Here is a 72089-nt window from a genome sequence, read left to right as displayed (position 1 = left end):
TAATATTCATTAGTTTGTTCATTTGTTGGTTCAAAACAACCCTCCCAATTTATATCCCACCTGTCACTTGTAGCTTTCTGGAGTCACTAACAAAAAGGAGATATGAAACATTTAAATGAATGCAGATCACCTATCATCATCAGGATATAAATCCATACCCAATTAATAAATCATCTTGAGGCCCGGATGAAGGGAAAAGTTTTAACTTGATGCTGGAAACTTCAATGGGTGGTGCTGAGCAAATATTTGTGGGGAGGGGGTGTCATAACCAACGTGTCTCTGATAACCATCTGTCCAGGCTTTAAGAGGGATGCCACTTCCTCCAGGGAAACTGATCTCTGTCATCTGGGGATCAATCGCAATCCCAGGAGCACTCCAGGCCCCACCGGGAGGTTGTCAACCTTGCTCACAACTCAGCTGCCAGCTGTGGCTCAGCTGTGAGCTTTTTAAAAAAGCCTGTTTAAGGACTAAGGGGGGAACAGAGCTTAACTCCACCATTAAGGCAGCTTGGCCTCCCTCCCCAGATTGGCTGTGGGCTCAGCTTCCACACAGAACCACCCCAACTGTTATGTCCCCCACGCAGCAGTGTTTGGGTCACTCTATATTAGAGGCTATCAGTTCAAGCCAGCATTGTCCAGTAATTCTGCATGCTGTCCTTGCACAGTAAGTGGTTCAGCAGAGTTTAAATCTTACTGTTGGTTCTGATTATCTCTGCTTTTCCATTTAGGTATATTCAAGGATTTTGAACTGGTTCAAATGAGTGCTTTACTTTCAACCATATCTTCTTTCCAAACTGTCAAGTTTGTCAAGCTGTCTCTGTCAAAACTCTAGAGATAACACTGTGGTAAGATGTAATGGATTGGGGCCCCTATCATGCAATGTCTAAATCATAGATGATATATTATGTTAGACTGGGACATTTGCAGAAGAATCATAAGGATACAAGAGAACTGTTACTGTCTTAAGGCAAGCTACTGCCAATGATTTGTTCAAGGGCAAAACTTCCAGAAAGGAGGCTAAGAATAATGTGCTATCCCATTGGCCATATGGTAGGAGAAATATGCCGTATGGTTGAAGATTGTAGCCACTTGCACTGATGTTACCAAATTTCAGGAACATTGAAAGTCCAGTAGCAGATTTAGTATTCTAGCCAGACAGAACCCCTGAGAGATTTGGGGGAGACCTTTCAGATTCTCTTGTAGACTTTGTCTGGAACCAGGGCCGTCGTCACACAGGCATCTCTTCCGTTAAATTTACAGCATATAGCGTCCTACCTGTTATCGGCACAGTAACGTTTCTTTGGGTCACCTAACGGCTCTTCGCGCCACCAGCTGTCCACACCGAAGCACTCTGTTCTGTTCTCTCTAACCACGCAGAAGCAGCTCCTCCCCCCCTTTTTTATTATTCTGGCGTTTAATTCCGCTATAACGGAATAACAGCATATAAACATTCCGTTAGAGCAAAACATTACAACCCTTTTGTTTTTCCAACTTTGAAAGTATATAAATAGCCCTTTGCCCGCAGAAAACTCCCTGTCTGGCATGATCCCCATCGCTGAAGACTCTGCCATGGCAATTGAGTCATTTTTACTTCAGCAGAAAGTTTGCATTGTGTTATGTCGTTATAGCGTTATAAGGACATAATAAAATTTTAAAAAGGGGAGTCGCAGGAAGAAATGGATTCTGGGATTGAAGGGAGGGCATAGGACGTTGCGAGGCGAAATACGTCGATGTGAGGCATTCACACTGAGGCACAAAATAGCGCGACTATCAAGCACAAAGCAGAAGAGAGAAAATCGCTACAGTGTTGGAATAAGGTGGGTGTTTGCCGGGAAATAGCGCCATTTTAGCGCTAAATAAAAGCCCGTGTGACGACGGCCCAGGTAGGGTTCCCTATTAAACTAGGCTGCCTTAGTCCATCCCAAGTGCCCTAAGCTGTGGTTTGCAACAATGACAATACTGATAAAACACTATGATTTTGGAAGTCATATGGGGGACATCTCCATGTTCTCATGGAATTACAATATTTTTTCTTTGCTTTGGAGTATGTAATCTATGAGAATCTTTCCAGTGTTGTCACTCATCTGATTTTCCAGCATAATAGATATAAATAGATGTTCTTCTTCTGTAAGATAGTCTTCCAGATATTAAAAACGGATGCTACATCCACTCTTAATTCTTTTTTGTACAAGGCTTAGCATGTAAGCTAAACTCCCTTTATCCTTTCCCTCAAAGTCATCTTTAAAGCACATTATCAACTTTGCTTCTCTCCTTTGAATTCTCTCCAGTTTCTGTCACTCTTCCTGAAAGCTGGAGTGGTGGTCTTGTAGTCAGTGCCAAATTTCTTGTTGTGCACTTTTTGCCACAATGGAGCATTCACACAGGTGTTATTCTCCAGTTTTCTCTTCCCTATCCCCTTTGCTATTTCCCACCATTGGTCTTTTTTAAAAAGGCAGTAGCTGCATTGTGATAGAGTTTTAACACTGCAATGATAGAGTGACTACTGATTTTAAAAGAAACCAGCTGGCCAAAAGCCCTGCATTCATGCTGGAGAAATGGTGAGAGCAAGGGTAGGAAGGGAACTTGGTGCCAATGTGTGTGGGGAGGTCTGAAAATCCTCATGTTCCCATTTACCCCGGGACCGAACACACTCTGAGTATGATCTTTCTGGGATGACAATACTGAAGCACATTTTGAGGAGGGTGGAGAAGTGAGGCAGGGGAAAACATGAAAGATGGAAGATTATATGACAGGTGTTGTGCAGAAGCCCCCCCCTCCCATACTCCACTGCAGTCTGGGAGGGGAGGCAGAGCAGAGCTAAACATCAGTGTAGAAGCAGCCTTGGTCTGTGGTATCAGTCACTTTCCATCTTGCTTATCACCCCTTTTTTACTTCGCCCCCTTTCTCTTTTCCTTACTTTCCTGTGTTCACCTTTGTGCACTCTTGCTTCTGGGCTACTTTGTCAATTGGTGATTTGCTTCCATGTCCCTGATTTTGAGCATGAAACGTGGGACCGGGGATGGCCAGTTGATTCTGGATATTTAGAATGGTTCCTTAGGAATGCTGGAGACTAGAATCTTGATGTCAAAAACCAGGTAGGGGGGGACTTGGGTCTTTTCAGCTTAGCTCTGACCCTCTCATTCAGTTTTAGAGCTCTTGTTGAGTTAAGGGAGAAGGCATGAATGCTGCTATTGCATAGTGGTTAACTGGTTAGGCTGCGAATCAGCACTCTGGTGGTTTGAATCCCACTGCTGCCATGAGCTCAGTAGGTGGTCTCAGGTAAGCCATTTTTCTCAGCCCCAGCTCTCCAGCTGTTTTGTGGGGATAATAATAGCCCTGACTTTGTTCATTGCTCTGAGTGGGGCATTAATCTGCCTAGAAGAGCAGTATATAAGCACAGTCATTGTTGCTGTTGTTGTTCTTGTTCTTGTTATGGTGAGCTATAGAATTTCAGAGGGGTAACTGTGTTAGTCTGTTGGAGCAAAATAAAACAGAAGTCTAGTGGTACTTTAAAGACGAAAAACATTTATTCCGGTATGAGCTTTCATGAGTCAGAGCTCACTTCCTCAGCCAAAGTTGACAATCCATTGTACATGCATGCTGAACCCTTATTGATTTCAGCACAGTTTAGGCATGCAGAGCTGTGCGTTGGATGACAGCCAAAGGTGTTTGTTTGCTTGCTTGTGGCCTTTAACTGAGGCAATAAATATTATCTCCACAATTGGTTTATCAGCCAGTTAGGAAGGGGCATCTGCACTGGCAGTCGTCTGTAAAAATATCAAATGCTACTTTTGTTGGAAAAAGGTACAAGTGTTTTCACTTAATTCCCTCCAAATCCTTTCCTGTCCCATAATAATGCATTTTTTTTAAAAAAAAACACTTTATTTTAATCCACCCTTGAATTAAAAAGGATATGTCTACATTATTGCATTGAGCTTCCTTGCTAATAGTATGCCATTTCTTGAATAGATTAGAATTAGTCACCAACTTAACTCACTTAATGGTTTAATAAAGAGGGGAATTTGTTTTTGTAATTGGGCATATTGTTCTAAACAAACCTGATTTGCCTCTTTCGATCAGCAGTTGGTGTGTGTGGGGTGGGGAGGAGCAGGCTTCTTGAATAGATTCTTGCCTCTAAGCATCTGGTTTTAAAGGAGCAATTAGAAGAGGAAGAATGGAAGAAGGCAGATCGCAGGGATCATGATGAGTGCCATTGGGGAATGATTGCATGGGGCATAGGAGAGAGAAGTCGGATTGCCAGCAGGCTGCTGCCACCACCGGTGAAGGAGCTGTTCAATTTGGGGTGGCTGAAAAAGAAAAAAATGGTGGCAGAGTTTCTTCATTGCTTATAATGTGACCTACACGACGACCCCCCTCCCGATGAACGTGACATGTCAACCCTGTGTGGCTGCCTTCCAGGCCTTTGGTGACGCTCCTTTATTTTTTTGCGATCCAGGACAAGATTTCTTGTGCCCCAGAAGAGCTACCTTCCATAGTTGTCTGTGCCTTGTTAGGTCATAAATTGTGCTGAGCTTATTATGAGCAATGTGGTTCATGGATCATTCATGTCCTGCCATAACATTGAGCCTAAGGGCTGTTCCCTGTTCTCTGCTTTACCTCTCTGCCGCTCTCCATACCTTTCCTCTGTGTAGAGCTCTCGTTCTTCAGAGCCAGCAAAGCCTTAATCTAGTTAGATAGTTTCTATATCATCTTTCAACTAAAAGTCCCCAAGGCAGTTTACAACACAGTAACATTTATTTAATTACTTCATTTATACCCCGGCTTTCTCCTTAATGGGGACACTGTTCTCCTTTCCTCCATTTTATCCTTACAACAACCCTATGAGGTAGGTTGGTGTGAGAGTATGTGACGGGCCTAAGGTCAGACTGGCCAAGCAAGCTTCCATGGCAGAGTGGAGATTCAAATCTGGGTCTCCCAGATCTGACTCTGACACTGTAACTGCTGTACCACATTGGCTTTCAATATCATAAAACAAAACAAAATCAATAAAAAGCTATTTAGAGACAATAAAAATCAGTTTAATAATAACGAAATCAATAAAATGCACAAGAAATCAATAAAATACCCTAAAATACATCCTACCATTAGTGCCAGTCCCCCTGCTACCCTATTTCTTATAGCTCTAACTAGGTTTGCCATTTCCAGCTTCAAAAAACTCTTGGAAATTTGGGGATGGAGCTTGGGGAGGACAGGGGTTGTGAGGGGGAGGGATATAATAATGCCATAGAGTCCACTCTCCAAAGCAGTTATTTTCTCCAGAAAAACTGATCCCTGTACTCTGGAGATCAGTTGTAATTCCAGGAGATCTCCAGACCCCACCTGAAGGTTGGCAGCCCTAGATCTAACTCAAAGGCCCTCTGGGAAAGGCAGGTCTTTGCAGTACAGGGGCCAAGGGAGCTGTGGAGAAATGCCAGAGTCCTGGAGGCTTCCCTTCCCCCTGAACCGTTTGGGAAGGTATATTCTGTTCTTGCCTTCTGAATCACATTCACTGAGGAGACATTTTGGAAGGGAATAAAGTACCAGTGTGGCCCAATCGTTGTGTATTGCTCATCATTCCATTCTGTGCCATAAGTTAAGCTGAGAGATAAGAAAACTTACCCTACCTCTGTGGTCCCTGTCTGTCATTCTATGCACTGCAACACACTATCTGTCCCACCCACCCCTCCACGTTTACCTTGGCAGATCTGCTCTGTTTATCCTAGATCGGGTTTTTTTGTGCTGTAAAGTCTTAGATTCATTCTCTGTTCTGCTTTCAAGGTCAGCCTGAATCATGCCTAGCGATCGCATTTAAAATAAGTGCTTATGTGGAACATTTCCTAAGCAACCATCTTATGTCGTTCCTATTCTATTTCTTGTACCAAGGTTCAAAGTTTGCATGTTTCATTGACATTAAAAATTATATGTAATGGGCCTTATAGAATGTGTTCCGCAGTTCTAAGCTAGGAGACCATTTCCTGGAAGCATCCAATACATTCCAAATAGGTGGGAAACAATAGATAAGCAGAACCAATTTTATGCACAATTAAGCCAAGTGGCCAGGGTTAAGGACGACACAACACACAATGCCGCAGCTGCAGAAAGATGCTGGTTGTACCTAGCTGTATCGAGTGGCTTAAGTGGTCATGTGTTTGATGGGGGAGTTGGTCCCCAAGATGCTCTTGAGCCAATGGTGAAACTAACTTCAGCCCATTAATACTGAATTGCTTGCGGCTGACTTCTTTCTTGGCTCTCACGTGGGAGCACCTGTGTTTGGTGGACACCGTGAATGTTTATTAGGTTCCTGAATGAATGTCTGGATTTTTTTTCCTGCAGCAGAAGATGCAGCTCTTTGACTCAAATGGTTATTGTTTGTTTTGTAGCTGCTATAAGATTGTCTGATTTTCCTAGATTTTCCTAGATTAAGTCAAGAAGTCAAATTAAATTGTGATTGTGTGCTTGCCAGTGGAAACATAGCAACAATAACTAGAAATTATTTGACATGATTTTCCTTTGTCTGTAGTTGAATGGATTCATCTTCTGATATTTGATATGACTGGGCACACAATCCAGACATGAGCTCAGTGTACAAAACGGAGGTTGTGAAGACCTCCAGGCACAAAAATAGACCCAGAATGGTTTGATTGTTTGGGGAATTTATTCTCTACCATGTAACTTAAAGTCTTTAAAGTATATATATAAGAATATGCATTTCTTTATTTGTAGAGTGCCTTTCAAATAAAAATAATCCTCAAGATAGTTTACAGCTCAATAAAATGCAACAAAAATGTAATTAAAACATTTAATTAAAGTAAAAATGCCACACCTTGTCTTATTGATGGGTCTTTAAACCCATTCAGAATGCCTTTGCAGATGCAGCCATCTCAGCTCCTGTAGGAAGGAGAAAATAAGATGGATTCTGGCATCTAAATGACAGCAAAAAACAGCACTAGCCCGGGGGTCCAAAGTCAGACTCCCACTAACCCCAACCCTAACCCTTTCTCTGGTAACCGCTTGCCTTGGGGATGTGGCCCTAAATCATGGGCAGTTCATGTGAGGAAGAGAGATCCTTTAGAGACCCTCTGGCTCTTCTGAGCTTGTTATAGCTCTTAAAGCACTTTGATTTGAACCCAGGAGTAAACAAGAAGCCAGGTAGAGATTTTCTTGAACATAGAGCTGACAAGTTTGCTCAAGGCCAGTTGCCCCCCTCCCTGCCCCAGCTGCCACATTTTGCACCCTTGGAAGTCTGAACCCCCTTGAAAGGCTTCTGCCCCATACAATTGTCATCCCATCCCTGTCAGCACCCACATTTTATATAGCTCTAACCAGGGCCTTTTTCTGATCCCCTCCCCCCAAGACTACAGTGATGGTCCAGAGTGTTCGTGTTGGACGTTTATTTTAAATTGAGAAAAGAACGTTCTTACCCAGTTGGCGTCCTTGTAAAACAATAATAAAATAACTCATTAAAACTTCCAGGGCCTTAAAAGAAAAATCCCACAGGTCTCCTAAAGCATCAGCACTTCTGTCTCCTCCTAAGCCTCCCATCCAGCAAGGGCACCTCCTGCAACGTGCCAAGCTCCCAGCTGTGAAGCTTGCAAATGAATCACGGCTTGTCATCCAGAAGTCCATCTCCTCCATGGGTGACTCAAAGCTGGAGTAGATGCAAGGAATTCTGGTTTAAGCATAGAACACTGGAGGACCAAGAAGGAGGAGGAAGGTATTGGTGTCTGCACTTTGTGGCAGTCATATAGAAGGAATTATTGGCAGGATAAAGGGACAGAATGTGTTGAAAGCAGAGGAGTTTGTTTTTTCTGTAGCCTGGAGAGTTGCAAAGCTGAAGCCAGGAGCACTGCCTCTTGCCCACTGGGAATTGCTCCCAAGAATTTCTGGAATATCTCTGAACCATGAAGTCCTCTTGGGAAGGCACCAAAGGCTGCAGAGGCAAAGTACATGCTTGGTGTATAGAAAGTTCTAGGTTCAATCCTTGGTGTTTCCTTGGTGAGGCAAGATCTTCCTCTGCCTTGATACCCTGGAGAGCTGTGCCCATCACAGTTGCCATTTCTAGGCTAGATGGATCTCATATCTGGTGTGATACAAGGCAGCTTCCTATGTATGTAAGTAGCTCAGTGGAAGAGCACATGCTTAGGTTCTGCATTCAGTCCTCAGCATTGCTAGTTAAAGGTTTTCAGGCAGCAGACCTTTTACCCATGGCCTGTAGCTGAGAGCCAAGCTACTGACAGACTGTGGCATTCCAGTCGGCTAGTTACTGCCCTCTTCCCTTCTGCAAGATGACAGAGTCTCTTGATTTCAAAAGGTTTATTAGAACGACAGCATACAAGCTCTGGGTCCACATTCCAGAACTTAGACAGTCCAGGCTGATCACAGGCTTGGTTTCGGTGGTTACTGGGTTCATGTTGGAGCCATCCATTTGTTCGAAGATGACCAGTGTTTCTAGTTCCTTCATGGGAAGTGCTAGTCCATTGACCAGAGCGGGTGCAATGATATCTCTGGAACATCCGGAATCAATAAGTGCTTGTACACGAATATGAGTTTTCCGCTCTGGGTTGACTAAAGTAACTGGCATGAACAGAATGGACCCTCGTGGTCTTTCCACTATGGGAACGGACTGTTGTTTGATCGGTCGTTTGGGTCTGCTTACGACAGATCCATCTCGTGGACACCTTACACAGGTTGGACACTTGTCAGCTTCCCTCAAGTTTTGATGGGAAATGTAGGCATCCTGGTTTTACAGCTTGGCTCTCCATTACAGCTGCAAGACCAGGATGCCTACATTTCCCATCAGAACTTGAGGGAAGCTGACAAATGTCCAACCTGTGTAAGGCGTCACTTGTAGCTTGGCTCTAACTCCGTTTCAGGAAGATTCATGTTAACAGAACTGGGTGGCCAGAGAACCATGGCAACTTGTCCTAGAGTGCCGCCGATGATGCCCAAATAATCTGATAGTTTATAATGCACTATAGAATTTTAGATCCCTTTCTTGGGTGTTTCAGGTTGTTTTGCCTCTGGTGAGTAGCTGTGTCATAGGAGAGGCTGACATGGCTTAACTCTTCTGACCCCTGTGACAACTGACCAGGCAGGAATAGTATCACCTATAATAACAACAACAACATTTGATTTATATACTGTCCTTCAGGACAACTTAACACCCACTCCAAGCGGTTTATAAAATGTGTTTTAATTATCCTCACAATGATCACCCTGTGAGGTGGGTGGGGCTGAGAGAGCTTCGAGAAGCTGTGACTGACCCAAGGTCACCCAGCTGGCTTCAAGTGGAGGAGTGGGGAATCAAACCCAGTTCTCCAAGAGTCCTGCCGTACTTAACCACTACACCTAGGGGTCTCAATTTCCACATGAGGTCTGAAGATCATCTGCAATTACAAGTGATCTTCAGGCTACAGGGGTTTCAGCTCTAGTTTCTAAGATATACGCTTAGAGACTGAGGCATACAAGGGGATGTGGAAAAAATATCTGAAACTGTGGAGGGGTGCACAGAGTTGCAATGGTAAAAAGGAGCCTTCATCGCCTTGCACAGTTACCTGTCCTACATTTGTAATTCACAGGTGCACGAGTAAGGCAAATTAGCTTTTCTCAGCTTTTCTTCATGGCATTTCCTCCTCCATTTAGTGCAGTTATGGAGTTAGGGTTGCCAACCTCCAGGTGGTGGCTGGGGATCTCCCAGAATTGTAACTGATCTCAAGGCAACAGAGAAAATGGTGGCTTGGAAGGTGGGCTCTATGGCATTATACCCGGTTGAGGTCCCTCCCCTCCCCAAACCCTGCCCTCTGCAAGCCCCACTCCCCAAATCTCCAAGAATTTCCCAACCCAGAGTTGGTAACCCTATTAAGGAGTGTCTATGATCTACATCAGCATGAATGGAATCCAAGCTCAGGTGTGGTTGATCCATAGGCTGGTTCTTCCCTCTGCCTTGACCTTCTCACGGTTACAGTGAAGAAGATAACCTTGGGTCTGGATGCTAGATATGTTGTGCTGAGTCTCTCTGTAGAGGCTACACCCAACATTTCCTTCCACTTCGACTATGCCCAGGGTGGAGCTAGGTTGATGCAGAGGTGGGACTGGCATGTCGTAGCTGCCTGAGGTCCCTTTTGGAGCCTATATTATTCCCTGGGCTCAGGTGTGTGGGAGTAGGCTTACCTATCAAGACAGCACACTGGAGACTGGGTAAGCCCAACAACAGACTTCTTTATTGCTCCCAGTGGAGAGAAACACTTGCACACACTCAGAGAACTGCAATCAACTTACACACAAATCTGAACCCAAAGAAGGCCCCTCCCGTACATGCCTTGAGGGGGAAAGCAGAAACTAATTTGTGATGCTCACTTAAAGGCACACACACACATATACATCACAGAGCAAGTTTTAATCCCCACACCTACCTAGGGCTGCCAGTCCTCTGGTGGGGGCAAGGGATCCCCTGCTCCCAGCCTCTGCCCCTCACCACCTCTCACCTGGCTGGCAGGACAGAGGGAAGGCCCAGGGAACCAGCCCAGGAGGGAAAAAACCTCATAGGCCAGCACACAGTGGGCGTACTCCCATGCTGGCTGCAAGGGTATGGGGACCTGGCAACCCCACACCTATCTGAGTGCCATTCTTCACTTTCTTCCACACAAATGTGAGGTAGTGGTTCTTGTTTGTAGTGAAGAGTAAAGTGTTGCATGAGGGATACTGTTTGGGGGAGGGCAGTTCCAATTCTGACCTGGCCCTCACTGAAATATTGTTTCCCTAGGCAGAGAGAAATCCTTTCAGTATGTTCTTCCTTATACAACCCAGGTTAGGGTTGCCAGTCTCCAAGAGGTGCCTGGAGATTCCCAGAATTACAACTGATCTCCAGACCACAGAGTTCAATTTCCCTGGAGAAAATTATTCAAAAAGGCCTTTGTATTGTAGGGAGGGGGGGGTCACAGATGATTCACGAAAGAGTTAAGGACCATAGACTTCACCACTATGTTGCCTTATGTACTATCTGTTGTTTTAAATATGTGGTTCTATGAGCCACCTGTGCTTCATGTTGTCTAATGTCAGCTCTAGAATTGCTTATATTCTGTTTCAGCATTTCTTCAACTCTGTATTGGATTCTCGCTAATGCTATGTCTTGTAAACTTGTATTTATTTACCCTATGGCATTGTTTATGGAGATGTCCTTGAAATTGACTATACTAATCTCACACTTGTAATCTGCCTTGAGTCTCAGTGAGAAAGGTGGACTATAAACGACATTAAATGAATGAATGAATGAATGAATGAATGAATGAATGAATGAATGAATGAGGTCTCTCCCTCCCCCCAACCTTACTCTCTCCAGGCTCTACCCCCAAAATCTTCAGGAATTTCCTAACCTGGAGCTGGCAATCTATATTTCACTTGCAATAGTGGTAATAAAAATATTAAAGTGGTTATGGTAGAGGAAGGAACAAAAACATCTGCCTCTTGCGTGGTTCACAGAATCAGGCCCACACTTGATGTCAAAATCACCAAGGAATATAGTACAACTTTCTCCAAGCTCTGTTGAGGTTTTAATGGAACCGTAACAAATGCCTCCAAATTTTTTAAAGGGAGTAATTACAAGCAAACAGTGGCTGTGTTAGTGTGGTTGGTCCATCCACCAAAAGGTTGTCAATCATGTTTGTTATGAAAGGCATGGTATTTAGAAACTGTCAGTCACATCTGGAGAAGAAGACAGAAAACTATTTGAGAGCTCCTCTGTAGAGAACACAAATGCTTACAGCAAATTGCAGTGATGGGCGTCTTAGAAGTTTCAAGAATAAGTTTGTTTTGAGGAGGGAGGGGGAATCCAAAAACCCTTAAATATTATGAGTCTGCAAATATTACTTTTCCCCATAGCCAGGAACATTACAGGCTAAATAAGGATTCTGGCCAGCTGGTGCAGTGACCCACGCGCCATGAGTGTTGGCAGAGTGCCGATGAAGCAGTCAGGACGGTGAATGGATTAAGTGTGACAAAAACTTTATTAACAGATTGAACAAACTGGACAGGAAAGAGAAGAAATAAATCTAGCTGCCTTGAAGACAGTTTTTGAAGAAAGGCTTAAGAATAACATTTTTCAGAGAAACTAGTCTCTCTACATGAGACATCTTACACGAGGACGCTCAAGTGAAGGGAGACGCAATGTTAGCCGGGAGCCGTAGTTTTAAAAGGCTCTGTCAATTTCACCCCTCTACAGGAAGGTAGTTTAAAAAGAGCCAGCAGAGATTATTCTTCAGAGGGTTTGTTTATTTCATCTTTGCAGCTCTGAAGGCTCTGTTAATTTCACCTCTCCTTCCAGGAAGTGAAGATGAAATTAACAAACCCTCTGAGGAGCACTCTCTGCTGGCTCTATCTTTTTAAACTACCTTCCTGTAGAGAGGTGAAACTGACAGAGCTTAAACTACACTTCCTGGCTAACATTGTGACTCCCTTCACTTGAGTGTCCTTGTGTACGATGTCTCGTGTAGAGAGATTCTAGGAAAAGCTTCTTTAGAAGAAGGCCATCCTCCTTCAGTTGTGTAGCTTACTGTCCCCTGCAGGATCTTTTTCTTTTCATACATTAGACATCACTTATTCCAATGAGAACATCTGCATTCTGGAAAAATACCTGAGTTTTCTGATTACTGATATTGCTGTTATTGATGACAGAGTCTAAGAGATCTGGCATGTTGTGACAGATGTCATGCAAGACTAGAATCTGGAAGACTCAAGTCCAAATCTCTTGACATTTGCTGGGTTACTTTGGGCCAGTCACTCTCTCTCTGCCTAATCTACCTAAAAGGGTATGATGACAGAATGGTTAAGGGGAGAATAAAGTATGCCACCCTGAGCTCTTTGAAGGAAGGGCAGCATTTTAAAAAACAAATAAATGAACATCGGAAGCTGTCTTCTAATCTGTCAGATCTTTTCAGCAATCAAGTCCAGTGTTGTCTAGTCGGGCTGGCAGCTGCTTTCTGGAGTCTCTGGAAGAGAGAGGTCTTTCCCAATACCTACTACTTGAGATCAATTTATCTAGAGATGCCAAATCATGAATTGCATCTGGGACTTTCAGTGTGCAAGGCGCATGCTTTAGCACTAGTCTACATCCCCTCCTCAAAAAGAGAAAGAAAAATGGGAGGTACCTAAAGAAGCCAGGGTGGCTCCATAAACAGTTTTCTAAAGAGCTGAAAATTTAAAAAGACACATTTAAGAAATGGAAGGAATGCTGTATAACCAAGGATAAATATAAATAACTTGCCAGTGCTTGTAGACAGAGTATTAGAAAGGCTAAAGCTCAATCTGAGCTTAGGCTAGTGGGAGATACTGAACACACACAAAAAGGGTTCTTTGGTTATGTTTGGAGCAGGAAAAAGGATAAGGAAGTGTTAGGCCCACTGCGAGGAGAGGAAAGTGATATTTTAACAGGTGATAAAGAGAAGGCAGAACTGCTAAATTCCTACTGTGCTTCAGTCTTCTCTTGCAAGGGGAACTGTCCTCTCCCTGGCAAAAAGAGGATACGCGAGGAAGAAATAGAATTGCAGCCTAGGATAGACATTGGGGTGGTACATAAACACCTAGCTCCTTTAAATGAAATCGAGTCTTCAGGACCAGATTAACGGCCACCCTAGAATACTAAAGGAACTTGCTGATATAATAGCGGACCCTCTGTCTATCATCTTTGAGAATTCTTGGAGTACAGGTGAGGTTCCAGAAGATTGGAGGTCGACAAATGGTGTCCCCCAAGAAGGAGGGAAAAGGAGGAATCAGGTAATTATCGACCTATCAGCTTGACGTCCATACCTGGAAATATCCAGGAACAAATCATCAAATCGTCAGTCCTTGAACATTTAGAAAAGATAGCTGTGATTACTAAGAGCCAGCATGGGTTCCTCAAGAACAAATCATTTCAGACTAACCTTATCTCCTTTTTTTGAGAGAGTTACTATTTGGTGGATCAGGGGAATGCTGTGGACATAGTTTATCTTGATTTCAGTAAGGCTTTTGATAAGGTTCCACATATTATCCTTGTTGACAAGATGGTAAAATATGGTTTGGATCCTATTACTGTTAGGTGGATCTGTGTAGCTGGTTGACAAATAGCTCCCAAAGAGTGCTTGTTAATGGTTCCTCATCCTCTTGGAAAAGAGTGGCAAGTGGAGTGCCTCAGGGATCTGTCCTGGGCCCTGTGTTGTTCCACATCTTTATACATGACTTGAGTGAAGGAATAGAGGAGATGCTCATTAAATTTGCAGATGATACTAAATTGCAAACACTGTAGAAGACAGAAGCAGAATTCAAAGTGATCTTGATGGGCTGGAAAACTGGGCTAAAACTGACAAAATGAATTTCAACAGAGATAAATGTAAAGTTCTGCATTTAGGTAGGAAATATTAAAGGCACACTTATAGGATGGGGGAGACCTGTCTTGGTAGTAGTACATGTGAAAAGGATCTAGGGATCTTAGTAGATAATACTCTGAACATGAGTCAGCTATGTGATGCTGCAGCTAAAAAGGCAAATGCAATTTAGGCTGTATCAATAGATGTAGTGTCTAGATCATGTGAGGTGATGGTATCACTTTACTCTGCTCTAGTTAGACCTCATTTGGAATTCTGTGTACAGTTTGGAGCACCACAGTTTAAGAAGGATGTTGACATCATGTCCAAAGGAAGGTAATGAAGATGGTGAGGGGTCTGGAAGCCAAGTCTTATGAGGAAAAGTTGAAGGAGCTGGCTATGTTTAGCCTGGAGAGGAGGCGGCTAAGAGGTGATATGACAGACCTCTTCAAGTATTTGAAGGGCTGTCACATAGAGGATATAGAAGCATTGTTTTTTTGTTGCCCCAGTGAGTTGGACCAGAAACAACAGGGGGTTAAAATTAAAGCAAAAAGAGTTTTCGCATACACATTAGGAAGCACTTCCTGACAGTTAGAGCGGTTCCTCAGTGGAACAGGCTTCCTTGGGAGGTGATGGGTTCTCTTTCCTTGGAGGTATTTAAGAAGAGGCTAGATGGTTATCTGACAGCGATGATGATTCTCTGACTTAATATGAATGTACACAGATCCAGAGAAGGGAGTACATGAAGGGATAAGCTGGTGCTTGGCTGTCACGGCCCTTTCTTATATGCCCAGGGTAATGCCGATCGCCACTTTGGAGTCAGGAAGGAGTTTTCCTCCAGGCCAGATTGGCCAGGGATCCTGGAGGTTTTTTGCCTTCCTCTGAGCATAGAGCACGGGGCACTGAGAGGAGGGGGGGATAGCTGTGAATTTCTATTTTGCAAAGAGAAGCCAAAGGAATCCTCATCTATTTCAGGCCATGTTCTTGCAGAGGCTTAAGTCTTTATGCTGATTGGCTCGGGATGCATCGGTGTACTTTCTTCTAGCTCCCTGAAAGGACACCCTCATTACAGGAGCAATGTTAGTTCTCTTCATTACCATTTTCTTGGCTGAGTCAAACAAACTGTGAGCAGGCCAGGCGTGTGGAATTACTGCCCTTCAGGGCTTTATCAGAACTGCCAGGACAAAATGGATTCATTTCCTGTAAATATATTTAAAAGGCAGCACTTATGAAGGAGGCGGACGCAAGGCAACAAAGGGCTTAATCTAGTGATTAAAACTGTTGGAGCGAAGCCACACGGAGTAGGTAAGGAGGAGCAGGCGCTCCAGGCCTTTGAGTTTGCGGGAGATGCATGGTGACCCCCTGATTTCGGCCTCTTCCCAAATCAGCCTTGCATTACAGCTTGCTCTCTAGTCTGAGGAGTGATAGGGCCAGAAGAGACAGTGCAATTCACATGGCAGAAAACTGTGTGTCTTTTGCCACAGTATGTGTTGTATTCAACCAACTTTTTTGGCTGGTGAAAAAGAGAGGAGGCCAGCAAAAATGCTATGCTGACAATCATGGGGTCTGCACTGATGAAAGCCACATGGACCAGGGTCTGTAGTAGAGGAGGAAGAGTTGGCCAATTTAAGCTTAAAGGCTGGTTGGGTTCAACCCTGTGGCATTTCTTTCTCTCTCTCTCTCTCTCTCTCTCTCTCTCTCTCTCATGTTTCTTGCATTTTTAAGTTAACATAAAAGTGCCAGATCAAAAGCACAGGCAGCTTCTATGCAGATCTCTCTCTTACAGCCAGTTTTGATTGGTTAATAGGGAAGGGTCAAAACTCAATAGTAAGAGGACATGAATTGCAAGCAGAGAGTTCTGGTATCTCTAATGAAAAAGGATCTCAGGCTGGGAAAAGATTTTTCTGTGCTTGAGCTCTTGGAGAGCAACTGCCTGCCAGACAAGATAATTTTGGGTTAGATCATGTGACAGCAGGTTGCATCCAGTGGTCTCCTCTCCACCCTAGGTCTCCCATCCAACTCTAGGAAAGGGGATTTCTAGGGTCATGAGACTTGCATGCGGTGATAGGCACGTGGACTGCAGTGAGGAGGGGAAAGGAAATGATTTGAGTTTTGAAGGCCTTCCACCCAGGATCTAAACTCTTATAATTTTATATGTAGATGTGCTCTTGGATTTGTGGTGCAGGCCCTTCACAATCTAGCACCACCTCCCAGTACAACTTGGGGAGTGCTTTATTGAAAGCTTGCTTACTTGCCATAACATTTGGAAAGCTCTTGTGTTAAGGAAAATAATTCCATCCCAGCCTCATTAAAAACAACAGCCTTGTGGAAGCTGTGGTGCAGAGGACCTTTCAAGTATGGCTTTGAATGCAAACCTCTTGGCGCTGGCTTTGGACATATGAGCTTTGTACTTGAAACTTTCCTGCCTTACACATGCAACCCATTGTGGATCAAATAGAGTCTCTCTGGGTGTTTTCTGCTCAACAAAATGCAATAGCGGTAGATTTAAGACTCCTGTCCTCCTATGTCATCATCCCACTCTGAACTGGGCCCCCATGTGCCAGAGAATTGAGTTCTGTGCACAGACCTCCCAGACCTTGTCTGTCAACTTACCCCAGTGGCAAATCTGGGGAGAAAACATAACTTGTAGCTAGGCCCCAAATGCATTGGTGGAAAGTATATGGTGTTTTCTGCAATAAATGAGAAATGCTGGACAATGGGACACAGCCTCTGAATCAATCTGTGACATTCTGTATTTCATGCATGGCACGCAGCCTTGTGAAAATGGCTACTATCAATTTTATGTGAAGCAAAAATCAATCAGAAATCACTTGCAATTAAGACTCTGCAATAAAATAAAGCCATTCAGAAAGAAAGAAAGTAAGAAGAGTGGCCAATGGCCATGTTGGAAAGGGCTGCCACTTCTTGCAAAAAAAGGTCTGTTCAGAGCTTGGGGTAAGCCTGATACCAGGCAGGGGCTTCTCTGGTCAAAACTGTTTTGCTGACATTTGGAAAAGGGGAGAGAACTATGTCTGCTGTCCAGGACTTCTCAGAGAAATGCTAGAATTTTTAAAAATGCAGTAGAAAGAAAAGCTCTTCAGCCAGAGGATTCTCAGGCAATCAAGGCAGCAAGTCCCTGATTTACACATGCACCAAAAAGAGCTGAGACTTCTTGAAGAAAGGTAGAACCGAAAGTCTTTGTGTCCTGTAGATCTCCAACTGAAAGCTGTGGCAGAACCTCTGACCTTCCTGGGCTCTGTGGAGGTAGTTGCTTTGGCCCTTAGGCAGCGGGAAATTTGTCTTAAGTGCTGGGGCTCCATTCCCATGGATTTGTCCCATGCATGAACTGAAGCCCAGGAATTACTTTGGCTTAGCACGTGCCTCTTTCTGCTATGAATTTTGCACTTTCTCACAAAGCCCAACAAAGAACCAGCCCATAACATGGGTACACACCACACTGGCCCATTGTGCATTACTGATGAGCTCATGCACACCCAACCTCAGCATCTGTTCTGGAGCCAAAAAGCCTTTGGCAAAAATCCCACAGCAGTAGCCAAGCACAAAACAACAACAGTGATTTGGAGTGGTGGAGCTGCTCCAGGGTGAAATGGCAGCTATGTGCCACCTGGTGGCCTGTCATTCCTTGTGTGGTTCCTCTTTTGGGCTGCACCTGACTCTGTTTTCTTTTTAATGTTACAGACCTTGGTTGCTTAGTGTATACCACTGTGGCTGTACACAAGGGGACATGCTAAGAGCAAAAGGTGTCCTTAAATTAAAAAGATATATGAAACTGTGTTCTGTTGGTACTTTAACTGACAGAGGCGCTACAAGGTCAGAGTTCTTTCCGATCCCAGTTCCTTTTAACTGGAAGCACTGAGGATTTGGATGGGGGTGGGGGTGGTCCTACATGGAAAAGCCAGATGCTGGTGTCACTGAGATATGGTCCATGTACGATATGGTCCATGTACAACATGGAGAAGAGGAGGAAAAGGGCAGCGAAGTCGCCTTAGAGAAATCCCTGACTCTTGCAAGCAGCTTGTGCTCTGCAAAGCCAGTCATGCATTTCCTGGCCTCCCTAAGATATTTGTGGAGAAATTACTGTAAGTGACAAGGAGAGAAATACTCAACAGGCTGCAATGCCCCTCCCAAGAGAGGCAACCTTAATGAAAATTAAATCTTTCCTGAACTTCAGCTGCCTGCAGAAGGAGCTCACCTTCCCTAGAGGCAAAGAGTTCACCTGGAAGCCATCCCAGGAAATAAAGGGGGATGGCTGAAATGAATGTTTCAGACTGTTACAATGCGGGGGAGAGAAAGAGAATATAAAGGGACAATTTCTCCCTAAAAATCCCCTTGCAAAACCTGGAGGGAAATCAATGGGAGAGCTCTTATCTGAGCAATGCCTCCTTGCTTTTTCTCTTCAGGTTTTGCGCTTAAACAGTTTCTACAGCTACAAGTACTTGGCCACACCTTGTGATTTCTTCAGCTCTGAGGCAAAATGACTGATGAGATGTTTATTATTGACGAGCTCACTGAGCTGGAAACTGAAATGCATAACTCTTGAAGAGGAGGGAGACAACAGCACAGAGAAAGGGTGTTGTAAATCTTCACAAAGCTGTGGCATTCTGGCTGATGGGTGCCACAAGGGGCCTGGATGGAGAGGTGAATAAGGGTGCCTTTTGGGCCACCCCCCTCCTCCTCCAAAAAAGACCATTCCTCATTAAAATGGGTAGTGGGTGTTCCTTGGAAAAGGGGTGGACAAGCGGTGGATGCAGAGGAAGTTTAGAAAGAGGAGAGGGTGGCACATTGTTAACTGACAGCATGAGCATTGATGGATTTAAACTTCAGGAAGGGAAACTGATCTGGAGTTTGAAGAACCATTTCTTAATGATTGGTCTGATTCACACATGCAAGCACACAGGTTGATTTTCTCATGATTTCATGCCTCAGAATGAATATGTACTTACAGAGCTTTGGGTTTGGACTGAGTGATGTCCAGCAGTCAGATGGTCCAACTTGACTTGTGGTTGATTTTAGGGGAGGGCCCATGGCAGGGTGGCAGAACACCTACTCTGCATGCAGAAGCTGGGAAAGAGTTCGAGTCAACAGTTCTGAGCTAGAAGAAACAATGGCCTCACCTTAGTATATAACTCCTCTCCACAGCTCATTCACACATGCTATGACCATCCAGTGAGTGAACCTGTGTGTTTATTCAGCTAGCCTTTGCCAGCAGTTCAGAAACAGAGGAAGGTGCTGCACTGGAGGTTGTAGGGAGCTCTTTCTATTGAGGTTCCAAGACCAGGCTTCCTCTGTGTATGTGCTGGGAGGTGCTTTATGTCAATCCCCTGGGCTGCCTGTGGGGCAGTGCCAGCCGGTGCTGTAGCCTGCCAAAGACCAACATAATTCCGTGAATGTGGTCCCTTCATGGTACTTTCATAAGAAAGCAATCCATTTGCAACCTGACGGTTAAATGCAGGTGTCCCCTTCCCCTCTTTACAAGCACAGTTTGGCGCTTCTGGAGGAGGTGGGTGCATGGATGTACCCCGTGGTTTGGTGTCTTTGAAAAAAAAGCGCAGGAAGTCACACATGACTGAGTCTTAAGAGGCCATTTGAGATGCTGGGGCAGAATTGAGGCTTCTGTGTGGTGGTAGCCTTTGTGCTTGCATTGTGCAAGCTCCCACTGCTGTCAGACTTGAGCTCCCTCAGTGGCACTTCACTATTAAAGTCTAGTTTTAATTGCTTCTGTAAAATCTGGAAGTGTTTGCTGAACTTCTCAGGAGAAATATTAAAGGCAAACTGTCGATTGTTTCAAGCCAAAGACTGCTGGGGATACAACATCTTTTTCAAATTGGGGCTGCAGGGGTGGGGGTAGGAGGGAGAGAATAGTCTGTACATATCTGTTTAACACTCATTTCCTAGGGTGCCCTATGCTGGAGATTATGATCCCTGGGCACTAATGGCCAGTTGATTCTAACTGGTTGCTCAATGGCTTTTGCTGGCAAAAGATGTCCCATTAATGCACGCTGGTGGATGGTGGCTGCTAGTGACAACACATACCGTGTGATGGTGATGGAAAGGGCTAGAAAGAAAACTGTTTTGAACTTGGAATACAGCCAGTGGAGGAAGTCTGAGCTTTGCAGCTGACTGGGGATCTCCAAGTTTGCCTGAGTGACTGTCTGCTCAGCTTATGTATCTGTAAATGGCTGTAACAATGCCATAAATATCCAGGGTTCTGTCCTGTGAGACCTGCTGTGGCTACTCTTGGAAGCTACTGCTATGTTAGGAAACTCCATCACACAGGGAATTTCAAGCTGTTGTGTGGCTTGTTACTCTCCATTGTGCTTCAGTCTAGTTCTGGCTGAAAGACCTTTACCACACAGTTTCCACTGAGGCTTGGCAGGGCGGGATCAACCAGGCAGCCTGGATCCAACTTGGATAAGAATTGTCAGCCTGAAGGAACACTTTTTTTATTGAACATTGAGTGTCATTTGCACCAGGTTTTTATTCCCATGAGCCATTTTGGGAACCAGTTTGGGGCTGAACATTGGAATAGAAATGTCACAACTGTTTCAAGGTTGGGTACAGAGTCAGCACATATAGGAGCAGGGTTGCCAACCTCCAGGTAGGGCCTGGAGTTCTCCTGGAATTATAACTGATCTCTAGTCCACAGAGAAAATTCAGCTGGCAAAAATGTCAGCTTCAGAGGAGGACTTTATGGCATCATACCCCTGCTGAGTTTCTTCCCTTTCCCAAGCTCTGCTCTCCCCGGGTTCCAAAATATCAAAATATTTCCCAGCCTGCAGTTGGCAACCCTATGTGGGAGCTGGCTAGGTGTGTCGTCACAAGCCACACATTTCTGGTGTAAAGAGGAGTCGTCCTGAGTTCACGAGACAGGATAATCGACTCCCCCCCCCATCCCCTTGACCTTCCCAAGAACAGTAGGCAGAAGAGTCTATCTATGAGCCACTCCACACAAGAACATTGAGGAAATACGAATGTAATTCAGCTGCCAGTTCTCCAGAGAAGCAGTGTGGGAGGACAGGCATTGTTGAAGCACAGAATTCAGGAGGAGGGGGGAAAGCACCCCACAGAGACTGTAACTTCATTGAGGATTCACAAGGCGTTGCAGCAATGACGGGAGTTATTTTCTGGGGGGAGGAGGAGAGTCAGTGTTTCCACATTGTTAGAATTGTTGCTGGGGTTGGAAGGGGGAGCTTATGCTTTCAACATTAAGGTGAAGTTGGGAGCCATTATGATTTTAAAGCTGCTTGAAGCCAGGCAGCTACAGAGATCAGCAGCACCCTGTTGGGAGAGTAAACTGGCTGCAGCGGTAAAAAGCCTGGCTGCTCTGCCCATTGCTGAGAACTGGAGCCTTCCTAAGTTGTCTCTTGGTGAGCTGATTCATTTAGCTAACCACGTTCTAAGTTTTGCTTCTCTGTGCTGGAGCATCATAAATACAGCAAACGCTATTTTGGAGGGGTCAGCAGTTACATCCATCTTCCACAGATGAAAGGGAAGTAAAACTGTTTTCTCTCAAAGTCTAGCAAGCAGCCAATACTATTGAGGAGTACATCTAGAAGACAGCTCAGTGCAGGAAGCGCTGAGTGCAGATCCCTTCAGTAAATAAAAAGTGAACTAAATTAGGTTGAGGTCAGTGCTGGGCATTAGGTCAGTGAAACTTACCTGCAGGACCAGAGGTTGACATTGCCCGGAAGCAATGAGAGCCATTGGCTATAGGTTCAAGGTATTGGTTCATGCAGAAATGAGAATCTGTCACTAGCCAAGATATCTGTTTGAAAGGTGAGGGTTTGAGGGAGAGTGGAACAGAATGCAGGAAGAGAAGCTGTGGCTCAATAGTAAAGCATCTGCTTAGCATGCAGAAGGTCCCAGGTTCTATCCCCAGCACCTCTAATTAAGGATCAGGTTGTAGGTGAAACCCTGGACAGCTGCTGCCAGTGTGAATAGACAATACTGACTTTGATGGACCAATAGTTTGAATCAGTAATGCTGATTTTATGATTTAGTATGAACTTGGGCAGATTGCAAGAAAGAGGACAGGAAGGGATGGTGCTTGGCTCTTGTAGCCCTTTCTTATATGCCCAGCATAATGCCAGTTGCCACTTTGGGTTCAAGAAGGAATTTTCCTCCAGTTCAGATTTTTTTGGTCTTTCTCTGATCTTAGAGCAGCAGTCACGGGGGGGGGGCATGGAGGTAGCTGTGAATTTCCTGAATTATGCAGGGTGTGGACCAGATGACCCTTAGGGTAATATCCAGTTCTGTTTCTATGTTTCAGTATAAGGCAGCTTCATGTGGATTCATGTGTATGTTCAAGGTAGGCTGGAATGCAGCTGTTGCCCAGGCAAAAGCTCAAGCCTGTATTGGAAACATTTATAGATTGGACCAATTACAGAGAATCCCAATGTGCCTTTTGCCCTCCAGAATGTCTCCAATTCAAATCACTAGCATTATCAGCCATCCTTCCTAGGAAAAACTGCCCATCTGTTTCTGGGTGAAACCTAAAAGTGCAGAGAAACAGTTGACTCGCTCCTTCCGCTTCCCCTTGCTTCCTTAAAATATCTGAAAGTGCTCTCAGAACTTTGACCAGGGTCCACAAATGTATTTTTAGGGAATGCTTGAATGGGTAGGTTGACCTCCTCCGCTTGCTCTGTCTGATGCCTTCCTGACATCTGATTATGATTTCCCTATTTCCCCTGAAAGATTTTATTGAATGCTTTTCATGTTTGAAACTGTTTTGGAGACAAAGATGGTATTTTCTGAGCTAAGAAATAGCACCTTTTTGTTTTGCGCTATATGATGGGGCTTGAGCGTAACACTTGATTAGCTTGCAAACAGTCGAGGATACCCATTGCGTGTTGCACAAGTCCTGCTGGATTGAATGGCAGTGGTGCAGAAGAACAGGAAGGGCCCAAAGCTCAGCACCTGCTTTAAGTGCAGAAGATCCCAAATCCAATCCCTGGCATTTTCAGGTTAAAAAAAATGAGTGAAGCCTTTGGCTGAGACTAGAAGGGGGGCACTGCCGATCAAAGTGAGCAATTCTAGGCCAGGTGGACCGATGGCCTGACTTGTATACATCAGCGTGGTCTGTATGTATCCAAGTTTTTGCTTGTTCCCTCATTTTCTTTGGTGTAGGGTGAGTTCTTGATAGCACGTGTCAGCCACCGAGTTACTTGAATCACATCCACGTTCCGTACATTGAAGCCAGCTTGGTGCACGTGTGTTTGGGTGGCTGACAACTATAAATGTAAGCCTCTTTACTGCTAAGGCGAGGGGGGAACTTGTTTATAGAGCTACCATGCAAGGAAGTCTTAGAGCCTCCCTGCTAACTGTCATGTTCTCTGAAGGATTTTAAAGCCTCAGGTAAAAAAAAAACTTGGAAGATATAAATAAATACCCAGTGGAGTTTTTAACTACTAAAAATTAATTGCACTCCAAAAGGCTGGCAGCAATGAAGCAGGATCCAACCTGGGGAGTAGTTTAAAGAGCTTTCAGCACTCTGCAGATAAATGCCGTGCTTTTTTTTTGGCCAAAGGCCAAAAATATAGACATATTTCTTTGCAGTAGAGCTAAACATACATGCCAAGATTATGGAGAAGGACAATCCAGAATGAAGTCTTGATGACTTAAAATGCACCATCATATTCCTCCTCCCCTGCCCCCCCCCTGACTGATTTTTTCCCCTGAGGAACAGGCTGCATTTCTAAAGCTCTATGTATATATTGTTGGGAAGTCATATTCAAAGCCTGAGCTGGCCAGAGTTTGGGATTTGCTGGCAAAGGGATGAAAGAAACGTAGGATTTTTGTTTAAAAAGTTGTTGAAAAATGTCTGCCCCATTTTCCCCACATTTGAAGCAGCTTGCAGCTTGTCCAAAAGGTACCAAAACTGCTAACATTATCAAATAGATAAAATCCACAGTGCTACAAATGGCTAGAAGCCCCTGCAAAACACAATCTTACATTCTCTATAGGTGTATTCTTTATTTCTTTCAATAGGCCATTCCCGGGGTGGGGGGCAGGGCACAACCGAGCCCTCCAAGTCTGGGGAAACGGGTGCTCCTTTATCTATCTCTGTTTCTGCCACTTGGGCTTAAGGAACTTGGCAGCAGCATTTCTGAGCACCAGGCAAGTGCATCCAAGGGTGGCTGCCTTGGACACACTTGGTTGCTCTGTTGCCCAAGGCAGAAACAGGTGATGGGGAATGGAGGTGGTCAAAAGTCTGGGGACAGAGACTGACAAAAGCTAAGCCAATGGATCCAGCGAGCCCAGCTGAGTCAGTCCAAAGAGGCAGCGGCTCTCCAGAATCTCATGCTGTTGCTCAGCTTGGATGCTGAAATCAGCATTGGACAACCAGGTTGCAGGGAGATCATCCAAGAACATCTGTTTGCCCCAATAAGCCGGAGCAGGTCAGCTGATGCTCCCTAACCTCTATATGAGCTACTGGGTAAAACACACACTATTTTGAGTAGCGAGGGGTTTCTGTGTGCTGGAAACAGGGCTCCTAGGCATTCCTTCACCTCTTCCTCGCCCTGCTCCAATTTGACACCAGCGAGAGACTAGGGTAGCCCCAAGTGTTCCGTTTTCCCTATGTCAGACTCCACAGAAATATTCTGGTACCTCGTTAAGATAACCTGAGAAGTGACCCTTCAAATCCGGCTCTGAGTCTAACAATTTTGGGAGTCAAGATTCATTCTAGCTGGAGGATTCTATGCAGATTTGCCTGGAAGGCAGGCTGTAGAATGCGTGCAAAGTCAGCAAGGGGATTATTCCACAAATATGATATTTACAAGATGATTTATTTGAGCATAATCTGCCACATAAAGCTATTTTTTGGATTTCTTGTTTAATAAAAAAAAAGTTGCTTAAGAGTCCCTGCTTCTTAGCAGATTGCAAGCTTATGGGTTCTGCAATCTCAATTTCCTTTCTGCAAAGCCATCGTATTAGGCTACTGCTCATTGCTGCAATTCATTTTTTCCCTATATGACCTGGGAGATATGAAAAGCATTTGGCATTCTCTCCCTGTATGGGAAAGCATCTTGCTATTGCGGAGATGTTCCTTTCCCTCTCCCCACCTCCACTATCCTCCCAATCAAACTGACAATTTGCAGTCTCCTAACTTTCGGCTGTCCATGTTGCTCTCATTCCTCTGACAAAATGTGAGGCAATTTAGGTACCATTTTTGATAAAAACGGCACCATTGTTCCCTCAAACTATGCCTGGGCCGTACAGAAATCTCTTCAAGGTTTGCTTTTCTTTGTTCTGTCATTCCTGTTGACGAAAAGTGTTGCTTGGTCACCTGTCAATCAGGGCCGTGAGGCATTTACCCTGCTTTGTGCTGAAATTATTGACTCCCTTGGATCAATTGCTTGCCACACGGAGAGCCAATTTCAGACTCTGGTGGGGCGAAACGATCATTTGCAAGACAGTTTGGGGATATGTAGGCTCCCCAAATAATTTCTTGCTTTTTCCTTGCAGAGAAACATTAAATCAGAACTATCCTCTTGATACTTTGGGTTAATTATTCAGAACAATCCATGGAGACTGTTGTCTCTGGAGCTTTCATCCCCTCCAGTTCTGCCACTTTCAGCTCCCCCCACACTGGTTCTACCTTTTATCCATTTTCCATTGCTCCCTAGCATGCTTAGCTCCTACCCAAAATAGCGTGATGGGACCCCTTTTTTCTTCTTTCAAAATCCTCCTGTCCCTTGAAGCTGATAGCTTAAGAACAAAACTTGAAGTACATGTGACTGCACTGATCACATCCAACCTTTGTTCACATGTTCTTCTGTCCCCTGACATTGTGACAAGAGCTAGGAGGCTCAAACTCCCTGTTTGTTAGCCAAGGCAGGGGATGGAGCTGATGACCCAGAGACATTGCCCTAACAAAATCCAGGCAGCTTCTGAGGGGTCACCATGCAGCTCTACCCTTGCCTAGTGAATCTGATTCTGGTTATACTTAAGTACAAGATTGCCTCAAACACAGTGCCACTTATAGAAGGGACCCCTTGCTGCGAGATGATGATGATGATGATGATGATGATGATGATGATGATGATGATGATAACAACAACATTCAATGTATATACCATCCTTGAGAGCAACTGGGCTGGGCGTTGATGAGTTAGTCAGGACACTTGTCTTTATATAGAGAGAGATTTATGTTATTTGTTAAGAGCCCCATGGCGCAGAGTGATAAGCTGCAGTACTGCAGCCCAAGCTCTGCTCACAACCTGAGTTCGATCCAGGCAGAAGCCAGGTTCAGGTAGCTGGCTCAAGGTTGACTCAGCCTTCCATTCTTCCAAGGTCGGTAAAATGAGCACCCAGTTTCCTGGGGGTAAAGTGTAGATGACTGGGAAAGGCAACATGTAACCACCCTGTAACAAAAAGCCTGCCAAGAAAACATGATGCAACGTGCCCCCATGGGTCAGTAATGACTCGGTGCTTGTACAGGGGACTACTTTTACCTTATATGTTATTTGTAGTCCTCCTTTTTCACTGAGACTCAAGGCAGATTACACAGCATGAGTCAGTACAGTCAATTCCAAAGACATTTCAATAAACATATAATGGGGTATTTAAATGCAAATTTGCAAAGGTTTAAAGGATGTTCTTCTTAGATGGGCTTGGGTGGAATAGGATGTGGCCTTTTTGGGAGGAGCTTTGGGTGGTTGGAGTTGGAGTAGTGGGAGTGGTTGGGAAGGGTAGGTGGGACTTGTATCATCCCCTTTTTTGGGAGGCAACAGCCACCCCTGCAGATTAGCATATGCATCCCCAAACAGAGATGAGACTGAAGGTTTTTGAACTAACTGCTAGAGTTCTGTGCCGTGTGTGTGTGTGTGTGTGTGTGTGCACACACACACATGCATCCAAAAATGAATTAAAAATCAATAGGCTGAATATTAACTAATGGAAGTGAGGTTTAAAGTTTAGGGGATGAAAGAGAACCAAGACATTCCTTGCCAGTGCTGGTGATGTATGCATAATTCATGCTGTTATTACAAAAATGTTAATATTCTTTCTTTGTAATTTCCTGAGGTCAGCCTGCCTGCTGTGTCAGTTAAGTACAGGTTTGTTATATTCACAGTTGTAAAGGTCAAGGAGTCCGAGACTGACCTTGCTGGCACCTTAAACCTTTTCACCCCTTACTGGAACAAGAGTTTCCAACAGGGCATTGATAAGCAACTGGAAATTTGCTCCTTCTCTTCTCTGTCTGGTCCAGTAAACAGTGCAGTGGCATCAGCTACAGGGGATGGAAATGTTATCGAGGGTGGGCAGGATCTCAGGTCACAGCCTGTATTTGCCAGTATTGAACTACATAATCAACAGATGCTGGTGCCTTTTTCTTAAGTCTGTGATGTGGACCAGAATGTTTGTGTCCACACATCATTGGATATTGCACTGTTTGTGCAGTATGACAGTCATTCTCAACCAGACTGTCATGTGTGGGCAAGGCAGTCCAGTACCATATGATTGCTGTAGTGCAACAGCAGTGCAATATCCAATGTTATGTAGATGAACCATTAACACACAATCTGAACTTCGACTATAGAACAGAAAGCTACCCCGATCATGACTGCCTTTTATCCATTTTCCGTTGCTCCGTAGTATGCTTGGCTCCTACCCAAAATAGCGTGATGGTGCTATTTTTTTCTTCTTTCAAAATCCACCTGTCCCTTGAAGCTGCTAGCTTAAGAGCAAAACATGACGACTGGCACTGCTGTGCTCTAAGATATCTATAATGTAAGTCTGTTTTGAGGACAGAGTCCATTAGAGCAGTGGCCATGCTGAATTTAGTGCCAGAAGTGCTGTTCAGGATTGCACTAGAACTTAAGAGTCTGTGGCCCAAATTCCATACTTAAGGCTGGGAGAGGTTTCTTCTTGGAAGAAGCTGCTTCTTGGGCATCTCTCCCACATTTCTGGGATCTAGATGTTGTTGCATATTGCTCATACTTATAAAATCTGGGACCACTTTGTACAGATTCTACTGAGGCATGGATTTGTGTTTCCTTATTAGCAATCTCTGCCCTGGTACTCGTTGCCTCCTTCCAGTCTCTCACCTGTACTCTCAGCTGAGGTTGACAGCTTTATCCCAGCCATGCAATTAAGAAATTGCTGTGTGGAATACAGATTCCCTCACCTCCTGGCTTGCATGTATAAGTGGACACAGGAAAAAAAGCACAGATTTTAGAATGCTATATTTGTGCAGTGTACCCATTGACCAAACATGTACTTCAAATAAGAGCACATGTACTTCAAATAAGAGTCTGCCAAATTTTCCTCTGGGTCAGAATTAGTGCTGCTGAGTATTCAAAGCCCTTATTTTCAAACTTTCTATAAAGCGGGGCTCTTGTTTCACCTGGCACATGGATTGTAGCAATGCAGCATCCCACACAATCTGCTGTTGGAAGGATTATCATGGTCCAACAGCCCATAAATTCTCTCGAAAGCATTTCAGCATGCTGGAGTTTGAATGAAGGGGAGAGGGCTGGCTGGCAGTTCTGCTTTAATATAAATGCTTCAGTTCCAGCTTTGTCTCCAAGAAGCATTGTCATTTGCTGTGTGTTTTCTCTCTCTCTCTCTCTCTCTCTCTCTCTCTCTCTCTCTCTCTCTCTCTCTCTCTCTCTCTCTCCTCTTTACTATTGCTCCCACCACCCCTCGCTGTTACACAGCCCTCGCAAACTCTCTCTGGCAGGTCTGATCATTGGCTCTGTAATTGAGCTTTAATAAACCCTCATCAGTATTATACTGTTTCCCTCGGAGTTCCTATGAGTTGAATGGCTCTCCTTCTGTTTGCCATCATTGTCCTGCACTGTGGATCTGTAGCTCATAATGACTCCTCCACCTGGCTTCACTATTAATAATAGGCAGGCGGCTGTGCCAGGTTTTGGAGGAATTATTGTTCTGTTTTCCTCTGCGATGCGGGAAATAGGGAAGTGGGGTTAATTGTTTACTGTTCCCTCTCTGGTTTTGACATTGATTTCGCCTCTGGCTTTTGCAGCCAGGCCATTCCTCTTGCTGTAATTATGTGCCACTTCAAACCACTGGCAGGTATAATGAAACGGCAATGATGCTGGCTTTGGAGGGAACTGAATAGGTGGCTTCTTTTATGCAGCTTTAAGCTCTGCCCTGGCCAGTTATTTTTAAAGCAACTCATTTGTCATGGAAAGTGGCTGTCTCTGTGAGGCCATCTCCAAAGGAGGAGGTGCTTTAAAAAAATATATAGTAGAATCTGCTCTGTTGGTGAACTCTCTGTTTTGAATGCTAAAACAGATTGACTTCACCTGGGGCAAATTGCCACCAGTGTTTGCATACAGCCAGACTGACCCCTGGGCTATGTTTGCACTGACCCACTTCACTATGCTGGGATCTACAAACAAGGTGAAATTCAGACCACAGATTTTACAGGAACCATTTCTTTCGAGGGAAAAAACATGCAATACACTCCAAATTTCAGTTTTTTCTTCCCCCTTTTTTGTTACATGCGATACACCCCAAATCTCAGTTTTTTCTTCCCCCTTTTTTGTTTTGTGCTGCTTGTTTATTTCATCTAGTTGCCAACACATCTGTCTAGAATTAGACTATTGTTTAAATTTCTTTAGCCAAAAATACCAACCCCAGGAAAAGTTATGTCTGGTTTCTTAGTTTTTATAGCCCTCCTGCTTCACCTCAGGATACATGGAATGATCCCAAATGCTTCCATTTAGGGCAATGGGTTATTTTAGACTTTCTTTGGATGCTTGGAATTAGCTGCAATTGCCAGCTTATCATAGAGAGCATTCTAGAGGGGGTAGCTATGTTAGTCTGTTGCAGCAAAAAAACTACAGGGCATCTTATGGCATATTAAAGACTGGCAAATTTTGTCTGTGTGTGTGAGAGAGAAGCTTGCATGAGTCAGATAGAATTGCTGGCTGGAGTCTGGAAATACCCTTGAAGCACGCATTGCTGTTCAACAATTCTGTACAGAATTGTAGCCCACCAAGCTGATAAGAGCCTGCAGGTCATAAAAAGTGGACCTCTGGTGGGGTCTGTAAATCTCTTGCCTAGGATGTCAAGCACAGAGCTAGGGCAGATTGTCAAGCATCTAGTAAGCTGGAAATTCATGGCTACTGGGGGGAGCTGTATTCAGCTTGGCAGGGGGACTTTTCATATATGATCTCAACTGTCAGTCTACTCTGATGTTTGTGAAAATGGAGGGCCTCTGTTCTTTCCTCTGCAGAATGTTGGCTTTGAAGCGGAGCTGGGTGTCCCAGAGAGTCCATCGCTTCTTGTTGGCTGCCACTCTCAAGCCATGGGGCCCCACTTTAATGGCATTCCAGAGCTGCACTCTGACCTCGACAAGCTTTCATCCTCTATGGAAGGTCAAACACCTTGGTGACCCAGGTGTCATGAGATCCAGTTGTTGCCTTGGACCTTCTTCCATTTCTAGAAGATACTAGTGCCAAGGCACTTTTAAGGAGAGTGGAATATCAGTCGCAAATGATGAGTGCCATCAATGGGGCTGAAGTTCTTGTTGGCCTTACGACAGTGTCTGTCACACTGGACTTTAGCCTGCACAGCGGTCTGATGGCTTGGCCGCTGAGCCACAATTTGACTCTGAATCAGAGTTCCCCAACGTTTGATCCTCTGAATGTCTCTGAGGGGGCAGAAGTCTCTCGGAAGTCCATCAGGGAGAAGAACTGGCCCGCCCTCCTCATCTTGATCATCATCCTGTTGACAATTGGGGGAAATATTTTGGTCATCTTGGCTGTTTCTTTGGAGAAGAAGCTCCAGAATGCCACTAACTACTTCCTGATGTCCTTGGCAGTAGCAGACATGCTGGTGGGAATCCTCGTCATGCCAGTGTCTCTCATCACCATTCTCTATGGTAAGTTCAGTTTGCCTTTGTTCAGTTTTGTGCTGTTCAAGTGGAAGGCAGCAACACTTGCCAACAATGCAGGGAACTCCACAGCAATTGCATGTCTCTCTATTGCTCCTACTGTGGTTTCTGTGTAAAAAGTTGATTTTGTCTTTTGAGTGGCGTTCTGGTTCTGTGCATCTGGGGTGGGAAATAGCATTTTGCTGTGAGTAGAGGGGTGCAGTAAAAACTGACAAGGCAGTCATGGAAACTGTACTCTCACGTGCATGAGAAAACATGCATGTCCTTACCAAGATTGTACATATCAATCGTGCCTGTATATGTGTGTGTAAGAGAGACACTTGGGGGGTGAGGTGGGGTGGAGTAGGATGGAAGCAGGTCTGGGCATGTCAATTGAATGAATATTTTGCACATTACAGCATTTTTGGAGACAGAAAATATTTTTAGCATTCCCAAAACTTGGAGGGATTTTTACACACCTTCAGTAAATCTTGTCTGCTTAGGCTTCTTGCCTTCTGGCTTTTCCACTGTTTGATGCTGCCCTCTTACTGTCCTTAGAATTGCAGCAAAGCAGTGGGAGCATAGAGGAGACTGCTGTGGTCTTGGCAGTAGGACCCTGATGGAGGGGTGCTGTACCAAGGGTGCTGTACCATAGAGTACACAGAAGGTCTTGGGTTCAGGCTTGAGCTTGAGTTGAGGGAGTTTTCTGCTTGCCACCTTGGAGAGCTCCCACCAATTGGGGGCAATGCTGGGCAAGATGAGAACCAATGGCCCAGCTCCAGCTAAAAGATCCTCCTGTGTGGTCTATGCCTAAGGAAAGCTCACTGGCCTGAGATGCTACAGTTCTTGGGTAGGGAATCTGGTCCTTTCTGAATCCAAATTCTAGCATGCTTAGCGTCATTGTTGAATTCTGTCTCTCTCCCCACACATACTTCAGCCTGTTGCCAAAATACTGCCTTGGCTTTTTTCCAGGAGCCTCCCTTCACCACCAAACATTGACCACAGTGCCCTCCTGCATCATTTGGGCCAAGAGCTGAAGAATCACAAAATTAGTTCCTGTGTACCCAACAGAACTTTAAAGTTGTGTGTCCGTGCCTGCAGCCCCCCAGTGCTGCAAGACAGAATGTTTGGGTATGCGGTGGAGTTTCAAAACCCCTTTTTGATATGGCCTAGGCTTTTAAAAATCCCAGGCAAGTCTCTGGGCTGTGACAAATGGAGCTCTTTGGATTCCCAGCTAGTATTTCAACCCACACTTTTACCCAGGGAGTACTTGCCAGCCTTCCACCGCTCCCAGTAATGCCATTTGGTAAAAGAACACAGAACCTCCTCACTTACACATGAATTGCCTGTGCAAGGATTACAAAAGCCGCTTGCTCCACAAATGTGAACCGCACAACAAGTTAGTTATAGCCCTTTCCTCAGTCACCTTTTTCCAGGATAGACCTTCACAAATGCTGTTGTTCCCTTTTGGAAGCACTGTCATCCGATGCATGTGGCTGGAATTCACGTGAGTCAGGTATTGACCCAGGCCTAAAGACTGTTGAAGAGCATATGTTAGGCTCCAACCCCCAAGGGCTGGACCGTGGGCTGCTACACTCTCTGGAGCCTTTTAGTGGCAGGCAGCAGACAACCTGTTGCTGGGAGAGGAGGAAGCGGTTCTGTCTCATCCTAGCCCCTCTCTACCTTCAGCCACTCCTCTCCTCTAACTAGAGTTGCTAACCTCCAGGTGGGGCTCAAGATCCCCCAGAATGATAACTGATCTCCAGATTACAAAGATCAGTTCCCCTGGAGATAATGGCTGCTTTGGATGGTGGACTCTGTGGCATTATAGCCTCAGTTGTGGGATTTGCTGCAGGTGCAGCTTGATGGCAGAGCCCTGCCTCCTCTCTGGGCCATACTCTCCCCGCCCTTCCTTGCCTACTCTTGGGCAGGGCTTCTACTGAGGGCTTGCTGTAGTTGCTCCAGCTGCCATCAGGGCCTGCACTACCTACCTGGGAACCTCCACTTGCCCAGATAAGTTTGAGGCCGAGACTCTGAATCCCAGACAGCTTGCTATCAATTCTTGCTGCCGTTTTCCCTGTTAACGCCCATGTCCATGCATTTGTGATTTGCTGTCCACTCTCAGACATTTGGTACATTATAGGGCACACAGTAGTCATGCGGTTCTTTTGGTTGGTAAGAATTGCAAGTGTGGCTCTGTACCACTGATAGACAGGCAGTTGCTCACGATCTGAAAATGAGAGCACAAGCACAAAAGTACTAACGTTTGCCTAAGAATCGCTTTCTCACAAATGCAGGCATTTTGAGGCCGGCTGTGGTTTCTGACAGTGCTGTCCTAGGCATAGTTACTCCATTCTAAGTCCATTGAAAGCAATGGACTTAGTCTAGAATAATTCTGTATAGGATTACACTCTGGGTGTGCTGTATATTACTAAGGGCATTTTCACATGTCTAGAGGCAAAATGGGACTTGGCTGCCATCTCAGACCAAGGCCCATCTCTGACTTCTATTTTTAAATAACTGCCTTTTAAATCTGGAGGACTCTGATTGTAATGCAGGCAGCATTCACATGAGCATTGACACCTATTTGGATCTGAAAGAATGTCCATATGTGAATTTGCACAGTTGGTTGTTGTTGCATTTTCATGCATTAGGAAGAACGGATTTAAAAACATTTGTCTGTAAGTGAGGCAAAAGGAAGTGGGAGAGTTTAAAGTCATTTTTCCATTGCCCTGAATGTTACTAACTACCTTGTAGAAGAGACAAGAATTTTGAATATATCTTTGACTCTTCTCTTTCTTTTGTAACCTATATTCAGTCTCTCACCAAGTCATGCCACATTGCAAAAATACGGCCCTGTCTCTCTGCCCCTCAGTGCAAACTCTGGTTCATGCTCTGGCCACTCCTTGCCTTACTTACTGCAATCTCCACTTCTCTGGTCTTCTGCTTGCACACCTCAGTCCCAGGGGTGGCTTGGCCATTAAGGCCACTGGGAAGAATCCCACTGGGCCAATGGCCTGGTGGACTGTCATCCCACTGGGACCAATTTACCCTGGGGCCACCTTCCACCTGCCAGGGTCACCCAGCCGAAAGAGAGGGCCAGGTGTGAGCCAGAGGTATGGGGAAGGAGGACCTACCATGCCCATACTCACCACAGAAAGGGTTGGGATGAGCCCCTCTGCCCTTGCCTTGCCCAGCAAGGGATGGGCCCACCTGGCCTCAACATGCCTGGCAGCCCAGCTTGGCTGGACACTTCCTGCTTGGGGCTGACTGGGCAGGTTTTCCCTCTCTCCTTTTTGAGGGAGGGGGAGGACCAAGGAAGACTTGGGCGGGTTCCTTTTCCAGGGCTTTCTCACCCAGTCCAGCCCTGCTCAAATCTCCTCCTTTCTGTCCAGCCTGCCCCAATTATTCATCTCCCTTGTCATTCTGACCGTGTGATAGCTCTTCCTTCGTCCCCAACTGGCTTCTTGGGTGCTCTGGATCAAGTATAAAGTATTCATCCTTGCCCCTGCTCCCCCTGATCTCTTATCATGGGACAGCTCTCCCCTAATTTCACTCTACCAGCTACAAACTCTCAACCATCCAAAGCTCTTTTGCCTTCTCAAATGACTCTGCCCTGTCTGCCTAATACCTAGCAATGCCTCCCAGGATACCTGCCTGATACTGTGCCTCTCTGTCTCTGCAAATCCCACCTTTTTATTAAGCCCCAACCCTAACTGGAACAAACAGCATTTCTTCCCCTCTTTATTCCTCACCTCCCTTTGCTAAATTCTAGATCATTGGCATCGTCTTGGGGCAGGGACCTGCCTTCTTGTTCTCTGTAAAGCTTCATGTTCATTGGCCATGCGATCAAAATAATACACAGTCATAAGGAACAGTGATCAATAGAGTGGCCATGTGGGAAATGGCAGGCTGTGCAGGGGATGGGACCACGGGGGTCATGCTTAGGCATGGGTCAGGGTTAGATATTAGAGGCATCCACCCACCTGCTTGGGGACTGAACTTTGAAAGGCCCCCAGGGAGGGAACTGTACCCTGAGAAATGACCATTCGAGCAACTCATTTGACATTTTTTCAGCAAGGCATCAGCCAAAGGCATAAACAGAGACTGTGACATAAGAAAGGAAAAGCATCAGGAAACCAGGTCTGACTCTAGTAAGTAGGGACACTTGGAGCGTGTAACATGATGGTCAGACAGAAAAGGCTGCCTGATCCCTGCAGTCATGCTTGTGAGCCTATGATTCTCACCCTTTGGAAGTTTTTTTTCCACCTAAAAAAGGTTCCCCCTACACAGAAGCCCCTCCTCTGGTCTTTTTCATTTCCTTTCCTGAACAGCACACCTTTTTTGTGTATGTCTGAGTCAGGATACAAAAACTAGATGAAATCTTCATGCCTAAACTGAACTTTTGCTCTACAGGCTTTTGAAGGGAGAAAGCTGTGATATTTCTGTCTGGAACAGCTGGAACAAATGCTCAGAACCAAAAGGAAATGAAAGGTTTCTGCTGGAAACCTCCAAAAGCAGGACACACACCCACTCCGTCCCTCAGCTGATGCTGCTGGGCTTTGAAGCGGGACAGCTTGGAAGCTGAGCAGGAGTGGGGGATCATACTGTGCCCTTGTTTTTTTCTAAACCACCTCCACCCCCACCCCCACCCCCACACACAAGGATCTAAACAAGCATCTGATGTAGGAAGAACTTAACATCTGGCTCTCTTTGGCTGCCAGGATGCCAATCTGGGTCAAATAAAATAATGCAGACAAACCAGGCCATGGCTTGAGTTGCCAACCTTTAGGTAGGGCCTGGAGAGCTCCTAGGATTACAGCTGATCTCCAGACTTTGGAGGTCAGTTCCTTTGAAGAAAATGGCTGCTTTGGAGAGTAGACTGTATGGCATTATACCCTGCTGAGGTCCCTGCCCTCGCCAGGCTGCACCCCCAAATCTCCAGGAAATTCCCAGCACAGAGTTGGCAGCCCTAGCCTAGGCCTATGTAGCCTATCCTTTAAGAACATAAGAACATAAGCAAAGCCATGTTGGATCAGGCCAGTGGCCCATCCAGTCTAACATTCTGTCACACACAGTGGCTAGAAATCCAGTGCCATCTAAAGGACTGTCAGTGAGGCCAGGACACCAGAAGCCCTCCCACTGCCTTCCTTCCAGCACCAAGACAACAGAGCACCACCTCCCCACAAAGAGAATACCATCTATCTCCTGTGGCTAATAGCCACTGATGGACCTCTGCTCCATATATTTGTCCAGTCCCCTCTTGAAGCTGGCAATGCTTGTAGCTGCCACCACCTCCTGTGGCAACGAATTCCATGTGTTTATCACCCTTTGTGTAAAGTAGTATTTTCTTCTATCTGTTCTAACCCGACTGCTCAATAATTTCATAGAGTGCCCACGAGTTCTTGTATTGTGAGAAAGGGAGAAAAACACATCTTTCTCTACCTTCTCTAACCCGTGCATTATCTTGTAAACCTCTATCATGTCTCCCCTCAGTCGTCTTTTCTCCAGGCTAAAGAGCCCCAAGCGCCTCAATCTTTCCTCATAGGGAAAGTGTTCCAACCCTTTAATCATTTTAGTTGCCCTTCTCTGTACTTTTTCCAGTGCTATGATATCTTTTTTAAGGTGTGGCGACCAGAACTGTACACAGTACTCCAAATGAGGCCTCACCATCGATTTATACAGAGGCATTATGATACCGGCTGATTTGTTTTCAATCCCTTTCCTAATAACCCCTAGCATAGCATTAGCTTTTTTTATGGCAGTCGCACACTGTGCTGACGTTTTTAGTGAGTTATCTATCATGACTCCAAGATCTCTCTCTTGGTCAGTCTCCGCCAGTTCAGACCCCATCAACTTGTATTTATATTTTGGATTTTTGGTTCCAATGTGCATTACTTTGCACTTGGCTACATTGAACCTCATTTGCCACATGGATGCCCACTCTTCTAGCCTCGACAGATCCCTTTGGAGTGCCTCACAATCCTCTCTGGCTTTCACCACCCTGAACAATTTCGTGTCATCTGCAAATTTAGCCACTTCACTGCTTAATCCCAATTCCAAATCATTAATAAACAAGTTAAAAAGCATTGGACCCAATACCGACCCCTGTGGCACCCCACTGCTCACCACCCTCCACTGTGAGAAGTGCCCGTTTATACTCACTCTCTGTTTCCTATTAATTAGCCAGTTTTCGATCCACAAGAGGACTTGGCCCTTTATCCCATAGCTACTGAGCTTACTTAGGAGCCTTTGATGAGGAACTTTGTCAAAAGCTTTCTGGAAGTCAAGATAAACAATATCTATCGGGTCTCCCTTGTCCACTTGTTTGTTCACTCCCTCAAAGAACTCTAACAGATTGGTGAGACAAGATCTTCCCTTACAGAACCCATGCTGAGTTTTCCTCATCAGCTTTTGGTCATCAATGTGCCCACTAATTTTATTTTTGATAATAGTTTCCACCAACTTACCCGGTATTGACGTCAGGCTGACTGGCCTGTAATTTCCCGGATCTCCCCTGGAACCTTTTTTAAAGATGGGGACAACATTAGCTACCTTCCAGTCCTCAGGAACAGATGCAGAGTTTAATGACAGATTACATATTTTTGTGAGGAGATCTACAAGTTCACACTTGAGTTCTTTCAGAACTCTTGGATGTATGCCATCTGGGCCCGGTGATTTATCAGTTTTTAAATTATCTAGCAGTCGCATAACCTCCTCTCTCGTCACCTCAATGTGACTCAGGTCTTTCAAAACCCCTCCCAAAGTCAGTGCTTCCGGAGTGGGCATGCACTTCTTATCTTCCACAGTGAAGACAGAAGCAAAGAACGCATTCAGCTTCTCGGCCATTCCCCTATCACCCTTTAGTAATCCTTTTACGCCTTGGTCATCCAAGGGCCCCACTGCCTCCCTAGCTGGTTTCCTACTTCTAATATATTTAAAGAATTGTTTATTGTTTTTCTTTATGTTCTTTGCAATATGCTCCTCATATTCCCTTTTTGCCTGTCTGATCACAGACTTGCACTTTTTTTGCCACAGCTTATGCTCCTTTTTATCAACCTCACTCCGACTAGTTTTCCACTGCCTAAAAGAATCCTTTTTACCTTTTACAGCTTCTATTACATTGCTTGTTAACCATGCTGGCCTTTTCCTAAACCTATTTGTGCCTTTCCTAACCAGCGGTATATATTTAATTTGAGCTTCCAGGATTGTAGTTTTAAATAGTCTCCAAGATTCCCCAAGTGTTTTGACCTTTTTTACTTTCCCTTTCAGTTTCTTCTTCACGTACCCCCTCATCTCAGAAAAGTTACCCCTTTTGAAGTTAAACATGGCTGTGTTGGTCTTATTTGGCAATTTCCTATTTATACATATGTTGTACTCAATAACATTATGGTCACTGTTCCCAAGTGGTGCAACCACATTTACATCTCTCACCAGGTCTTCAGCATTACTGAGGACCAAATCCAGGATCACCTCTCCCCTAGTAGGTTCTGTAACCATCTGTTCCATAGCACAGTCATTGAGACAGTCTAGAAACTCACTTTCTCTCCCCCGATTCGAACACCCATTGGCCCAGTCAATGTGTGGGTAGTTAAAATCACCCATTACAACACAGTTTTTTTGTTTAGCAGCCATCTTTAATCCTGTCATCATTTTATAATCCTCCTCTATTTTCTGATCTGGAGGGCGATAACAAACTCCCACAGTTAAGTTTCCATTAGGGCCCGTAATTTCAACCCATAGCATTTCCAGAAGCGAATCTAATTCAGTTACCTTCTCAATCTTACTGGAATGTATACCTTCTCTGACATATAGAGCCACCCCACCACCAACCCTTCCCTCCCTATCCTTCCGATATACTTTATATCCAGGAATCACCGTGTCCCACTGATTTTCCTCATCCCACCAAGTTTCTGATATGCCCACAATGTCTATGGATTCGCCCAACACTAAACATTCCAGCTCCCCAATTTTACCTCGGACACTTCTAGCATTTGTATATAAACACCTGTAACTTCCCCGGCACACTTTGCCTCGAGACGTAGTTAGGTCATCTGCACTGTTTGTCTCCATCTCAGTTGACAACTCTAATCTATCTCCCTGTAGAAGTGTTATACCTAGCCCTTCATCTCTCTGAGATGAACCATCCTGAACCAGAGACACTTTATCTCTTGTCGGCTTTCCCCTAGCATTTAGTTTAAAAACTGCTCTGCCACCTTTTTGATTTTAAGTGCCAGCAGCCGGGTTCCTTCTCGGGACAAGTGGAGACCGTCTCTATTGTACAGCTCCTGCTTGTCCCAAAAAGAATCCCAGTGCCTAACAAACTTGAACCCTTCCTCCCTACACCATCGTCTCATCCACGCATTGAGACTCCTGATCTGCGTTTGTCTCTCTGGCCCTGCGCGTGGAACAGGTAGCACTTCTGAGAAGGCTACCTTGGAGGTCCTGGCCTTGAGTCTCCTGCCTAACAGCCTAAATTTTTGTTCCAAGACCTCACGACTGCATTTCCCAACATCGTTGGTTCCAACATGGACCACGACCGCTGACTCTTCCCCAGCACTATCTACCAGCCTATCTATAACACGCGTAATGTCCGCTACCTTCGCACCAGGCAGGCAAGTCACCATACGGTCAGAACGCGGTTGTGCCACCCAGCTATCTACTTGTCTAAGGATCGAATCACCAACTACCAAGAGCCTCCCTCCCGCCCCACCCAGGGATGGTTCCTTGATGCGAAAGGAAACCTGCTCACCAACTGAAGAAGAGGTCCCTTCTGAGGGCATGTTCCCCTTATCCTCAGTACGGTGCCCTGATTCCACAAGATCCTCATTCTCCTTGACAACAAGAACGCTGCCATTTTTAGAGTGGGACACATCTATCCTGTCCCTGAGAATCTTGTCCTCGTGCCTATCTAACTGTCTCCGCTTCTCCAGGTCAGCCACCTTGGCCTCAAGGGTACGTACTCGTTCCCTGAGAACCAGGAGCTCCTTGCAGCGAGCACACATCCAGGACTTCTGACCAGAAGGCAGATAGTCATACATGTGACACTCAGTGCAATACACTGGAAAGCCCCCAACCCCCTGCTGGCATTCTGACTTCATTATTCTGTTTTAGGAATAACACACTAAGAGGAAAGAAAACGGCTATGATCCCCCGGCCAAGAGCCCTTTAGCTCTCGCCCTTCGGCTCGCGCCAAAGGCTCGTGCCCCTGCCCAGCAGTTGCCTTTTCAATGCAAAAGGTCACTTCCTGCTAAGCACAGGAGGTGAGCACAAAGGGGTGTGTGGCTTGTACTCCAGCAACCCCCAGCAGCCTTACAAACACACTCACCCTCAAACACAATCAAGCCCAAACACACTCAGCCTCAAAACTACACTCAAATCAACACAAAACTACACACAAAAAGCCCCAAAGCTAGAGAGGACCACCCTTAGCTTCTCAGCTTAACCCACCACAGCCAAGAAGGGCAAAAAGCCCTTACCTCCTCTAGCAGCTGCAGACCATGTGCTCCTGAGCCCAGGTAACTCTGCTCTGCCCTGCCCCTGCCCAGCAGTTGCCTTTTCTCCTTCAACACCAGCCCATCTCTCCCCTCTTCCTTCCAGTTTCAAACTGTGCATACAGGAGGCTAAACATACACAGGACGAGTTAGGCTTGCTGCTGCAATGTTGCCCATAACAAGTACACCCTATGTATGCCCTAAAAGGGCTCTAGAATTATACTACCTATATTGGGCTGTTGTTAATATGCCTATTTTTCACACTTAATTGGTTAAACAGCAGATCATGTATTGACTTAAACTTCTATTTTAGAATGCCCTGGAGCATCTTGTTGAAGTTTAATTATGGATCTTTCTAAATGCTGTGAAAATAACATTTTTTTAAAAAGAACCCTCTTACAGTGGAGGAAATGCTGAGGGACAATGGCTGGACTCTCGAATAAGGAACATTCCAGGGTGTTTCCAGACTACATAAGAGATGTCTCCGAAAATTTTATTGATTTGTATGAAAGTTAATCAGGATTTATAGAAACTGCACTCACTGATCTGTTGTGAAACAGGTATAGTTTGTTGGAAGATTGCAGAGCACCATATCCATATGCGCAAAAGAAGTTGTCATATCGGCTCAGAAGCTGGTCCACCTAGCTCAGCAATGCAGCAGCTGCGGCTCTCCAGGGCATCACACAGACAAAGGTCCTTTGGAGTACTTCCTGCCTTAACTGGAAATGCCAAGGATTGGATCTTGGGGCCTTTTGCATGCAAAGCCAGAACTCTACCACTGAGCCATGGCCCTTCCTTGAATTATAAAGAGCTACCAAACTTTAAATAGGAGTGAATGGTTAATGGAGGCCTATCAGCAGGGGCTCATCTTCCAGTTGCTGATTCCTCTATGGGGAGTCTCTCTGCCCAGCTTGAAAGCCATTGTTCACAATAACTTCCACCCTTGCCCAGAGATAAAATGCTTTGCTGAAGAAATCCAGTTCCCTTCACTTCAGTCTAATGAACTCATTTAAGCATTTTTCACATCACACGTTGCTCCGCTGCTTGGTTCCCCTCCAAAGGCTCGCCCTCCCTTTCCTAATATGCTAAAATAGTCAAATTGTGCCATGAGCCCATTACAGAGCAATGGATAATAAGTGGCACAACTCCAGCCCTTGCCAATTAAGATGCTGCTCTCTGCAACATTTCTCAGTTAACCTTCTTTTTTAAAAAAATGTCTTGCACTAATGGACAACTTACATTTGACAGCCTAGAATGTTTTCTGTAGCATTTAATTCCTAAAGGGCTAATTAAATAAGTGTGCTAATTAATAGATGGCAAGTTGGGTAGTGAGCAAATGAAAAATTAACTCTTGGATTATACTTGCTGGAATCATATTTGAAACCTCCTTTTACAACACCAGTGGCAACCGAGGGAAGGAATTCTGGAACTGAACTGAGGTCTGGAATCTCATTTTATTTTTATTTTTTATTTTCTGAAGTATTTATACCCAATCTTTTTAGGGACCCAAAGGGACCAGAAACAGCTTACAGCAAAAAATACTACAAAAATAGACCCATACACATCAAACAAGCCTGATCTCATTGGCTGGCCTGTTTGAAGACATAGGCACGAGAACCCAACATAAAGGGCCAAATGCCCCCGAGCCTTTGGTTAGGGTTGCCTGGTCTCCTTACCCTCTCTGTGGGATGGGGGACCCAGCATTTTGTGTGCATGCTCCCAAGTCTGCACAAGGATGTCACTCCTGGATAGTGATGTCATTGTGCAGGCCTGAGTGTGTGTGCACTTTGCAGTGGGTCAGTTTAGGGTCAAATCGCCTTGCTGCAAAGCACGGGAGTGATCTTGGAGCAGTGCAATAATGTCACACCCAGGAGTAGGGGTGCCATTCCCCCGCCTGGGGGAGAGATCCCCTGCTCCCACCTTCCCCGCTACCCACTTACCTGGCCAGTGGGGGCACGCCCCCCGGAGTGCCCCCCTCGGGTGGCGTGGCACGTCCCTGGGTGGTGTGGTGCACCCACAGCAGCCCGATTTGCACCCTGCAGTGGGCCTGTTTGGGGCCAAATTATGCCCCGCAGCAGGGCAATTCAGCCGCAGATCAAAGGGCGCCCAGACTGCCCTTTGACCCGTGTGATGACATCACTTCCTGGAAGTGACATCATCACACCTGCTGGGGCGCGTGCATGCTACGTGCGAGAGGGGAAGAAAGTGAGAAAGCAAGGTAGGAGCCAGCATCCCAATCTCCAGCCAGGGGAGTGAAGGGACCTGGCAACTCTACCCAGGAATGACATTGTCATGCCACCCCAGGAGCGGGCCTGGGAAGCTTGCCCCCATACCAGCAAGGTGACAGGTGCCGGGGGGGCAGAAGATGGGAGCAGGGGATTCCCCCCACCAGGGACCTGAGATCCCAACCCTTGGTTCATGTCTCAGGCTTTATAGAATACCTGAAACAAGAAGGGAAATGCCAGTCCTTAGCAAAGATGGTAAATGGTTGGCAAAGATGTTCCTCCCACTCTGTCATATATGCCTCCTGCATATCTGCCATGAATGTATATGGGTTCTAACTATGGCTCCTGAGAATGGGAGAAGTTCTTTATTACTCCATGCCTGTTATCTTGCAATGTTTTCTTTCTCTTTCTCACTCCCATAAGCTAGTGTCCTTGACAGCCAGCCAAAGCTGGCTAATGGTGTGCTCTTCCTGGGAACCAAAGATAAGTCCATCTTTCTCACTGCTTTCTCTAAATAATGTCTCACTCCAACCCCCCCCCCCCCGCCCCCCCAGGCTAACAGTCCAAATTAAGGCGGGAATATGCCCTATAACTAACACTGCTAGCCTTACCTACGTCACTTCTGCCAATTTCACTGTCTATGAACCTTGTACTAAATAGATCTCTAATAAAGTTACTTCAACTGGAACACCTGTGTGTTAACTGTGGAGAACTTGGGGACCTAACTGCCAGGGACTGACACACATGTCCCTCCTTGCTAAAGAGCCTCCAGCCACACCCAAAGAACCTCATAGTAATAACAACAACAACAACAAAATTCAATTTATATACTGCCCTTCAGGATGACTTAACACCCACTCAGAGTGGTTTACAAAGTATGTCATTATTGATGTATTGTCGAAGGCTTTCACGGCTGGAGAACGATGGTTGTTGTGGGTTTTCCGGGCTGTATTGCCGTGGTCTTGGCATTGTAGTTCCTGACGTTTCGCCAGCAGCTGTGGCTGGCATCTTCAGAGGTGTAGCACCAAAAGACAGAGATCTCTCAGTGTGAGATCTGAGAGATCTCTGTCTTTTGGTGCTACACCTCTGAAGATGCCAGCCACAGCTGCTGGCGAAACGTCAGGAACTACAATGCCAAGACCACGGCAATACAGCCCGGAAAACCCACAACAACCATATGTCATTATTATCCCAACAACAATAATCACCCTGTGAGGTGGGTGGGGCTGAGAGAGCTCCTAGAAGCTGTGACTGACCCAAGGTCACCAAGCTGGCTTCAAGTCCATCCTAGGGTTACCAGCCTCCAGGCCTGGAGATTACAACTGAGCTCTAGACTACAGAGATCACTGCCCCTTGAGAAAATGGCTGCTTTGGAGGGGTAGGGGCATTATACCCTGCTGAGGTCTCTCCCCTCCTCAAACTTCTCCCTCCTCCCTCCCTCCAAACTCCCTCAAATCTGCAGGAATTTCCTAATACAAAGTTAGCAACCATAGTTTACCAGGGCAACTTTGTTGCATCTTTCACATATTTCACAAGTCCAGTTCATGGGTGTTAGCCCAATTGGACTTCCTGAAGGAGTGGGCCTGTACAATACATGTGCTTTTGTTATATTCCTGTGTTATATTTTAGGCATATATTCAAAACATTTTAGATAACCTTAACATCAGCTCTTCTGTGCCAGTGTGATGAAAGGGGGTGGGGGTGGGGGGTGGGGAGGCAGGAACAGCAGCATGGGGGAAGGGCATGCATTTGCTCCCCTGCCCCACCCCCACACCCCATTAGCTGCTGCATGGAGTGGATTTTTCTATCTGACTTGTGGAAGCAGCCTTAATCAACCCTTGATGGCTCTCTCCACCCCACCCCCCCCAGCATCAGATTCAAATTTCAGGAACAATGGCCATCTCCAGTTAATAATTACCAGTCGCTTTAGGGAGAAGTGTAGGAGACATGCATAGGATAACCTACTCATTTTGTGCATTAATGTAGTCTTGGTAATTTCCTTAATTTCCTTAAGGTTGTGCCCACTGGAATATGAGTTCAAATCCCTCTGTTCCTTATTCTGGGGTCAGCAGAGGTCTGGTTCAGTTATTTAGGTCTCATGTATTTGAAAGGTTTGTAGTGATGCAATTGCAGATTTGAATCCCACAATACCTTTCACAGGAGAAAAATAATAATAAAATGGCTTAAAATATTTTAGGGGCCGGGCTGTAGCTCAGTGATGGAGCATCCCCCCCCCACCCCCACGTATAACATCCCAGATTGAGTGTGTGGTATTTCTAGTGAAAAGGATTTCACGTAGCAGGAAAAAACCTCATATGACTTGGAGAGCCCCCAAGAGCGGGGCCAGCATTGGGCTAGACAGACTGATATTCTGACTCTTTCTAAGGCAATTACATATGTTCATGTGACAGCAGCCCCCCACCCACACATGCACAGACATTAGAGAAATGGATCCTGCTAAGGTCTGGGGAAGCAACTCTGATTTCCCTTGGTTCCCTTCTCATGGGTTGTGAAGTGTGGGTCTCCAGTGCTTTCTCATCTGCCCCAGCCTAGGAGGAGACCGTTAATTTAAATAGCTGTCTTTTGGTTCTGAATAGCTTTTCCATTGTGGTAAATTATACCATCCCTTCTGTGTTTCCCATCTGTCCTTTCATTACTCTTCAGAAAAGGTGAAACTTAGCAATTCTCAGAAGCAGTCCAGGCATGCTTGTTGTGGCTGCTTGCTTCTATGTGCAGTCCAAGCATGCTTGTTGTGGCTGCTGTGTGCACTTCAGGCATGCTTGTTGTGGCTGCTTACTTCTGTGTGCAGTCCAAGCATGCTTGTTGTGGCTGCTTGCTTCTATGTGCAGTCCAGGAATACTTGTTGTGGCTGCTTGCTTCTATGTGCAGTCCAGGAATACTTGTTGTGGCTGCTTGCTTCTGTGTGCAGTCCAGGAATGCTTGTTGTGGCTGCTTGCTTCTGTGTGCAGTCCAGGAATGCTTGTTGTGGCTGCTTGCTTCTATGTGCAGTCCAGGAATACTTGCTGTGGCTGCTTGCTTCTATGTGCAGTCCAGGAATACTTGTTGTGGCTGCTTGCTTCTGTGTGCAGTCCAGGCATGTTTGTTGTGGCTGCTTGCTTCTATGTGCAGTCCAGGAATGCTTGTTGTGGCTGCTTGCTTCTATGTGCAGTCCAGGAATACTTGTTGTGGCTGCTTGCTTCTATGTGCAGTCCAGGAATACTTGTTGTGGCTGCTTGCTTCTGTGTGCAGTCCAGGAATACTTGTTGTGGCTGCTTGCTTCTGTGTGCAGTCCAGGAATACTTGTTGTGGCTGCTTGCTTCTGTGTGCAGTCCAGGAATGCTTGTTGTGGCTGCTTGCTTCTATGTGCAGTCCAGGAATACTTGTTGTGGCTGCTTGCTTCTATGTGCAGTCCAGGAATACTTGTTGTGGCTGCTTGCTTCTGTGTGCAGTCCAGGCATGTTTGTTGTGGCTGCTTGCTTCTATGTGCAGTCCAGGAATGCTTGTTGTGGCTGCTTGCTTCTATGTGCAGTCCAGGAATACTTGTTGTGGCTGCTTGCTTCTATGTGCAGTCCAGGAATACTTGTTGTGGCTGCTTGCTTCTGTGTGCAGTCCAGGCATGTTTGTTGTGGCTGCTTGCTTCTATGTGCAGTCCAGGAATGCTTGTTGTGGCTGCTTGTTTCTACGTACTTCCTCGGCTGCTTTTTTTTTCTTTTTTGGAGAATGAAGCATCCACCTGTGACTCAGGGCTGGTGGTACATCTGTTGACAGGTGGTCTTTCTGGTCATTTTTGCCATCACACTGGTCCTATTTCCTGGCCTGGAGAGGGACCTTGTCAGCTGTGCAAGGCTTGAGCTGGCACCCACTTCAGTGTCGGAGCTGGTCCAGACTGGTAAAGAGCACATGGAGGGAAAGACTGCAGAGCAGAAACAGCTGCCCCTTCAAGAGAAGGCGGCAGAGAAATGGCCCTTGGAGCAGAAGGCAAGCTACAGGTTTCTATGCAAACCTTGAAAAGACCCCCCAGATGCATTTTGGGCCAGTGTGGTCATTTGCAAGTGCTGTGTGGAGATGGGATTGGTTGGGTCTCCATCATAAACATTAAGCTTGCACTCTGAAGTCCCAAAAGAGAAATAAGGAGTGTTGCCAAAAGAAAAATGCCCTGTTCTTTTAATCAATGTGTACTGTGTGGACAGAGGCAGCTTTCATGGCATGGAGGTAAATAATATCCCCTGTTAAATAACATGCCATTAAGCATCTATTAAAGGGCCAGGATATTTTTTCTCTAGGCAGTTGGCAATCCTAGAAATAGGTGGGGGACAAAACAACATTGGAGAGGTGCTATAGAACAAACATGGGGATTTGGCTAGCTCTATCCTGACCCAAGGTGGCTATCAAGGGTTTTATCTAATTTCCGCCTCTGCTAGAGAGGAGAGAAGAAGGATATAATTAAGGAGGTCTCGTGGGTGCCTCAGCAGGGTTTCTGCATGCCAGATTACGAAATGAAGATACCCAGAAAACTGGTACCTACTTTGATCCTGGATATCCTAGTTTTTAGTTTTAAAGGAATGGAAATGCTTCTAGATCTCTTGGTGTGGGTGCATGGCTTCTGTGCACATTTCCCCATGTATCCACTCCTGCTGTCCAAGAGTCATGCATATGGATATGATTTACTTTCCACAGATTAATGCCTGAGAGTTCTACTGATGAGGAAGGGACAGGAGAGGTGGAATGAGGCTAGAGCAGGTGGCAGACAGGAGAGAAAGAAAATGAGCTGGGCAGGGGCAGACTGCAGACCATTCTCCATCCTACAGAAGAGTAAACCTTTCAGAGAGCAATGGATCTTGGCCTGAACAAATGTCAAAAAATGATTTACTTGCTTCGGCGTCTGACTGCAACCTATAGAAAGAAAAGTTTGGGCCCTGAGAAAAGAAGATCTAGTGATCGATTGACTCCTCGTTCTCAGTTCTTTCCTATCTCCTCATACTATTGCATGAAGGGAATTCTGTACAGTTATTTTCCCTTCCTGCAACTCCTAACTAACAATTTGAGACTACTATATTCTCCACCAGAATTCTTGAGATCTACTCTTTGCAAACTTTTTCTGTATCCTGGGGTTGTTTGTTGCAAGGATATTTCTGCCTAAGGGCCCCCCTATTGTGCCCCTTTGTGTGTTGGGGGGGGGATACCTGACTGTGCAGAAACATTTTGCGTAGGGATGTGATTTGAATTTCACAAGTTTTCTGGCTTGATGCAAATAACCCCATCTCAATGCGCTTCTCTCTTTTGAGACACAAACTCAGAAGAATCACAACACAGTGACTTGCGCAACATTTCCTTGTGTTGCATTTTCCCCATTAAAATGTGCATGTTTTCGGTGAGGGTGCATCCAGCACGTTTAAATGGCATTAAAATACTATAAAAGAAAAATCAACTGCAAGAACAAAAGGACTGAAACTGATGACAACATAAGGAAACCAAGAGAAAGAGCCATGTCCGTTCTCAGCTCCTCCCTAACTTTGATTCGGAGTTCTGCCAATGTGTTCCAAACCTCTGATTTTCCTCACAAACAGCAGATGCAAACCTTTTTAACTCCAGATTTCTGTTTCCAAGTGTGTTGCTTACAAGCAGCATAACCTGCTGTTTGTCTTTTCCAATATTGCTTGCTTTTGTGAGTTTTTTTCTCTGAAATTATCAGCTGTAGTATTCTTTGAGGTTTTTTTTTAACAGTCATCACAGGTAGTGCAGAACACTGAATTTATTGCAGCCAAGGCAGGAATTAAAAGGCGAGCAGCAATAAGAAAGCCAGAGCCCTTGGCAAAGGAGGGGAGAGTGAGGGAAGATTCCCAAATGTGTCTCCGCAGTTCATATTCATATACTTGTTTCTTTCATAAGCCCTGTACAGAAAAGTGACAAAAATGTAATAAAACCAGAGAGGGAGTGAAGTGCTTGCCTTTATATGAAGCCGTTGGTATTTCAAAGGCTGGTAAGCAAACTTTTCCATCATGCAGATTATTTAGTGACTTGGGGCTCTTTCACACATTAGGCAGGACAAATGCATCAAGTGTATCCTCCCTGCAACTTGTTTGGTATGGTAACATGCAATTTCAAATTTATTTGGTATAGTAAATTGGTATAGTAAAAAGAACCCCATGGCGCAGAGTGGTAAGCTTCAGTACTGCAGCCCAAGCTCTGCTCACAACCTAAGTTCGATCCTGGCAGAAGCCAGGTTCAGATAGCCGGCACAAGGTTGACTCAGTCATCCTTCCAAGGTTGGGAAAATGAGTACCCAGTTTCCTGGGGGTAAAGTGTAGATGACTGGGGAAGGCAATGGCAAACCACCCCGTAACAGAAAACTGCCAAGAAAACTTCGTGATGCGACATCCCCCCATGGGTCAGTAATGGCTCAGTGCGTGTACAGGGGACCTTTACCTTTAGTGACCAATTGATTTATTGTCACATGAATCTTGAACTGTAGGTTTTTGGCAGCCATTGTTACCTTCATTTTAACTACACATTTGCCTAATTTATAACTGTTACTTAAGTTATTCAAGGAAAATTTACTTAACACCCATGTGAATGCAGCATTTGTTGAAATACTTATTGCACTTACAAAGCTATTCACAATTTTTTTTAGGCAAATGTAAGAATGCAACTATCTGGTTGCAGGTTTATAGCTTCATGAGCTATAAGAATCAATCTAAAACATATAGCTATACTAGCAGTGTTAGATATAACAAATGAAGAACCTTTAAATAGTTTTATTCACAATAAAGTCCATTTTGGCTTTTATCAGTGGGTAAGTGGGCAAAGGGTTGCCTTGTAAGTAAGCCCCATTGAATTAAATAGGATTTACTTCGGAGGAAACACACAGAAGCAGAGGTGTGGGGTTTAACTAGTTCATCTGGGCATACAGAGCCAGGGTCCCAGCCCCTGCTACCCCACTTACTTCTTCTCTAAAGTAGAGACTGAGAAAACAAAACATGGAAAGGAGGCTGGTGTCAGGCCTGGCTAGGAGATTCTCGCAGACTCTCCACTTCATCAAGCACAGTTGTATGAGTTAAAGGTCTTTATTAGAGCTTGCTCCCTAGAAGTACACTGTACATGGTAATTGCCTGGAATGCCAAAGCAAAGTCTTCCCAGAAAGGTTATACCCCCAGTTTCCCACCCACCCCATGCCCCCGTTCAAATGGCAGTCAGTTAAAGTTGGCACAGAGCTCAGAAGCACGGAAGTCCTGGAAAATATGCAGAGCCGAGTTTCCCAAGGTCGGTTCCCAAACACTCAGTTCCAGCTGTACTGATAACCCAAACAAAGCGTAGCAGAGATACAGTGAAGCAAGAAAGCGACTACACTACTCTACAGTACTACCCATCCCCCCCGCAGGAGATCTAAATTCACAGGTATGTCAGACAGGCTGGCTTGCCTGTCTGATAGCTGGGATTTACATGGGTTGCTCCCTATTTAGCAGAAAGCTTCAGATTCCAAACCTGAAGCTCCTCTCTCTTTCAATATTGTTTTAGAATTGAAAGAGATTCAGTTCCATAACTGAAATTCCATAATTGAAAGAGATTCAATTCCTCCAATTCCATAACTTCAGTGGACCATTTCTGTTTTTTTATAGCAGAAACAGGATGTACTAAAATGAATAACAAGAATGCTCATTGAGAACAATGGGAGATGCCTGGACCTAATGGATATAATGGGAGACTGGAATGTCAACTGATTTGCATGAGCTCTATGATTACAGCACACAAAAGCTGCAAAGAAAATGCATAATGGAGTTCGAGAAACATGCTCTGGGCCTGGAATGACAGCCCCCAGAGTGGAATGATGATCCCTGGGAGTAGCATAAGTGTTCTGCCATTGAAAAGACAGCCCCCAGAGAGGAATGACAGTCCCAGGACTGGTATCAGAGCTCTGGGATTGGAATGGCAGACCCCAGAGTGGGATAATTCATAACAGGAGCATGGAGGGTAGGAAGGGAGCAGACCTGAACACTGTGGGATTCTAAGGAAGGAAGTGAGGGGAAAGAGGCCTAAGACATAACTTTTCAACAGTACAGAAGGAGGTAGTTTATACCAACTTCATGACCCTAGAACAGGCCTATGGAGGCTGTGCTGGCAGCTGCCTCGAGCGCTGAACTCTGAAGGAGGCGCCATGCCAGCCCCCAATGACCCCCCCCCTGACCCAGAAGCAGGCCACATCCCCGCTTGCTTCTCCACCCCTTTGCCGCTGTTGCCTGCCTCGGCTTGGCTCCTGGAGAGCCGGGTGCCCAGGCAGCACAGCAGCGAGCAGGGAGGCGAGCGGGAAAGTGGGCCGCTTCCCTGCCCCTTCGCCACTGCTGCCCGCCTCAGGTGAGGGGGACGCTCCTGCATGATGAAGTCACATCATCACACAGGGCCAGAGCGCACATGTGCACGCACGCGCTTTGTGTGCGTGCACAGGGTGAGAGTCGCCACCTCCTGCCCCAGAAGCCCCACAACCACGCTATGCCGCTGCCCCTCCCAATCACCAAAATTACTGAAAGCAGGCTGGAAAAGCTGGAAAAGGTATAATTTTGGAGATGTATTTAAAATTCATCATTTTAAAGCCTACAATATCAACTTAGTTAGCGGGGGGGGGGGGAGCTGCAGGTTGGTATCTCACCTCAAGCACCAGAAACCCTGGCACTGGCCGTGCCCTAGAAAGAAACAGAAAAGTTGACATGGAGGATAACTAATGAGGCAGAGCTGATTTGGAGATCATGGCACAACTTTCAGAAACAGAGAACTGATTCTAATCCCAGTGTCCATCATTCCACTCTGAGGGCTGTCATTCCAGTTTCAGAGCACCAATTCCATTTCCAAGAGCCATCATTCCACCCTAGGCAGGGCTGGCGCCACTGTTGAGGTGGTGAGGCGGGGGCAGCGAGCACGACGGGGCCGGAGGTGGGGCGGAGGCGTGCCCCACGCCACTGCTGGCCAGCCCCGTGCCGCCACCACACGCCCCCCGGCTGCGGGCCAGGGACAGCAGGCAGCTGGGGCGGTGTGCAGAGCGCGGGCGGCCTCCTTGCGCCGCCCCAGCCACCCGCTGGCCAGTGGCCCCGGCGTCACTGTGTGATGACATCATCACGCAGTCCGGGGGCACGCATGCATGGCTGGCCTCAGGTGCCAGTAACCCTGGCACCAGGACTGACTCTAGGGGCTGTCATCTCAGAACATTATGGCATCCCTGGATGAACTTAAGGATGCTGGTGCAATTTTAGTGCTTTAACAATGCACCCCCCCACACACACACACACAGTTATTCTGGCTACTGAAATGGTACGGGGGCGGGGAGTGCTGCCACGTTGCAAACTTGATCATGATATGGCCCTTGCAGTTTTTTAAAATCTCCCGTTTTAGGCACTAACATGGCCATGACTTCCCCAGATTCAACCAGGAGATGCCATTGCGTCTAGGTCATTATCAACTGAGGTGCATCCTGGAGCCAAGATGAGTCCTTGGCAGCAGAGGCTGTGCTGGAAGCCTGATGGGCAATGCCTGGGGCCTGCTTGAACCCTTATCCTGGCATCCTGTCACATCTCTGCCCTGGGAGTCAGATACTCAGCGTCCTTCTTGTTTTCGCAGGAAGATGCTCTTCCATCTGTTTCAGTGGCATCATTGCCATTCTCATCGTCATCATCATAATTAAGCTCGTACAATCCTGAACTGAAAACCAATTTTTAAAAACAGAGCTGTTCATGTATGGTGGCAAATCAAAGTGAAGGGCCATTAATAATCTGAAGTATTTAGTCTGTATGTTAAAAAGGAACAAGGAGATAATGCTTTATGTTCCTGCCATATGTTTTGTCAAAATGCTAATTAAAACATACACTTCCACAGCTATTTTTAATATTCCACACATGCTGTCTCCCATCACAATGAAGGACTAGCAGCTAAATGGAAGTTGCTAATGTGTTTCTAGCACCAAGATTTTTTAGAAGGTGCTGGGTGGGGAGGGAACATGGCCCAGCAATTCCTAGATACCTCTTTGGCTGAAGTTCTGCATCCTGAAAAAAAGCACACCCAGACAACTCTCAGTTTGTAGTGATTCTCTAGTCAGTCTTTTCTGATTTCCACCACCCAGACAGCATGGCTGCCTTCAGCCTCTAAGGGAGTCCAGTCAATCCTGTCTCTCACCGGAGTGGGTGTTGGACCAGTAAAAGCCATGCAGTCCTCATGTTTGGTTAACATGTCCCTGCCCTTAGTCTCAATTAAACTGCAAGTAAGATGTTCTTCTAGATTAAAAACTTAAAACTTTCCCCTGCTTTTTTTAATTTGAAGACGCATTAGCTTTCGGTGTCACAAGTTGATCTAGGCCTTTCTCTTATTAGTTTTTTCATCTTTTTTTCCTTTATAATTGAGGCCTCTGGGACCACTTAGTCTTCTAGTCCTTAATGACAGTAATGCCCAGAAAGAACCGCACAGTAGCCTTGATGAACACAACTAACAAAACAGGTGTATTTCAGTGGTAAAGTGAATTGTCTTCCCAATTCAGACGGGTAGATGACACAATGCCAGATTTGGGAGGTGCTTTATACTTAAGAGGCATATTGTTACACCCCGCAGCAGTTTGTAATGCAACCACAGTAATCAGAACAACACCCCAACTCTTGCTTGTCAAAATCACTAGCTATAGTCTAATTGACTCCCCTGCCTAATCCAGGAAACCTCCCAAGCCTGTTCCCTCCCAAACTCCCACGGTCTGTCTTTCTTTGGGTGGTTGACAGTTCAACTGTCCACTTCAGAGCTCCATTCCTTGTCAATGTGATTTGTCAGCTCTCCTGTACATCACAGAAGGTACTTGCATTTTTTAAGGATAGGGTGCTATTTTCTCTTGACTCCCTACTATTACCACTGAGCCTTCTTCCAGAAATCAGTGCTTTCTTTTCAGAAGACTTAAGTACTCAAAGCTTCAGAATATAGTTGTCTATTGCCTTCTTTTTGTATTATGTAACCAGATTTACATTCTGAAGTGTTATAGTCTCAAATGCCTGGGCTATATAACATTTTCTTACTATCCCCAGTGTGATGCAGTGAGAGAGAAAAACTGAGTGTAGAGACACAATCCTGAACCTTTGTTAAGTCACAGAGTGGATTTGAGACAATGGAACCCTGACTTTTATGTTAAACCCTACAGCTGGGCTACCTCTCTTCCCTAGGAGGCTAGCTGAAACCCCTAGAGGAGGATCAGCATGGGGAGAGTTGTCCATAGTGAATGGCAGGTGGGAAGGGAGTTGGGAAAGACCTTCAGTACCTTGGAGAGCTCCAGGAGAGCACAGGCATTACTTCATCAATGAGCAGAGCTCAGCTGAGTTTTAATGCTAATAAATTTCATGATTATGTTTTTATTTTGCTTTTATAAAATCCTGTTTCTGGTGTGGATTCTCTCTGTTTGGGATGAAACAGTAGTCCTCTTTTTACTGTCTTACTAACAAAACTCAATGATATATTACTATTAAAATTGATTCCCCCTTCCCATTGATTGTGTTAAAATGTCAGATAATATAAAAGTGACATTAAAGAAACATGTATCCTCAGAGTTCAAAACAAGAATGGGCAAAACAAAAAGACTCATAACAAAATGTCCCAGTAGTAGCTCTGACAGCTGCCCAAGCCCTACCTTTCATTGGTGAGCAGGAAGGATCTTAAAGAAGCAGACTCATCCCCTGGAAACTTGAGCTTAGATGCCTTTGACTGGCCTGCCACCTCTGTGTGACTCATCTTGATGCCCTTGTTGTGTCCGGAAATTCAAATGAACGATGAACATTGTCAGAAGCTTGAACTGGCAAGAAAGAAAAACCACAGAACGTTGGCAGAGGATGCTGGCTTCTGGCTTCAGAGCGTTGCTCTTTGTTGCTGTCGGGGGAGCCATCAGCCCATCTCTGTGACCTTTTGTAAAGGCAGAGTTTGTTGGCTTCTTAACCTTGTCAGGCAAGTGAAATGCCATTAACTTTACAAAAGGCTTGGAGTTCAGTTGGAAAATTAATCCATCATCTCTAAGAGCCTCTGAAGAGTTCAGAAGGGCATTTTAGATGCAGGAAAGCAGGTGGAACTTGCTGTGTCAGATTTTCAGGAAAAAAATCCTTAAGCAGGTGCTTAGTTCCATTGACTGAAGCATTTTTGTTGCTCCAGTGCTTTGACGGATGGCCTCAAGCTGCCAGCACTCAGTGATTTTTGTGTTTGCCGTAATTATGCAAATGGCATGAGTTTTGCAAAACTCTTGCTAGAGTTTAATTGCTGTAGCTTTCAGGACATGGGTGGCTCTGCGTTAAGCTGGAGTTTGAAATCAATTTCATGTCCATGATTTCCTCCATAGAAATTTGGAGGCTGTCATATGGACACATGAAGCTGCTTTTTCCATGTCAGAACAATGATTCATCCATCTGAGTGTGGTCTACGCTGATGCACAATGGCTCTTCCAGACAAAGCAAATTCTTTCCCATCGCCTGCTACCTGAATACCTTTAATTGAAGATGCTGGGGACTGAATGCAACAGATATGTTTGAACACTGAGCTGTGGCCCCTACTTGTTTAACCATGGGATTACAGAGAGGGATACAAAATTCCAGCTGCCAGTTTACTACTGGCATCTAAAACTGTTGTTCCTGCCATTTAGCATCTTGTTTCTTATCTGGGCAGGAGGTTGCTATCTCTTCCTTGCCCTTCGGTGAGGGCCCTGTGTATTAGATCCTTCTGCTTCATTAATCCCTAACTGGAGGAAGAAATCCCAAGTCACTGGTTGCAAATGAAAGCAAAAGCTGAAGGCATTTGGGGGGATGTGGTTTTGAGGAAGGATTTGAAGGAATACAATTTGGAAAGGGGGCTTATGGCCCTTCAGCCATAAGGCATCATATGTATAGATATCTCCTTCATTTGTTTCAGTACAGGAAAAAGAGATGTGGGTAAAATGTTACCAGATTATTCAGGAAAGGAGTGGCGCTGTTCCTGCACAATTGAGCTCATTCTTCAGTTTCACCCAGTAGAAGATGCTGGACTTCTTAAGTGGCTAGTCCTACCTATTTAACCATTAGTGCCTTCAGCACTCCTGTGCAACTCCTGTGGGGGTTGGACTCCTCCTGTTTCTCCTCCTCCAGCTTCCGTTCCTAGTTTGGATTACATTCAAAGGTATTCAAGGATTGTGTTTCATTTCCCACAGAGCTGATTAGGCAGCTGGATCAGCCTGTCATTTCACCCCACTCTGCCCTTCACAGCTTTTCCAAGGGATAACTGTTACTGTGACGATGATGGTACAGGAAACTTTCTTCCACAGGACCTCCACACAGCACTTGTCTCAAGGCAAAAGCACTGCTTAGAGAACTTTGCTGCTGCAGAACACTGCCCCCCCCCCCGCCTGCCTCTCTTTGAGCTGAATAAATGGTTTGAAGACTTTCTAAGTATACATCCTAAATCTCAGCATACTTATCAGGAAACTAGCTCAATTAAAATGTATAGGGCTGGCTTCCAAGTAAATGCAATTAAGCCGACTGTAAATTGTGGAAATAAAATAAATACATTTGTTGTGATTAATTTTGGGGGGAAAGAATTAAATTAAAAAGGGTGGGGGTGGTGAGCTATTAATTAATGCTGGAGCTCTTGTGCGAAACGCAGCAAACAAAACCCCAATTTCCCCAACTCAATGACAATTTTCGGTGATGTTCCAGTGCCTTCAGAGAAGGTTTATGCCCACAAGCATTTCACAGCTGAAAATATGAGCATGCCTCCGACATCCCAGCTCTTGTACCAAGAATCCCTCTTCCCATTTCGCATTTACACAACATTGAAGGTTCTGTTCCACCTGCTGTGTTAACATGATTCTGCTCTTGGGTGTGAAATAGGCTGTACATTGGACAGTGCCTTAGTGTTCATATGCACACATGGTCACTGATGCATCCACTCACTCACTGAGAAATGTAATTTCAGGAGACCTTGGGAAGAGTGCTGATCCCCAAAGAATGACTGTACTGGCAGCTCATATAATTTTTACGAAGCAAAATGATTTACCATTGGGGACCAGAAAGTGGGGAACAGTTTGGTTGGGTGAAGGTTCTTTCCCTGTGTTTTTCTCTCCCTATGTCCTTCTTCCCTTTCCATGTGCCTCTTCTTCGCCCCTCTGCCTATATATCCCCTACTGCCTCATGTTTGCAAACAGTGTGTTTCAATAGACCCACCAAGTAATGTTTGACATCTTTGAAGGCTTGTTTTTGATTAAAAAGCAGCTGTCCTTTGAAAGCAAAGCAGCATTTTTGGCAATGCCTTGGAGAAAATCTGCCTCACATCCTCTGATGCAGCTGGCATAAAGTGGACTGCCCATTGGTGGCACTCCTGTGCCTTGCCGAAGGATGTTAAAATGCCAAATTACCACCTGTCTTTGAAATCTAATTGACAAACTAGATATGGACTTCAGTACCCTGGCCCTTTGGAAGAGAATTTGGATCAGAATATCGGCTGGAGAATTGTCATCTCTCCAATCCTAATTCATATCAAATCTAGTTTGCAATGGAATTTTGGCCAACTTCTAGCAAGTTCTGCCACTAATGGATTTGCAGTGAATTTTTCAGGGAATCTTAATAGAAACCATGGTAGGTTCTGGCAAGTGCTAGACCTCTCAAAGTCTTAATGAGGCCTTTCCCTTGTGTTAGGCCTCTGCAAAAGCTTCAAAATGCAGGTGAGGGTTCTCACTATGGAATGCTTCTCTGTACAAAAAGAGAGCCTTACATTTAAAAACAAACCAGCATGCCAGGCAAAAGGTTAGGCTGCATGCAGGAATGGAGGAGCATACATGTCTCCCCACCTGCAGTCTGAAATGGCACGGCCCAGATACACCATGATACAGTCCAAACAGGTGAGAACTAGGCCAAAATCTGGGTTTTAAAGGCAAATCTCTGATGTTGTCAGAGGGAGACTCCAAGAATGCCTTTGAATCTTCCTGCTTCTGTCAAGTGTAGATTTGTTTATTTGTGAAGATCACCCATTGGCAAAGTTGGCTGTTGCTAATTCCCCCACCCCCGCCTACAACTCAAGAAGGCTGTGTTAGAATGGGAGCCATGAATTGCATGCCTGCTCCAGAGGAGAGGGAGGATTTTGCAAACGGCATGTCTGGGAATGCAGCTGAGACCACAAGAATGTTGCTCCTCCATCTGTTGTGGTGACGGTGCTGCCTTCCAAGCCAGAGAAACTCTTCACTTTTGACAAGAGGAAAGGATGTGAATCACAAAAACCTTGCACTCCCAAGGGGGGTGGGGGGTTATGAAGTGCAGGGAAGTTAAAACCGCATGTAATTGCCTGCTATTTCTGCAAAACGTCTATAGCAGTTAGGCAGAATATGCGAAGTGGAAGCAGAGATATAGGGTTAGTACAAAGACTTGTGGATGCGAAGGCTGTCCTTGCCAAGGAAAGGGTTGCAGAATCAATGTGTATGGCATTATGCTGATGTCTTTAAAAGGGAATGTGACAGATACATGGAGAAGAAATCCCTCTTGTTATCCCTGAGAGCTAAGTAGGACTTCCCTGTTGCACCCTCTCTGAATACTAGTTGTTGAGGGTACAACAAGAGGGTGGGGGAGATTTTGGCTGTGCTTGTCGTGCTTCTCATTAGCCACTGTGGGAACCAGGATACTGGACTAGATGGACCACTGGTCTGAGCCTGCCTGCCTGTTCTTGTTGCCTTACATAGTTTGATGCTGGACATGTCTGGGCCCTAATCTGGATGCCACGTCCATGAAAGAATTTATTAGTCCTTGCTCTGATGCTGCCTTCATTTCTGACATTTTTGCACAGTCACACAGAGCACATCTTCTCTTTGTTCTGTGATACTCCCCCAAGCCAGTCCAGTACTAACAGCGTTGGTGTCTCGCCCCTGTGTAAAGGCCAAGCAGATAGCCTTTCAGAAGGGGGGAGGGGGAAATGGTTATGCTGCTTTCCTTCCCCTAATTATTTTTAACCTGCCAGGATGTGGGCTGCAGCACAGGAGAGGGGGAATGCACAGCCTCCAAACAACGATGCTCCTGATTGTTCAAAACAGTGACCTGACCAAGAGGGAGGAGCAGAAATGTTTTGTGAGAAAGCCAGTTTCTGGTAGCCAAGACTGGTGGCCTATGTGGACAGCTGGAGCTGGTCCAGCCCATTTCAAAGTGCCCGGTCTCTGCATGTGTGCCTGGATTAGACCAGGAAGCGGAAGGACCGGCCATCCTCCCCATCTCTTCCATTAAAGAGATGTGTGTTCTGTTCCACGCGCTGAGAGCCAGCGCCACCAGCCAGAGGGGCTCAATGCCTGTCCTAGGTCCCTCTTCTTGGGAACTTATGAGTACAGGGCTGGTCCAAACAGACATAGTCTCTTCCTTTTGGAGAATATGCTTTGGTAGGCTGGGCTGAAGCTCTGATTAAAAGTTGGCTTGGTTTGGGAGGCTCCCTGTGGCCCTCTGATGCCACATCACTGCCCTGTGCTTTGCATTAACCATTGTGGCAAATAGAGGGCATAAGCCGTACCAATGAGAGGCCCAAACACACTCCTTGCATGAGGTTGTTTTCAATCTTCCAAGCTTGGATTGAAAATGAATGACAGAGAGACAAAATCCAGCTGGTGCAGCTGTTTCCAGCATTGAGCTGCTGGGAAAAGCTTCATCAGTAGAATTTCCTCCTACCTGAGGGAGTGGGCTGTCTTGACTGCGGGGATCATCATGACTGTCCAGGGTAGCATAGTGGCTTAAATGCTGAACTAGGGTCTGGGAGACCCAGGTTCAAGTCCCAGATAAGCTGTGAAGCTCACTGGGTTACCTTGGGACAGTCACATACTTTCAGCATTGCCTACCTCACATGACTGTTGTGAGGATACAGTGAGGAAGAGAGGACCAGGTATGCTGCCTGAGGAAAGGAAGAATAGAAATCCACTACATAAAGCCAGTGTGATGTGGTGGTTAGAGTGCTGGACTAGGATCTAGGCGACCCAGGTTTAAATCCCCGTTCTGCCATGGAAGCCCACTGGGTGACCTTGGGCCAGTCACACACTCCTAGTCTAAACCTACTTCACAGGGCTGTTGTGAGTATAAAATAGAGGAGAGAATGATGCAAGCTGCTTTGGGCCCCTCTTGGGGAGAATAGCAGGATGTAAATGATGTGGAATGAATGAATGAGTGAGTGAACAAATGAATGAATGAGTTACCAGCAAAAGCCAAAAAGGAAATACCTTGTTCTTCACCCCAAGAAGCAGCACCAGGCAGAGGTGCTTTACAGATGTCCCCGCTACCTGATTCTCCATTGATTATGTCACTGCTTTTGTTCTAGGCTAATAATATGCCAGGAACATTTAATACTTGTTTATTCCTCATGGAGATGTTTACCGTCCCTCCAATGCTGGGCTTAGTCACAAGTTGAACCCAGCTCAGTTTCATTTAGCTGCATGGACCTGATTTAATTAAAGGGGGCTCACAGAGGCGGCTTCTGACTTCCTGCTTGCCTTGGAAGAGTGCCCATTGCACCTGCTTCTTGAGGCTGAGGAGCCACTTTTGCCTGCTTGTCAGAAAGAGCTCCTCAAATGCAACCTTCCCCATGGCAGACAGCCCACCTTGTCTGCTGGTAGCTCAGGGCAGGGGGTGATTGTGCCGCAGCCAAACATTCTGTGATCCAGGGAAGAAGGAGTACAAAGACAAAACTTTCAGAAGGCACAGTCTGGAAAGGTCAAGATGCCATCCTGCTCCATTGTTGACCTGAATTGTGTGAAGTTAAAAATTAAAATTCTACCTCTTCCTTGGTAAGAAGCCCCAGGCAGCTAGCAAAATGAGTAGATCCATTTTTAAAAGATTTGATTTTTGCTCTGATAAAGGTCTAAATTGCATCACCGCCCAGAGCCCCTGGGGATGGGCGGTATATAAATTGAAAAAATAAATAAATAAAATCTATTATACAACCAAGAGTTAGAAAATAAAATATATCCCAGTTCATAAATGTCTGCCCAGGTTCACAAAGCCATCCAAAGAGAGTGAGTGTATCCTGTTGGGCTGGGGAGAGGCTGTGACTCAATGGAAGAGCTTCTGCTTGGCATGCAGAAGGTCCCAGGTTCAGTCCCCAGCAGGACTCATTTCAAGGGGGAATGCACAGGAACGCAGTTCCGGCAGTTCCCCAAAGAGGTCCCATGTCAGGTGGCCCCGCCCACCTGACTCTCAGCCATTTTGGGCCCGTTTCAGCCTGGATTGGGGCCAAAACAGCCCAGATCGGGCCTCTGACAGGTGGTGGATCACTCTCCCACTCAGCAGCGGCCAAATCCTGACCATTTGGGGCCCCTTTTCAGCCCCTTTTTGCCATTTTGGGCCCAATTTCGGCCCTGAATGGCCAGGATTGGGTCCAAAACAGCCAGGATAGGTGATGTCAGAGGGTGTGGCATATGCAAATCAGTTATGTGAATGACACACTTCTGGTGATGTCAAGGGGTGTGGTATATGCTAATGAGTTATGCTAATGAGTCCCTCCAGCTCTTTTTCTACGAAATTACCCCTGGTCCCCAGCATCTCCAGTTAAAATAACCAGGTGATATGAAAGACCTCTTACTGAGACCCGAGAGAGCCACTGCTATTCTGAGTAGACAATACTGACCATCACAGTCTGATTCAGTGTAAGGCGGCCTCACCTGCATTACCCAAATCAGTCTCTGGGCCAGAGGGGTCACTGGAAGGGTGCTGCCTTACATATGAAGAACTCCAAAATGCGAGCGCTGGGGCATGTAGGACCTTGAAGCCTATGTCTGTATGATTCCTAGTTGAATACAGTAGCAGTGGAATCCTAAGCAGGGTTACTCCAGTCTAAGCCCATTGATTTCAATTAATTTAGACTCGGGTAACTCTGCTTAGGATTTCACTGTAAATCTCCCAGTGAGGAAAAGTTGGAAAGGAGATAGATTATTAACTGGAAATAATTTTATTATTCTAACAAAAGATACAGACTAGAAAACAGAGGCTCAGTATGAAAAATCAAAAGAGCAGGCAATTGTATCATGGAAACCAACAAAATGTTAAACTAAGTAACCAATTAAAGTTACCATTCGTCCAAATTATGTTTCTCCCAATTGGTTAGTCCAGAGAAAAGCCAAGCCAAGGAGAGAGGAGATGTTGGAAAGAAAAGGGAAGGAGTGAGGATGCTATGGGGAAAGCTGGCTATTCAGTAAGACAGAACAGGGGGAAACACAGGAGAGAGAGAGAGAGAGAGAGAGAGAGAGAGAGAGAGAGAGAGAGAGAGAGAGAGAGAGCTAAGAGAAGGGAGCAGATAGAGATACATGGACTCGCAGCAGTGAAGCACACTACGCGGTCCTGGTGATTTCAGCTTTCAGTGATGTGGAAGAAAGGGGAGGGGGAACTTGTGATTTCAACATTTGAAAGCAGGCCCAGGAACAGAACCTGCTACATAGACTGAGGTCTTGTGCACTTAAATTTACCTGAGTGCCAATGAGGAAAATCTGTTGTTGGTTCAGTTTGGTGCAGAACTACGATCTACTCAGGTATTGGATCAAACTCTTAGAGCCTAATGGAGGACTTTGGGTTGTGTTCTGATTGGTGCAGCCTTGGGGTCCTGGGCCCCACTGATACAAGTCCAGAATCCAGACTGTGATAGGATAGTACAATTCTCCTGTAGGACAAGGTGCACCTGAGTCAGCAGACCTTAAGATGTTTCTGATAATTGATTCTGGTGGTTTGTTTGACAAGAAGATATTCTGGACATAGAGATGGGCAAATGGTATTTCCTGTGTTTATGGTTGTATCATCCAGGAATTGGGTTTGCAGAAGTATATTATTCTGCAAGCCCAGGTCATTGTTTCAGGCCCAAACGAGATGAAGGGCTGTGGAGTTCAAAAGAAGCTTTGATCAATGCATTTTTAGGGCATTGGGCTATTCCCAGCTGGAAGTGCCTCTTATCAGTTTTTTGCTTTGATGGAAGAGCCTTTCTTTAATATGAAAAGAGATGCATTTTCTCCTCATGGGGAAACTGGAATCCTTAAGACCAAACGTTTGGGAGTGTATTTTGATCCAACATGCCTGATGTTTTAAAGTCAGGAGATGTCAGGAAGGTGTGGCCCCACACCTATGGTCTGTTTAAGTCAAAGGGTCCTTTTTGGGTGCACAAAACAAATTTTAGTGGGGGCCGGGGGGGGGGAGTTGCAGCAAATAACCCAGTTTCATCTGATGCAGGAGTGTGACAGGATTCCCCGTTCCCAACAAAACCAAAAAAAAAAAAAGTCTTATGGCCCCTTAAAATATACAGAAAAGCTTGCATAGGCTGGAGCCTGTTGCTCTCTTGGAGTGTAAAGACCAGAGCAGTGACTTCTACAGAGGTGCACCAAGCATCAGATGAGGACTTCAGGCCCTCTGGCAGCTTGCATTTGTTTCTTGTGGCACCCCAATGTTTCACTCATGCATACAGTTCTGGGATTGCTGATTTCGAGGCTCCCCAATGTGCAGTTCTGAGCTGCACTGTTTTACAAATTGCAGGCAACCCTCTCCAAACTCATTTTTCCCTTTTCTTTCTTTGCTTTTCCTTTCTCTCTCTTTCTCTCTGTGTTTCAGATTATGCTTGGCCTTTGCCTAAACAATTGTGTCCCATCTGGATTTCCCTAGATGTGCTCTTTTCCACTGCCTCTATCATGCATCTCTGCGCCATCTCCCTCGACCGCTATGTTGCGATCCGTAACCCCATTGAGCACAGCCGGTTTAATTCCCGCACCAAAGCGATTATGAAAATTGCTGCTGTTTGGACCATCTCCATAGGTAAGTCATTCTTACTTCTGGATCTGCTACCAGTTGCAGGGCTTCTGCTTACAAGAAAGAAGAATTCGATGAACTTAAATGAAGCTGGTTGTAAATGATGGCCGGAAATGGATGGTTGCTGGGAAACGGAAGACCTTTCTTTTTAATTGGCCAGAAAGTTATTAAACGTAATAATTCATCCTCAGGCATCATTTTTAACATTCACATGACCATTATCCCATTGTCTTTGATTTAACCCCCCCTGAAGGGCTTTACTGGCTTAAGCTGGTCAAATAAAAGCCATTGGGATAGAGGTTGTATGAAAGTGCACATAAAGTGCACATAAAGTGCATAAAGTGCACACACACACACCCTTTGAACCTTGCCAAGAATTTTGCCCTCCCTTCCAGCAAGGCCCTTGGCATCATTCTGCCGCCTAATCCTACAGCCTTTAATTCCGTCACTCAGAGCATCTTCATCCAAGAGCACCAAGGGATAAAAATAGATCCACAGGAGTCAGCCGTGTTAGTCTGTAGTAGCAAAATAGTAAAGAGTCCAATAGCACCTTTAAGACTAACCAACTTTATTGTAGCATAGACTTTCGAGAGCCGCAGCTTTCTTCATCAGATGCATGCTTCTGACAAAGAGAGCTGTAGCTCTCAAAAGCTTATGCTACAATAAAGTTGGTTAGTCTTAAAGGTGCTACTGGACTCTTTACTATTAAGGGATAAAAAGCCCTTTTTATTTATTCGCTTATTTTAAACATTTTTTTTCTCCTGCCTTTCACCAAACTTGGTTTCCGGGGCAACTTACAAATGTTCTAGCATGATTAAAATGTATATATACATACAATAAAAATAGACATATAAACAAACAACCATCACTGACACAAAGGGAGGAGGGCCGATTAATGCTCGTTGGAAGAGTAGCAGCAAATAGTATTAAACTGGTATTAAACTAGTATTAAACTAGTATTAAAAAACCATTTTTCTTTTTTTTTAAGCAGCTGAAAGTTTTAAAAGAACCATGTAAAAGATCAACAGAAACTGTAAAGACAACTGGAAACTAATTTAATTGCCAACCACCCCAAATATAGGAGAACAGGACAGAGGAAGCAAGTATGGCATAGACTGGAGTGTCTTATATTGCTTGGGGAGAGTCAGAATTAAACCTCCACTCAGCCAAGAAGCTCGATCGATGACCTTGGCTACTCACTCTTTTTCATTCTGGTGGTGGGTGTAGTGATGGCCATTAATGTAGATGGATTTAAAAGGTGCTTAGGTAGATGAATGGAGGTCTATCCTTGTCTACTAGCTGTGATAACCAAAGGCAACCTCAGAGGCAGTAAACCTCCGAATACCACTGCTGGAGGTAACATCTGGAAAGACCTGGGCTTCAATACCTTTCTGGCCCTCCAAGTTAACTGATTGGCCACTGTGTAGCATAGAATGCTAGATTAGATAGAACACTGGTCTGATCCATCAGAGCACCTCTTGCATTTTTATGTTCCTCAAAGGGCTGGGGTTAGGAAGAGAGCACTCTCTATGCTACCCTAAACTACATTGGAAAACAGAAATGGCACCAGGCTAACAAGTCTAGGGAGAGAGTATCTTAACTGAGGTGCAACCACAGGAAAGGACCCATCTCTAGACACATTGGAATCAATAAAAAAAAATTGTTGGCCACCACTCCCAAGTCATGCATCCAGCATCCTCGATAACTGCAAACCCTTCTTTTCAGACCAGATTAGAGATTCAGGGTATTCCAGCAAAGGAAAAATTGTGCATGGAGCCTTTCAAATCTATTGTCCCGAGATTTAAATCTTTTGGCAAGACTTAAAAAGACATAACTGGATGACATAGAAATCACTTTCTTCTCTTTAGCCCTCTCTCCTTATGAAACTAGCAAAATGTCCAAATGACCTGTACATTTCAGACACCCTTGAGGGAGCTGGTTGCAGTTCTTTGTATAGACACATGCTGCACCTGTTGTGGGATCTATGCAAGCTGGGATGCCCAGTGACAAAGGGCAGTGCAAAGGTTTGTCCCCAAGTGCATTATCTCCCCCCCCCCAATAGAAAGACACAAAAAGCATTTGTTTTGAAGGGAGAAAGTATCTGTCTGCTTGAAGCTATCACTGAGTTGGTGGTTAATCCTTCCTTCCTGCTTGGATGAGCCCAGCTATAAAGACTCAATCCTCCTCCTTCCACTTTTGAAATGCTTCCAACCTCAGTCCCAATTCTTGGTCAGATTTGATTGTCACAGAACATTGGGAACATCAGGCTTTTTTGTATATTGTCTATTGGCAGTTCACTCATTCTTGCCATCTGTGTTGCTCCTGCAAGTTCTTGCCTAAGAAAATTACATTGTAAACTCTATAAAAAGCTTATGAGTGCAATTACTTTAATCTGTTGGGGTCTCCATTTTTCTTCTGTCCAATGTATGCCTTGGGAACTGGTTTTTTCCCATCAGATCTGTCTCGTTTGGAACTGGTTGCTAAGTTATTTTATGAGCTGGCCTTAGAGTGCACTTATGTGTTGTAGTTAACTGGGAAGTGAATTGTTGAGGAACATCTGCTTGCAAGAGCACTCTGCAATGTTCAGCAACCAAAGCAGCTGGCAGAGTTGCAAAGACACCCGATACTTAAAAGAGCATAGCTGCAGCTATGCAAACATTTGTGGCCTTCTAGATTTGCAATTGGAGTTGCAAAGGAACAGCTTTTTAGAACAGCGAGTGGGACTGGAGGCCTCTTTGAAAGGATCCCTCTTTATCCTGTGCCACTGAAAAATGGCATAAATTCTGCAATTACCTTATGACTAATAAGCCAAAGTATGCACTTTTACTTATCTGTTTAAATTTTGCAACTTGCATACATTTTCTTGGTGCAGACCTCCTGATTTTGTTTTGCAAAGCTTTGAAGGTGTCTCAGTGGCAGAACACTTGTTTTGTATGCAGGAGGTCCCAAGTTCAATCTGCTTCATCTCCACTTATAAGGATCAGGTAGTAAGTGATGCAAAAGACCTCTACTTGAGACCCTAGAGAGCTGTTGTGAGTCAGAGGAGACAGTACCAATTTGGATAGATCAGCGGTCTGACTCAGTATAAGGGGGCTTCATGTGTTCAAAATGCTCAGCTATGGCTGCAGAACAATGGCTGCGGGCATGTCTAACTCCAACACTTTTTTGGGATGTCCTATTATAACTTCATCCCATAGGGGAACGTTAGTGAACCAATGACCAGTGAAAATTGAGAGTTTGCTTTCACCACCATCACCCTGGTGCTAGTGTTGTTTCTACCTAGTGGTGTGTGCAGGGATGGATATTGTTGTCATTAGCTGTTTGTCTGTGCTTGGCTGGATCAATATTTGCCACCTGACCATAAATAAGAGATGCAGTTAAACATGAAGGAGAAAAACTGGGCTGCTGCAATAGGAGGAAAAGGTTTAGGTCCGAAATATTTGGCATGATGATTTCAAGATGGTTGGCCTTTTTCTTGCTGAGGTTATGGAGCCACCTAGTGGAACAAGTCAGGACAACATTTTTAACTGTTCTATTAACAAGATGCTGTAATAACCCAGATCCCTTCCAATAAGATCTCCTAGTCTGTTGAAGACTGTTGAAGAGGTTCCTAAGCTACCCATTTCTGCTTTTGTCTCTCTTTGAAATCTCAAGGTGGCAGACTTTGAACTTCTAAAGTAAGGATGGAGGTAATGGGGCAATGGCAGTCAGGATGGTAATGTGTGAGTGGGTGGGAAAGTCCATTGCAAAATAAAATCATTAGCAATCCATAAACTCCAAGATTAGGTTACAACCATTCTATTGAAGATAACACCTTTTGCTTTCTGTCTTTCTTCTCGCAATGGCTTGTCTAGGAATCTCATTGCCCATCCCGGTCATAGGCTTGCAAGACGATTCTCGGGTGTTCGTGAATGGAAGCTGCGTCCTAAATGACGAGAACTTTGTCCTCATTGGCTCCTTCGTAGCGTTCTTCATCCCTCTCATTATCATGGTGTTTGCATACTGCCTGACCATTCAGGTCCTGCAGAAGCAGGCATCGGTGTTCATGTACGGGGAGGCCCCCAAGCAGAGGCGAAGCAGCATGAATTGCCTCAAGAAGGAGAACAACACAGAGAACCTCTCCATGCTGCAGAACCACGAGGCCGCCTCTCACTTAAACTCTCCTGTGAACAAAGAAGGAGTGCTCTTCAGGAAGGGCACGATGCAATCCATCAACAACGAGCGGAGAGCTTCCAAGGTCTTGGGCATCGTCTTCTTTCTGTTCCTCATCATGTGGTGTCCGTTTTTCATCACTAACATCATGTCCGTTCTCTGCAAAGAAGCCTGTGATGAGGCCCTTCTTGGAGAGCTTCTAGACGTCTTTGTTTGGGTGGGTTACATCTGCTCTGGGGTCAACCCCCTGGTATACACACTCTTCAACAAAATCTACCGCAGGGCATTCTCTAACTACATCCGCTGCCGCTATACCAGCAGTAAAAAATCAGTTCAGTGGCACAATCAGTGCCCCAACGTCTCCTCAACAGCTTTGTATGGGAAAGACCTCAATTTAAACAGTTATCGCAATGGCAATGAACTGAACAGCCTAGAGCTGGACGAGACGGAGGATGCTTTGGAAATGCACGTGGGGACCTCTGAGCTTTCAATAAATAGCTGCAGTGGCGAAAAGACCAGTAGTGTGTAAGGGAACAGAAACACCTTTAATACTCTGGATTTTGTTGCGGTGCAGCTAGGGACTGCTTTGGTGTAAAAAAACAAAAGCAAAAAGTGTGCGTGCGTTAGTCAAAGAACGATGTAAATAATGCATTCTGAACAAAGCCGTTTTTTTAATTTAAACATCCATCTTTGTAGCTCGTTGCTTTCTGTCATTCTTAAACAGGACCTGTATTTACTGTTGGCAGCCGGAAGAACCTCTGCCGGAACAGGAAGTCACAGATCCAAAATGATGCCCCTTATTTTGCTTTTAATATGTTGCCCTTTAATTTTTTTATTTTTATTTTCTGGTGCATGAACAAAATGCTGACTATTAATCTCAGGTGGTACTTTTTTGAGTCCTCAGTGGTCCGTTATGAGTAGTCACATATCAAATAAAGGGGTATGGGCTTGGCCAGTTCAATATTTCTTATTCCGACATTGATTGTAAATACTGAATAAAAACATATGAATCTCCCCATGGTATGAGTCACAGAAGAAAATACTGTAACTGGCAATATTTTAGAAAAACAAAAGGCTTGTGCCAGTAGGGCTCATCCTTCCTTCATTGATAGGGAAAGTCTCAACAGAATTAGAAGTACGTGGTGGAATTTGGGTTGGAGAGAGGGGAGTGTCATTTCTAAGGAGCACGTTTCTTCTTAAGAGGGAAGATAGGTGATCAGACTAGTTTCCTTTTGAGTTTGCACTGGCTGGCTGCAATCTGCACTCCCTACAAGGAAATATCTCTAAAAGTCCTTTGGGGGCATGACAAAGAGAGGGCAGGGGAAAGGATACACAATTAACTTGCATTTCTTATTTCCCATTATATCTTGCACTAGGGGATAGACGTGCAGGTTGGGGAGAGATCTGCAAGTCTGTTTTTATTGAGGCAGAAAAACTGTAACACGAGTTGGTAAGTGATAGGAGAATAGCCCTGGTGGATCTATCCAACGATATGTTGTTGTGTGCCAGCTTTAGATACCAGACGTAAAGAAGAGCCATTCACAAGAATCTTGTAGAGTAAGTCCAGTGCAAGGAAGAGGAAACCTGTGCTTCTGGGAGTTCTGTACAGAAGCAAACTTTCAAGAGTTCCTGGATCATCACTCGTTGCTATTCCAATAAAGCAATTGGAAGGAGGAGCAGATTTTGATGTATAATTAAAAACATTAATTCATTAATCAAACCAATATCTATTAAGTTTGCCATTATGATTTCTTTTTTTGGTGGTTATGTTGTAATTAACTCGCACAGAACCAAATCATATTTCCTAAAATATTTATTTTATTTATTTACAATATTTTTACCCTGCCTTTCTGCCTTCATAGGGCTATCAAATACAGAAACTTATCCAAAAATGTGTCACTTCTGGAAGAACTTTGAAGGAGTGGGTTTTGTTTTATTTTAGTACAGGTACGCTGTGATGTTGCAAACGTTTTGAGGACAGGGAACTTGTATTTTCCATCTTTGTTTTCTTCACCATCATTCCAGTGGAAGGCAGGACTCTTTGAAGAGAAATGCTAGTTAGTTGAAATTACAAGGGAAGCAGAAGTGGGTTTTTTTTTCTAGTATTGGGAATTAAGGGCACTGCATGAAAGTAGGCAGAGATGAAAGTGGGGATAGCATACGTTTGCAAAAAAATAAAAAATCCTAAAATGTAGTGACTTATTACTCAGGGAAGTCAAGAGGATCAGTTTTGCCTTTATTCAATCTGTTCCAAGAAGTTTTGATGGCAAAAGAGCAATCAGAACTACAGCCACTGATATGAGATGGGGTACGTTGATTCAAGGCAAGTGCATGAAAACATAGAATTTGGTATAGACTGCAGAACTTGCTGTCCTGAGAAGCTCAGTATTCATTTGTTTTTTAAAAAGATAGCAAGTTTCTAGTCCCTATGTCTACAACAATAGAATTGGAAGCATGTGGGTGACTGGAAGAGGGATATTTCCCGAGGGTCTGGTCTTCAGTGTTCTCGAAAGCACCTTGACCCTTTGCATGACAAGCAGGAGCTGAAAAAAGTATGTAAAATAAATATATGGACATTGGCATAATATGTATGGGTCATATTGTTTATATTACCTATGTGCTGATTTTTTTTAGTATCATCATCAGCCATTCTCACATGAATAATGAAAATTCAGCCAAGATGTTGTGACCTTTTTGAGACTACGTTTGGGCCCATGTTTGTTAAATGAAGGATCCACCAGTGGGCTGGGGTTTGCCAATAATCTGCATAGCTCCTCTTGTTGTACTGTTAACTTAAAACCAGGTGCCAGTTCTCTGGTGTCTAATGTTGCTTTGTTGCTCAGTTGTTGCTGGCTCTTTTAATGCTTGCTTCAGTCTCCCTGGGGACCTTTCCTTTCCCATCTCGCATCTCTTTAGCAAAAGCAACCAACCAGGCTATTCCACTTCCTGTTAACCATATTGCAAAAGTAGTCCCTTCAGTGTGACTGAAAGCAAAGGCTCTGCTGCTGAGTAGTCCTCAATGAAGGCATCTGAAGTCATTGTGGGGAAGGGCACAACCATGGCAGTGATTGAAGACCAGGCCAGCATATTCTTTTTTAACTTTTGGTGATTCCCGGTTAGACTGCTGTTAACTAGGGATGCTCAAACACTCAGCATTCAGCTCACGTCCAATGAACTATTTTGTCTTTTCCTTTGAACCACTCATGGTGGTTTGGCAGTTCGCTGCCCCATATTCCCTCCTAAGAGTTCAGTAAAGCACAATGAGCTTTTTGCCCATACAGATTCTCCCATAGCCCACTTGTTTATTGTCACAGTCAAACATGGTTTGATGTCCAATGTGTCTGATGTGGAATGTATGGCATCCTCCCCGTTAACCAGCTCAAAGCTAGCTGCGAGGTCCCCAAATGCCTCCTTGACATTGTAACATTTCTGGGTCCAGAGACAAAAGACTAACAGAATGCTTAAGGGTTTAAAACAACTTTAATACGAAGAGCAAGTAAAACATCTCATACTGCAAACTCTAAGCATTTTTTCTAGAATAACCTAAAGTAATATAATCTTAGGGTGCTTCCTCAAATTATCAATTCCTCAACACTGTTAAATATTTAAATTATAAAATTATTTAAATTATAAAATCCAACATTAAGTATATTCCCCTATCTTTTGTACATATTAAGGCCCAATTTATATGTGATGTTGGCAAAGAAAAAATCACTCATCCCTGAGACTGGATGCTCACTCGACCTGTTGTTTAAACTGGGCTCCTTTCTGTACAAAGAAGCTATGTGAGCTGCATAGGGTTAGGCATAGCCCATGGAGGCTTTGCACCGGTAGCAGCCAAACTTAAGTAAGAGGCTGAGTGAGGGCAAAGTCCCCCTGGTTTTGCTCTAGCTGGCATCACATTTAAACCAAGCCATAGCTGTTAGATGGCATGGGACAAAGGAGTCGGGCTGCAGTGGGTTTGTCTCTTTGACAGCCAGCTTGTTCTTCAATATATTTTGCTGTAATGAAGCCCAGTCTTCCCATTTTGTTTTTGAATGCTACATCTAGGCAACTGTTTGTCTATAATTCTGGTTTTTTTCCAGCCCTTATTAAATGAGTGGATCTTAGTATGTCCCAGGCAGCCAGTGGTATTAATGAATGTAAATAGTTTGGCTAGGATAGGAACTCATCAATAAACATGTTTTAAAGACAATTCCAGGAGGACTATATCCCCCTCAGAGGCCTTGTTCTTAGATTTGAAAAATCTTCTCTTTG

The 72089-nt window shown here is 45.0% G+C and overlaps 1 protein-coding gene across 1 annotated transcript; it reads left to right on the top strand.

The window, feature by feature from the left end:
- Positions 1-30826: 30826 nt before the first annotated feature.
- Positions 30827-68361, top strand: HTR2C (5-hydroxytryptamine receptor 2C). The gene is made up of 3 exons (XM_054996860.1): positions 30827-31211; positions 63486-63686; positions 67535-68361. Exons 1-3 carry the CDS (start codon positions 30827-30829, stop codon positions 68359-68361), a joined length of 1413 nt encoding a protein of 470 aa, XP_054852835.1.
- Positions 68362-72089: the final 3728 nt, after the last annotated feature.

This window comes from Eublepharis macularius, chromosome 13, assembly GCF_028583425.1.
Source record: "Eublepharis macularius isolate TG4126 chromosome 13, MPM_Emac_v1.0, whole genome shotgun sequence".
Taxonomy (NCBI): Eukaryota; Metazoa; Chordata; class Lepidosauria; order Squamata; family Eublepharidae; genus Eublepharis; species Eublepharis macularius.
This window is presented reverse-complemented; position numbering and strand designations above follow the sequence as displayed.

Bases quoted from the DNA above. Each gene is read 5' to 3' on its own strand.
- HTR2C (XM_054996860.1), top strand. From the start codon at position 30,827: ATGAGTGCCATCAATGGGGCTGAAGTTCTTGTTGGCCTTACGACAGTG. The intron at 31,212-63,485 runs GTAAGTTCAGTT...TCTGTGTTTCAG, and splicing joins TCTCATCACCATTCTCTATG to ATTATGCTTGGCCTTTGCCT. The intron at 63,687-67,534 runs GTAAGTCATTCT...TGGCTTGTCTAG, and splicing joins TGTTTGGACCATCTCCATAG to GAATCTCATTGCCCATCCCG.